The 72,089-nt window shown below is 47.8% G+C and overlaps 1 protein-coding gene across 3 annotated transcripts; it reads left to right on the top strand.

The window, feature by feature from the left end:
- The first annotated feature begins 50,403 nt into the window (after positions 1-50,403).
- Positions 50,404-61,515, top strand: LOC100384176 (homolog of histone chaperone HIRA). 3 transcript variants are annotated; one of them, XM_008653543.4, is made up of 10 exons: positions 50,404-51,030; positions 52,152-52,427; positions 52,593-52,844; positions 52,929-53,326; positions 53,403-54,387; positions 59,855-59,909; positions 60,036-60,270; positions 60,386-60,508; positions 60,602-60,722; positions 60,869-61,511. In XM_008653543.4, the coding sequence occupies exons 1-10, from the start codon at positions 50,923-50,925 to the stop codon at positions 61,067-61,069; spliced, it is 2,754 nt and encodes a 917-aa protein (XP_008651765.1). In that variant the 5' UTR covers positions 50,404-50,922; the 3' UTR covers positions 61,070-61,511. The 3 variants fall into 3 exon arrangements, with proteins under 3 accessions (XP_008651765.1, XP_020396260.1, NP_001349177.1); XM_020540671.3 differs by having other exon boundaries at positions 50,524-51,030; positions 52,590-52,844; positions 59,699-59,909; positions 60,869-61,515; NM_001362248.1 differs by having other exon boundaries at positions 50,621-51,030; positions 59,699-59,909; positions 60,869-61,397.
- The last annotated feature ends 10,574 nt before the right edge of the window (positions 61,516-72,089 follow it).

The following is a 72,089-nucleotide window of genomic DNA, read 5'->3' as shown; positions in this document are numbered from 1 at the left end:
GCCATGCTTGGTGCTGATGCTATGGTGAACCTTCGAAGCATCATGGTGCAACGTGTTCTTAGTTCCCAGCCTGAATCATCAGAGAAGCAGCAACGCCATAATTTGTTCCAGACTTTCTTCTCCATCGAGAATCGGCGTGAACGTGTTATTATTGATGGTGGAAGCTACAATAATTTGGTGAGTTCAGATTTGGTCAAGAAGCTTGGCCTGACCACACGTCCACGGCCACATCCATACCACATTCAGTGGATCAATGATTCAGGCAAGGTTAAGGTAACACACATGGTACGAGTGCATTTCTCCATTGGTATGTATTCTGATTATGCGGATTGCGATGTAGTACCTATGGAAGCTTGTTCTCTTTTGTTGGGTAGACCTTGGGAATATGATACTGATGCACGTCACCATGGTAGGAGTAATACATACACTTTTAGGCATAAAGATAAAAACATTACTTTGCTACCTATGACTCTTGCTGAAATTGTACAAGCTTATAAAGATAGAGCTGCAAGTACCCATAAGGAACTAACTAATGAGACAGAAATTCAGCAACAAATTAAATTGAAAGCTCTTGTCATGCTTGCTACTAAATCTGATCTTCTTGAAACTCATGCTACTAATGCTTGTTGCTATGCCTTGGTTTGCAAAGATGCTTTCTTTTCTATTGATGATATTGCTAGCACTTTGCCTGCATCTGTGACTAACCTTTTGCAGCAGTTCCGAGATGTTTTTCCCTCTTAGTTACCTCTAGGACTTCCTCCCATTCGTGGGATTGAGCACCAGATTGATTTGATTCCTGGAGCGAGCTTGCCCAACCGTGCTGCATATCGAGCAAATCCTGAGGAGACTAAGGAGATTCAGTGCCAAGTCCAAGACCTTTTGGACCCCGGGTATGTACGTGAGAGCCTTAGTCCTTGTTCTGTTCCTATCATTTTGGTTCCAAAGAAAGATGGCAGTTGGCGCATGTGTGTAGTTGTAGAGCCATTAACAACATCATTATCCGGTACCATCATCCTATTCCTCGATTAGATGATATGCTTGATGAGTTAAGTGGTTCTAAAATATTTTCTAAGATTGATTTGCGCAGTGGGTACCACCAAATTAGAATGAAATTAGGCGATGAATGGAAAACTGCTTTTAAAACCATGTTCGGCTTGTATGAGTGGTTAGTGATGCCTTTTGGATTAACTAATGCCCCTAGTACTTTTATGTGTTTGATGAACGAGGTTTTGCACCCATTCATTGGAAAATTTGTGGTGGTTTATTTTGATGATATCTTGATCTACAGCACTTGTTTATCTGAACAACTTGACCATCTACGTGCTTATTTGCTAACCTTGAGAAATGCACCTTTTGCACCGAACGCGTATCGTTTCTTGGCTATGTTGTCACTCCACAGGGTATTGAGGTTGATGAAGCCAAGGTGCATGCTATTCAGAGTTGGCCAACTCCATCGACGGTGACACAAGTGCGGAGTTTTCTTGGACTTGCAGGATTTTATCGTCGTTTCGTGAAGGATTTCAGCACCATCGCTGCCCCATTACATGAGTTGACCAAGAAGGGTGTTTCATTTAATTGGGGGCAGTCACAAGAGGATTCTTTTGCTCTTTTAAAAGAGAAGCTTACTCACGCGCCACTACTCCAACTTCCTGACTTTGGTAAGACTTTTGAACTCGAATGTGATGCAAGTGGAGTTGGCATTGGTGTTGTTTTGTTGCAAGGAGGTAAACCCGTTGCTTACTTTAGTGAGAAACTGCATGGACCTGTTCTTAATTATTCTACATATGACAAAGAATTGTATGCTCTCATTCGTGCTTTACATACATGGAAACATTATTTATGGTCTAAGGAATTTGTTATTCATTCGGATCATGAATCAATTAAGCATCTTCGTAGCCAAACAAATCTGAATCGTAGACATGCTACATGGGTGGAGTTTCTTGAGACATTTCCCTACATCATTAAACACAAAAAGGGGAGTGATAATGTGATTGCTTATGCTTTATCTAGGCGCTATGCCTTGTTGTCTCAACTTGATTATCGTATTTTTGGACTTGAATCGATTAAAGGACAATATGCATTAGATGATGATTTTAAAGATGTGTTATTAAATTGCAAAGAGGGACGTACATGGAATAAATATGTGCTTAATGATGGATACTTATTTAGAGCTAACCGCCTATGCATTCCAGTTGGTTCCATTCGTCTCTTGTTGTTGCAGGAAGCGCATGGTGGTGGTTTGATGGGCCACTTTGATGCTAAGAAGACGGAGGCTGTGCTGTCCACACACTTCTTTTGGCCCCATTTGAGACGTGATGTTGAGCGCTTTGTTGCTAGATGCACAACGTGTCAAAATGCCAAGTCACGGTTGAACCCACATGGTTTGTATATGCCTCTCCCTATTCCTTCGGTTCCATGGGCAGATATTTCGATGGATTTTGTTTTGGGATTGCCTCAAACAAAGAGGGGGAGCGATAGTGTTTTTGTGGTGGTTGATCGTTTTTTCTAAGATGACACATTTTATACCTTGTCATAAAACAGATGATGTCGTTCATATTGCTAACCTCTTTTTCAAAGAGATTGTACGCTTGCATGGTATGCCTTCTACTATTGTTTTAGATCGTGATGTAAAGTTTTTGAGTCACTTTTGGCGTACACTATGGAACAAATTGGGGACAAAGTTGATGTTTTCTACTACTTGCCACCCCCAAACGGATGGACAAACAGAGGTTGTGAATCGCACATTGTCTACAATGTTGTGAGCGATATTGAAGCACAATTTTAAGATGTGGGAAGAGTGTCTGCCACATGTGGAGTTCTCATATAATAGGGCGGAACATTCAACCACCAAGGTAAGTCCTTTTCAGGTAGTGTATGGCTTTAACCCTCGTGCGCCTATTGATCTTTTGCCTCTACCTACTATGGAGCATGTACATAGTGATGCTAAGGAGCGTGCTGATTTTATTTTGAAATTGCATGCTTCAACTAAAGAGAACATAGAAAAGATGACCGAGAAATATAAACTTGCTGGTAGTCAAGGTAGAAAGGCAGTAAAACTTGAACCGGGTGATTTAGTGTGGTTACATTTACGGAAGGATAGATTTCTAGATTTGAGAAAGTCTAAATTAATGCCCCGTGCTGCTGGACCATTTAAAATTTTGGAGAAGATTAATGACAATGCATATAAACTTGAGTTGCCCCTGAGTTTGGGATTAGTCCCACCTTTAATATTTCAGATTTAAAGCCATATTTGGGAGAAGAAGATGAGCTTGAGTCGAGGGCGACTCCACTTCAAGAGGGGGAGGATGATGAGGACATCACTCCCATGGATACAAACAACACTACTCAAGTTGACTACCCAATTACTCACGCACGCGCTCGACAATTGAATTTACAGGTGATCTCGTTCCTAAGTAATTATTCTTGTGCATTTGAGAGTAGTATGCTACCTAATGATTTAATTGTACTTAGGAATGAAGGGGAGGACCAGCTAGTACGTTGGGATCAAGATGGAGGCCCAAGTTGACGTTCAGAATCTGTTCTGGCGCTGTGACGCCGTCTTTTGGGCTTTTGGGCCATGTATCTTAGTTGAGCCCATTAGGGGCGCGTCCAGGGTTTTGCATAACCCTAGAGTCTTTATTAATAGCCGCCACATCCTTGTTAGAGGCGGGTTTTGCTTAAGTTTAGATCTGTCTAGAACAGTCGCCGTAGATCAGTTTGTGAGACCCCAACTTGTTAGCTTAATCATTCATCCGCAATATTCTAGATTGTGTTCTTTCTTGTTCTTGCTTGTGTCTTCGATTCTCAGGCAGGAATTAGCCCTCATGGCGAGGTCAATCGCGCAGTGCACAGTTGATAACCAGAGGAGAAGTGGTGCTGCATTTACGGGGTTCTAGTCGTGTTGATTGGAAGCTGGATCGTCTGTGTGACATCTCCACCAAATCTATAGTTACCTTCACCTGATGGAAGATCGGGCACCCCCGTTCCTATTGTGCACTCTCTAATTTTTTTAGGATTGAATGTGAACTAATGTAGATGTAGTTTTATTTATTTAATAGAATAAATAAAAGGAGAACCTTAGAGATTTAAACTTGTTTAAGCTTGTGAGATTAGTAATATGTATTACATAAGTTCATCTCTGTTCTAAATTGTAGGTCACAATAAAATATGTTGAACTATGTTTTTGTACTGGTCAGTAACACTTAGAGGAATAATAATCAATTTCCAAAATGAAGTTAAGTTATGTTGTAGTTCATGTTATACTTTGAATCCATTATCGCTTATGTAGTATTGTGTCTTTTAAGATGTGTTCCAATGATTGTAAATGTTTGATGTGCTGTTCATTTACACTTTTCCAAATGTATTGAATGTATGCTCGCTTTACTTAGACAACGAGCAGTCCGAAGTTCCTGAGTGTGTTGTTGGAGACCTCCCTGAGCAGCAACCTGGTGAAGGCAAGTGTCCTCAGTCCTACTATGTAATACTATACTTTATAATTCACTGTCCCTAAAAGGGAAATGTGCCCTTGGGCCATTTCTATAATGTTTTGGTGATTAAGTGTCCAACACATAGTGAATGAGATATTGTGTGCCAAACAAGCAAAAAAGTGCAAATCATGTAACGACGTATGTTTCTAGACTTAGTACATTGTTTTGAATACTAACATATTTTGTATAAGTGTTAGAAACAGACAAAAAAAAGAAAAGAAAAGAGATGCAAAAGACTTGGCTTGGTACAGCCAAATTACAGCTCGGCTTGGCACACCGGACTGTCCGGTGGTGCACCGGACAGTGTCTGGTGCCCCAGGCTGGACTCCGGTGAACAGGCCGCTCTCAGGAGAATTTAGCGGCGTACGGCTATAATTCACCGGACTATCCGGTGGTGCACCGGACTATCCAGTGAGCCAACGGCCGCCAGCGCAACGGTTGGCCGCGCAATCCGCGGGCGATGCGTGGCCCGCGCCAACGGTCGGCAGGGGGCACCTTACTGTCCGGTGTGCACCGGATAGTGTTCGGTGCGCCAACTGCCACGGTGCTGCAATGGTCATCTGTGCCAAATTAGGAAGGAGATCCGCACCGGACATGCTATAGTGACTGTCCGGTGGTGCACCGGACTGTCCGGTGCGCCACCCGACAGAAGGAAACTTTGGCCTTCCTTGTTGGCCTCCAACGGCTCCTAGATGCCTTGGGGCTATAAAAGGGACCCCTAGGTGCATGGAGGAGTCACCCAAGCACACTCTAAGCATTCCAAGACTTCTAGTCCTCACTTTCACGCAATCGTTCATCGTTCTTGAGATTGGAGCACTTTTCGAGTTGTAAACTCCCCGCGCGTGTTTTGTGTGCTCATCTTCTCACTTGTGTGTGTGTTTGAAGTGTGGATCTAATTCTAGTGTGCGTTGCTCTTCCCAACCTTACTCCGTGCTTTCTTTGTGATCAATTTTGTAAGGGCGAGAGGCTCCAACTTGTGGAGATTCCTCGCAAACGGGAAGAAAACTATAAGGAAGAATACCGTGGTATTCAAGTTGATCATAGGATCACTTGAAAGGGGTTGAGTGCAACCCTCATCCATTGGGATGCCACAACATGGAGGTAGGCAAGTGTTATACTTGGCCGAACCACGGGATAAACCACTGTGTCTCTTGAGTTGTCTTTTTCTGTGATTATTGTGATTCACAAGAGCTCGCTCTATAGTCACTTGGTTCTATTGCATTAACATCTTTATAACCAAGCTTGTGGCTATTTAGCATTGAATTTTACAGGATCACCTATTCACCCCCCCCCTCTAGGTGCTCTCAATTGGTATCAGAGCCGTTCTCTTCACTTAAGGGACTAATCGCCCGAAGAGATGGATCCTAAGGGAAAGGGGATGGTGGTCAATGATAAGGAGAAGGAGTCCATCTTCAACGAGCCAAGGGACGACAAGCCCACTGACTCTGGCTCAAGTCACAAGAAGAAGGATGGGAAGAAGAAGAGGCACATCAAGAAGATCGTCTACTACGACAGCGACTAATCTTCTTCTTCACCAAGAGACGACGACGAGAAAAAGAAACCGGTTGTCGGGGACCATAATTAGGGGTACCCTCAAGACGCCTAATTCTCAGCTGGTAACCCCCATCAGCATAAAGCTGCAAAGGCCTGATGGGTACGATTAAGTCAGGGATCAGTCCACACGAGTGACTCGATCACGCTTCACCCGAGCCTAGCCTCGGCCAAGGGCAGCCGACCTCGAGAGACTTCCGTCTCGCCCGAGGCCCCCTTTTTATGGCAGACACATCACCGGCTCGCCCGAGGCCTTGGCTTCGCTCAGAAGCAACCTTGACTAAATCGCCGCACCGACTGACCAAATTGCAGGGGCATTTAACGCAAAGGTGGCCTGACAACTTTATCCTGACACGCGCCCCCGGCAGAGCCGAAGTGACCGCCGTCACTCCACCGCTCCACTGGCCAGTCTGACAGAAGGACAGCGCCGCCTGCGCCACTCTGACTGCAGTGCCACTCGACAGAGTGAGTCTGACAGGCAGTCATGCCTTGCCAAAGGCGCCACGGCGAACTCCGCTCCACCCGACCCCAGGGCTCGGACTCGGGCTAAGACCCGGAAGACGGCGAACTCCGCTCCGCCTGACCCCAGGGCTCGGACTCGGGCTAAGACCCGGAAGACGGCGAACTCCGCTCCGCCCGACCCCAGGGCTCGGACTCGGGCTAAGACCCGGAAGACGGCGAACTCCGCTCCGCCCGACCCCAGGGCTCGGACTCGGGCTAAGACCCGGAAGACGGCGAACTCCGCTCCGCCCGACCCCAGGGCTCGGACTCGGGCTAAGACCCGGAAGACGACGAAACTCCGCCTCGCCCGACCCCAGGGCTCGGACTCCGCCCTGGCCTCGGCCGAACGACTTCCGCCTCGCCCGACCCCATGGCTCGGGCTCGGCCACGGCAACGGAAGGCAGACTCAACCTCGGCTTCGGAGGAACCCCCACGTCGCCCTGCCTAGGGCACAGACCGCCACGTCAACAGGAAGCGCCATCATCATCCTACCCCGAATCGACTCGGGTCACGGAGAACAAGACCGGCGTCCCATCCGGCCAGCTCCGCCGGAGGGGCAATGATGGCGCTCCACAAGCTCTATGACGACGTCAGCAGGGACTCGACCGCTCCAACAGCTGTCCCTCCGCCAGGCTCCGCCGCACCTCCGACAGCCACGACATCACGCCAGCAGGGTGCCCAGATCTCTCCGGCTGCCACATTGGCATGTACCTAGGGCGCTAGCTCTCCCTCCGCTAGACACATAGCACTCTGCTACACCCCCCATTGTACACCTGGATCCTCTCCTTACGACTATAAAAGGGAGGACCAGGGCCTTCTTAGAGAAGGTTGGCCGCGCGGGACCGAGGACGGGACAGGCGCTCTCTTGGGGCCGCTCGCTTCCCTCACCCGCGTGGACGCTTGTAACCCCCCTACTGCAAGCGCACCTGACCTGGGCGCGGGACGAACACGAAGGCCGCGGGACTTCCACCTCTCTCACGCTCGACTCCGGCCACCTCGCCTCTCCCCCCTTCGCGCTCGCCCACGCGCTCGACCCATCTGGGCTGGGGCACTCAGCACACTCACTCGTCGGCTTAGGGACCCCCCCTGTCTCGAAACGCCGACAGTTGGCGCGCCAGGTAGGGGCCTGCTGCGTGCTGACGAATAGCTCCCCGTCAAGCTCCAGATGGGCAGTCTCCAGCAACCTCTCCGGCCCGGGACGGTGCTTCGTTTCGGGACTCTTGAGTTCATGTCCTTCGACGGCAGCTACGACATGATACTTCTTCCACCGCCGCGCGACTACGACAATGGCGGCCGACAACCCGCCCGCCGGCGGCGGAATCGACGACGTCTTCCCCGCGTGGTGGAAGGACAACATTCGGGCTCGCTCCGTTCTCTCCCCCGCCAACGGAGGAGGAGGCGGGGCCGTCAAGGCCAGGTGGGAGGCCGCGCTTCGTCGGCCGTCGAGCGAATCGACGCCCCCGACACCCCGACGGAAGGCACGCCGGACGTCGACCTCGCGTTCAAGACGGAGGCAAGCGCCGTCCCCCCGCAGCACGCTGACCCCAAGCAAGAAGACGACGCCGGCTCGCTCGCGGAAAGCCTGCAGGACGTCGCCCTCGAACCAGAGATGACGGTGCAACCAGTCCCCGATGTGGCTACGTCGCTCCTCGTCGACCAAAAGGTACCGACTAACTCCCATCTTGCGTCATTTCGACTCGGCCTCAACCCGCCAAACGACCTCGTTTTGGCGGGCGCTCTCATTGAGGCGAGTGCAACCCCACTGAGGTTCCGTATGCGGTCGCCTTGGGACCGACTGACGGACGTCTCGACCTACGGGCCCTCTGGGTCCGAGGAAGATGACGATCCCAGCATTGCTTGGGATTTCTCCGGACTTGGCAACCCCAGTGCCGTGCGGGACTTCATGACCGCATGTGACTACTGCCTATCCGACTGTTCCGATGGAAGCCACAGCCTTGGCGACGAGAGCTGCGGCCCAAGCCGCGAATGTTTCCACATCGAGCTAGGGGATCCCTCCGAAGGCAACCATCTTGGCATGTCGGAGGACGGTGATCTCCCTAGGTCGGTGCCTCGCGCCGACATCCCACGGGAGCTAGCTGTGGTCCCCGCTCCGGCGGGGGGTTACGACCCACAACTCGAGCAAGTCCGCGAGGCGCAGGCCAGGCTCAACGAGGGAACAGGAGCGCTTGAGCCGATCCGTCGGGACGTCGGACAAGCATGGGTGGGCCAACCCCTGGCCGGAGAAATACGTCACCTGCCCCAAGGTCTCCAGCACCGCGTCGCCAACGATGTCAGGATCAGGCCGCCGCCCGCATCCAGCGGGGTTGGTCAGAACTTGGCAACCGCAGCAATGCTCATCCGCGCGATGCCGGAGCCGTCAACCACCGAGGGTCGGCGAATCCAGGGAGAACTCAAGAATCTCCTGGAAGGCGCTGCGGCCCGGCGGGCCGAGAGCACTGCCTCCCGAAGGCAAGGTTATCCCTCGGAACCTCACGCCGCGACTTCCCGATTCATGCGGGAAGCCTCGGTCTACACCGGGCGCACGCGCAACACCGCGCCTGCGGCCCCGGGCCACCTCGGCAACGAGCACCATCGACGCGACCGTCGGGCTCACCTCGACGAAAGGGTGCGCCGAGGCTACCACCCCAGGCGTGGGGGGCGCTGCGACAGCGGGGAGGATCGGAGTCCCTCGCCCGAACCACCCGGTCCGCAGGCCTTCAGTCGGGCCATCCGACGGGCGCCATTCCCGACCCGGTTCTGACCCCCGACTACTATCACGAAGTACTCGGGGGAAACGAGACCGGAACTGTGGCTCGCGGACTACCGCCTTGCCTGCCAACTGGGTGGAACGGACGACGACAACCTCATCATCCGTAACCTCCCCCTGTTCCTCTCCGACACTGCTCGCGCCTGGTTGGAGCACCTGCCTCCGGGGCAGATCTCCAACTGGGACGACTTGGTCCAAGCCTTCGCTGGCAATTTCCAGGGCACATACGTGCGCCCCGGGAATTCTTGGGACCTTCGAAGCTGCCGGCAACAGCCGGGGGAGTCGCTCCGGGACTACATCCGGCGATTCTCGAAGCAGCGCACCGAGCTGCCCAACATCACCGACTCGGATGTCGTCGGCGCGTTCCTCGCCGGCACCACTTGCCGCGACCTGGTGAGCAAGCTGGGTCGCAAGACCCCCACCAGGGCGAGCGAGCTGATGGACATCGCCACCAAGTTCGCCTCTGGCCAGGAGGCGGTCGAGGCTATCTTCCGAAAGGACAAGCAGCCCTAGGGCCGCCCATCGGAAGAAGCTCCCGAGGCGTCTGCTCCGCGCGGCGCCAAGAAGAAAGGCAAGAAGAAGTCGCAATCGAAACGCGACGCCGCTGACGCGGACCTTGTCGCCGCCGCCGAGTATAAGAACCCTCGGAAGCCCCCCGGAGGTGCAAACCTCTTCGACAAGATGCTCAAGGAGCCGTGCCCCTACCATCAGGGGCCCGTCAAGCACACCCTCGAGGAGTGCGTTATGCTTCGACGTCACTTCCACAGGGCCGGGCCACCCGCCGAGGGTGGCAGGACCCGCGACGACGACAAGAACGAAGATCACCTAGCAGGAGAATTCCCCGAGGTCCGCGACTGCTTCATGATCTATGGAGGGCATGCGGCGAAAACCTCGGCTTGGCACCGCAAGCAAGAACGCCGGGAGGTCTGCTCGGTGAAGGTGGCGGCGCCAGTCTACCTAGACTGGTCCGACAAGCCCATCACTTTCGACCAGGCCGACCACCCCGATCATGTGCCGAGCCCGGGGAAATACCCGCTCGTCGTCGACCCCGTTGTCGGCGATGTCAGGCTCACCAAGGTCCTGATGGATGGGGGCAGCTGCCTCAACATCATCTACGCCGAGACCCTCAAGCTCCTGCGCGTCGATCTGTCCTCCGTCCGAGCAGGCGCTGCGCCCTTCCACGGGATCATCCCTGGGAAGCGCGTCCAGCCCCTCGGGCGACTCGACCTCCCCGTCTGCTTCGGGACACCCTCCAACTTCCGAAGGGAGACCCTGACGTTCGAGGTGGTCGGGTTCCGAGGAACCTACCACGCCGTGCTAGGGAGGCCATGCTACGCGAAGTTCATGGCCGTCCCCAACTACACCTACTTGAAGCTCAAGATGCCGGGCCCCAACGGGGTCATCACCGTCAGCCCCACGTACAAACACGCGTTCGAATGCGACGTGGAGTGCGTGGAGTACGCCGAGGCCCTCGCCGAGTCCGAGGCCCTCATCGCCGACCTGGAGAACCTCTCCAAGGAGGTGCCAGACGTGAAGCGCCACGCCGGCAACTTCGAGCCAGCGGAGACGGTCAAGGCCGTCCCTCTCGACCCCAGTGGCGACACCACCAAGCAGGTCCGGATTGGTTCCGGGCTCGACCCCAAATAGGAAGCAGTGCTCGTCGACTTTCTCCGCGCAAACGCCGACGTCTTTGCGTGGAGTCCCTCGGACATGCCCGGCATACCGAGGGATGTCGCCGAGCACTCGCTGGATATTCGGGCCGGTGCCCGACCCGTCAGGCAGCCTCTGCGCCGATTCGACGAGGAGAAGCGCAGAGTGATTGGCGAAGAGATCCACAAGCTAATGGCAGCAGGGTTCATCAAAGAGGTATTCCATCCCGAATGGCTTGCCAACTCTGTGCTTGTGAGGAAGAAAGGGGGGAAATGGCAGATGTGTGTAGACTACACTGGTCTCAACAAAGCATGTCCGAAGGTTCCCTACCCTCTGCCTCGCATCGACCAAATCGTGGATTCCACCGCTGGGTGCGAAACCCTGTCCTTCCTCGATGCCTACTCAGGGTATCACCAGATCCGGATGAAAGAGTCTGACCAGCTCGCGACTTCTTTCATCACGCCGTTCGGCATGTACTGCTATGTCACCATGCCGTTCGGTTTGAGGAATGCGGGCGCGACGTACCAGCGGTGCATGAACCATGTGTTCGGCGAACACATCGGTCGCACAGTCGAGGCCTACGTCGATGACATCGTAGTCAAGACAAGGAAGGCTTCCGACCTCCTCTCCGACCTTGAAGTGACATTCCGGTGTCTCAAGGCGAAAGGAGTCAAGCTTAATCCTGAGAAGTGTGTCTTCGGGGTGCCCCGAGGCATGCTCCTAGGGTTCATCGTCTCCGAGCGAGGCATCGAAGCCAACCCGGAGAAGATCGCGGCCATCACCAGCATGGGACCCATCAAGGACTTAAAAGGGGTACAGAGGGTCATGGGATGCCTCGCGGCCCTGAGCCGCTTCATCTCACGCCTCGGCGAAAGAGGTCTGCCTCTGTACCGCCTCTTAAGGAAGGCCGAGTGTTTCGCTTGGACCCCCGAGGCCGAGGAAGCCCTCGGCAACCTGAAGGCGCTCCTTACAAAGGCGCCTGTCTTGGTGCCCCCGGCGGACGGAGAAGCCCTCTTGGTCTACGTCACCGCGACCACTCAGGTGGTTAGCGCCGCGATTGTGGTCGAAAGGCAAGAGGAAGGGCATGCATTGCCCGTTCAGAGGCCGGTCTACTTCACCAGCGAAGTGCTGTCCGAGACTAAGATCCGCTACCCGCAAGTTCAAAAGCTGCTGTATGCTGTGATCCTGACAAGGCGGAAGCTGCGACACTACTTCGAGTCTCATCCGGTAACTGTGGTGTCATCCTTCCCCTGGGGGAGATCATCCAGTGCCGAGAGGCCTCGGGCAGGATCGCAAAGTGGGCGGTGGAAATCATGGGTGAAACGATCTCGTTCGCCCCTCGGAAGGCCATCAAGTCCCAGGTATTGGCGGATTTCGTGGCCGAATGGGTCGACACCCAGCTGCCAACGACTCCGATCCAACCGGAGCTCTGGACCATGTTTTTCGACGGGTCGCTGATGAAGACGGGGGCCGGCGCAGGCCTGCTCTTCATCTCGCCCCTCGGAAAGCACTTGTGCTACGTGCTGCGCCTCCATTTCCCGGCGTCCAACAATGTGGCCGAGTACGAAGCTCTGGTCAACGGATTACGGATCGCCATCGAGCTAGGGGTCAGACGCCTCGACGCCCGCGGTGATTCGCAGCTCGTCATCGACCAAGTCATGAAGAACTCCCACTGCCGCGACCCAAAGATGGAGGCCTACTGCGACGAGGTTCGGCGCCTGGAAGACAAGTTCTTCGGGCTCGAGCTCAACCACATCGCTCGGCGCTACAACAAAACCGCAGACGAGCTGGCTAAGATAGCCTCGGGGCGAACGACAGTCCCCCCGGACGTCTTCTCCCGGGATCTGCATCAACCCTCCGTCAAGCTCGACGACGCGCCCGAGCCCGAGGTACCCCCGGCTCAGCCCGAGGTACCCTCGGCACAGCCCGAAGTACCCTCGGCACAGCCCAAGGTACCCTCGGCCTCCGAGGGTGAGGCACTGAACGTCGAGGAAGGGCAGAGCGGGGCCACGCCAGATCAAGATTGGCAGGCCCCGTACCTGCAATATCTTCGTCGAGGAGAGCTACCCCTCGACCAAGTCGAGGCTCGGCGGGTAGCGCGACGCGCCAAGTCATTCGTCTTGCTGGGCGACGAAGAGGAGCTCTACCATCGCAGCCCCTCGGGCATCCTCCAGCGATGCATCTCCATCGCCGAAGGTCGGGAACTGCTGCAAGAAATACACTCGGGGGCTTGCGGCCACCACGCAGCGCCCCGAGCCCTTGTCGGAAATGCTTTCCGGCAAGGCTTCTACTGGCCAACGGCGGTGGCTGACGCCACTAGAATTGTCCGCACCTGCGAAGGGTGCCAATTCTATGCAAAGCGGACGCACCTGCCCGCTCAGGCTCTGCAGACAATACCCGTCACTTGGCCCTTCGCTGTATGGGGTCTGGACCTCGTCGGTCCCTTGCAGAAGGCGCCCGGGGGCTACACGCACCTGCTGGTCGCCGTCGACAAATTCTCCAAGTGGATCGAGGTCCGACCTCTGAACAGCATCAGGTCCGAGCATGCGGTGGCGTTCTTCACCAACATCATCCATCGCTTCGGGGTCCCGAACTCCATCATCACCGACAACGGCACCCAGTTCACCGGCAAAAAATTCTTGGATTTTTGCGAGGATCACCATATCCGGGTGGACTGGGCCGCCGTGGCTCATCCCATGTCGAATGGGCAAGTAGAGCGTGCCAACGGCATGATTCTACAAGGGCTCAAGCCTCGGATCTACAACGACCTCAACAAGTTCGGCAAGCGATGGATGAAGGAACTCCCCTCGGTGGTCTGGAGCCTAAGGACGACGCCGAGTCGTGCCACGGGCTTCACGCCGTTTTTCCTGGTCTACGGGGCTGAAGCTATCTTGCCCACTGACCTGGAATACGGCTCCCCGAGGGCGAGGGCCTACACCGAACAAAGCAACCAAGCTAGCCGAGAGGAATCGCTGGACCAGCTGGAGGAAGCTCGGGACAGGGCCTTACTACACTCGGCGCGGTATCAACAGTCCCTGCGACGCTACCACGCCCGAGGGGTCCGGTCCCGAGAACTCCAGGTGGGCGATCTGGTGCTTCGGCTGCGGCAAGACGCCCGAGGGAGGCACAAGCTCACGCCCCCCTGGGAAGGGCCATTCGTCATCGCCAAAGTTCTGAAGCCCGGAACATACAAGCTGGCCAACCATCAAGGCGAGATCTACGGCAACGCTTGGAACATCAAACAGCTACGTCGCTTCTACCCTTAAGATGTTTTCAAGTTGTTCATATACCTCGCGCCTACGCAAAGTTTAGTCGTCAAGGAAGGGTCGGCCTAGCCTCGGCAAAGCCCGACCCTCCCTCGGGGGCTAAAAGGGGGGAGACCCCCTCTGCGTCGAATTTTTCCTCGAAAAAGGATCTCTTTTTAGCAGGATTTCTTTCGTGCTTCTTGACTACTTCGAAAAGCGGATCCTGGAAACGACGGAGTACACGTAAGCAGCCAAGGCTGACCGAGCCGAGGGACTCCTACGCCTCCGGGATACGGATACCTCACTCATCACCTTCTGCGATAAGTAACTTGCGCTCGGATAAAGCGACTCCGTGGACCGAACAAGTCTTCACGTTCGGAAGCTCTCCTGCCGAAGCAGTCCTTCAAGCTTTCTCGACTAAGTCGGGGACAGGGCCTCATGGACGGGTGAAAGTACGCGTAAGCGGCAAGGCCGACCGAGCCGAGGGATTCCCACGCCTCTGGGATACGGATACCTCACTCGTCCCTTCCGCGAAAAGCAACTCTCGCTCACACAAACATCCCTGTTACCGACAGAGTCCAGATGCTCGAAACAAGAGGAAAAAAGGCGCAGCTTCGCAAGCGTGGCGAGGGTGTGTGTTTTCTGGCCTCGGCGGCCGCAGAAAGCACACGCTACAAGATGATCTGATCCTGCAGGCTCGGGTCTTCACGCTGAATGGAGCCGTAGCACCCTCGGCATCGACGACGTCTCCAGCAAAGCCCGACCCAGCCTCGGGCGGCGACGCGGCCCAGGGACTCCTCCGGGAATCCGGCCCGAGCAGGCGGCTCGACCGGTTACCCCTGGGGCCTCGGTCAACCGGCTTCCAAGGGCGCCAGCCCGACCCGAGGCCTCGACTGATCGACTTTGGCGTCGGCTCCGCTGACGGACAACACGACTAGGCTCCGGCCAACCAGGTTCCCATTCTCGAGCCAACTCCGCCTCTGTTCATACTGATATCGCTACCCCTGGCCTCGGTCCACCGAAGGGCGGCCGAGGGGTCTCTTTAACTAAGCTAGAGGAACCCCACACAACAAGGCCGAACGGGCCGAGGGATTCCTACGCCTCCGGGATACGGATACCTCACCCGTCACCTTGACACGGGGCGACTCATGCTTGGTAAAGCGGTTCAGATAATCAACAGGCGAGACTTAGTGCTCGAAAATGAGGAAAAAACACGGCTCCGTGCCGAAATTACATACATGTTCAGGCCCCGATAGCCGCAATTAACAAAAAACACTGGCATTCGAAGTGCCATTACGAACGGAACTCCGGTTCCCCCTCCGCAGGCACGAACGACCCCACTCCGAGGGGGAAGGCCTGCGGAGCAACTGAAGGCCGACGAATGGTGCGCCGTCACCTGCTCCAGCAGCGGCGACGACGACGCCTTCTGCTCCGAGGGACCAAGCAGCGGCAACGCCGACCTCAGGCTAGATGCCGCTGCCAGGAGGCCCCCGCCCATGCCAAAACTCGTAAGGCAAGGGCGGGCAGAAGGCCGTAGAGTCGGAGGTCAGCCCGTGGCCGGCCCCGGCTATCTCGCCGGCAGCAGAACCTCTTCAAGCTGCCGTGGCGGATGCCGGCACCGCGAGCGGCTCCGAAGCCACCCACGCCTGAAAGCCAGGCACGCTGCAGCTGCCAGCGCCACGGACGACGGCCGCCTTTCCCTCCGATCACTGAGTGAAGGAGCGGGCCGCCGCCCACGCGGGGGCCGACCTCAACTCGGCGCACTCCCCTCCCCAGCCCTGGTGATGAAAATCCTTGAGGCTGAGGGAGGGGAAGAGGCCGCAGCCCGGCTCGCTTTCCCCCACCATCAAACCGGAGGTCGCCATCTCAGGTGACCGCCGGCGGAGGGGAGCAGCCGGGCAGCATGATGAAAATCCTTGAAGCCGAACGATGGCTGAGAGGTACCAACTCCCATGGAGTTGCGTTCCTCCAACGAGGAGGCGGAGAGGCGGCGGATACCCCCCATCCGGGGGCTTGGAAGGTGGGAAGACACGACGCTTAAGGGAGGAAGAAGATATGGTTGCCTTCCGAAAGGAGTCTCCCTCCTTTTAAAGGCAACTCTCCCTACGTGCGCCCCCAGGCGCCGCAAGCCGAGTCTTCTACGACACGCTCCAAGGCCCTCCCCTGCGACTTGGGGGCTGGGTCCCGCATGTCATGCAAGCCGGCTCAGGGCAGAAGAAGCCAAACCGCCGCGCGTGGTGCGCACGACCGTCCAGCGGTTACAAGCGACCCCCCATTTTCGCCCAGACCAACGGGCAGAAGGGGCGGACAGCCATGCAGGCGGCATGCAACCGCGCCAGATGGGCGCGCTTCTCCGACTTCTGACACGCCAGCTTGGGAACCCAGGCCCACGCGTCGAGCAACCGGCGCGCCAGTTGCTGCATGCAAGCAACCGCACCGCCACTTGTGCCACCATCGCGCCTCTTCGGTTGCGGAGCCAATGCCGCGACTCGAGGCGACCCAACAGCGCCAGCCTGGCGCGTCGGTCAAAGCGACCGAAAGTGGGCCGGCAGTAATAGCGGTGGCAGGCGGGCGGGCGCAGCGGTCACGTCGTCAGCCAGGCTCACGTCCCATCCTGGGACAGCAAGAGAGCCTCCTCTCACGGCGTGGAGACGGTGCACCCGTGACCCGTTCCTCGAACGGATCGCACGCGCGCAACGGCCGCCCCGCCAACCACTCGCCCCGTCGCATTTACTCCGCGACGGGACAGGCGGCGTCTCTGACGGGAGGAGCGCGCGACGCTTCACCTTCACCATAATAACCGCGTCAGAAAAGGTACGCCACGTCGTCCGATTTCGTATCCTTTTCCGTTTTCCTCTTTCTCTATCTCTTGCAACAGGGACCGGGAAAGGGGGATACCCCGAAAGGGATCCTTCTCCGCGAAGGAACCGGGCTCCGAGCCCCCCACTACTGATCAGGGGTTCGAAGGCTGGCCCTCCGAAGGGTTCAACAGCCGCCTCAGATCGCGTGGGCCCGACACCCACTACTGGTCAGGGGTTCGAAGGCCAGCCCCCCGAAGGGTTCCATGGCCGCCTCAGGCTACTCGGGCTCCGCGCCCATTACTGATCAGGGGTTCGAAGGCTGGCCCCCGAAGGGTTCACAGTCGCCTCAGACACCGAGCGAGGGATGACCAGGGGTACGTTCGATACATAACCAAGGCTTGGGCTGCGCTCCCGAGGTACCCTAGGACATTTCCGAGACCAGCGGGAACGATCTTGTAACGGAATCCCATCGGAGGGAGGCATCGAGCCCTCGGACCCCGTCGCCAGGGGACCGGGTCCGGCAAATCACCCGCAGGTACTTTTGGGCGTGCCTCTGGGCCCCTAGCCGACCCCCAACGAACGGGGCACGGACGTCCACTCGGATTACCCGCTTGCAGCTCACCGGAGACACCATGTTCGGTGCCCATCGAGGGTAACATGGCGCACTCCCCCCCCTCCTCCTTGCGGAAAGGCGACGTAGGGGCGTATGTAAAAAGTCGAGTCTGTCCCTGATCGCCCTCTCGCCCTGTGCAGAGGCTCGAGGGCTGCTCTCGCAAAAACCGGCTCCGGCCAAATCGTTGACAGCGTCAACATACCAGCCCGAGAGCTTGGACCCCGACCGTGCACCCGGGCTACGGCCAGTTCGCATGAGGGAACGACCAGACCAGCCGAAGCATTGCGCGAGGTATTAAGACCTCGAAGGAGTGTAACCACTCCTCCGAGGCCTCGGGGCTACACCCGGCGGGTGCGCTCGCGCGCACCCACCGGAACGAAATGCAACCGAGAAAGGCTGGTCCCCTTGCAAAAAAGTGCGACGAAAGCCTCCAAGCGAGTGCTAACACTCCCTTCGAGGCTCGGGGGCTACTGTCGGGGACCATAATTAGGGGTACCCTCAAGACGCCTAATTCTCAGCTGGTAACCCCCATCAGCATAAAGCTGCAAAGGCCTGATGGGTACGATTAAGTCAGGGATCAGTCCACACGAGTGACTCGATCACGCTTCACCCAAGCCTAGCCTCGGCCAAGGGCAGCCGACCTCGAGAGACTTCTGTCTCGCCCGAGGCCCCCTTTTTATGGCGGACACATCACCGGCTCGCCCGAGGCCTTGGCTTCGCTCAGAAGCAACCTTGACTAAATCGCCGCACCGACTGACCAAATCGCAGGGGCATTTAACGCAAAGGTGGCCTGACACCTTTATCCTGACACGTGCCCCCGGTAGAGCCGAAGTGACCGCCGTCACTCCACCGCTCCACTGGCCAGTCTGACAGAAGGACAGCGCCGCCTGCGCCACTCCGACTGCAGTGCCACTCGACAGAGTGAGTCTGACAGGCAGTCAGGCCTTGCCAAAGGCGCCACGGCGAACTCCGCTCCGCCCGACCCCAGGGCTCGGACTCGGGCTAAGACCCGGAAGTCGGCGAACTCCGCTCCGCCCGACCCTAGGGCTCGGACTCGGGCTAAGACCCGGAAGACGGCGAACTCCGCTCCGCCCGACCCCAGGGCTCGGACTCGGGCTAAGACCCGGAAGACGGCGAACTCCGCTCCGCCCGACCCCAGGGCTCGGACTCGGGCTAAGACCCGGAAGACGGCGAACTCCGCTCCGCCCGACCCCAGGGCTCGGACTCGGGCTAAGACCCGGAAGACGACGAAACTCCGCCTCGCCCGACCCCAGGGCTCGGACTCCGCCCTGGCCTCGGTCGAACGACTTCTGCCTCGCCCGACCCCATGGCTCGGGCTCGGCCACGGCAACGGAAGGCAGACTCAACCTCGGTGTTGGGTCTATGCTTCGTCGCCGAAGGTCTTCAAGGGAGAAGCGGCTTAAAATGTGTGAGCAGGTATCTTCGGACTCGTATCAGAAAGGGAAAAGCTACAAAGGTTGACACAGCGCCGAAGCTATGAAGCAGGAAAGCTTCGGCATGTTCGCAGAAAAGGGAACCGACTTAAAGATGAAAAGGCCATTTAGACCTCGATAGAGTGCTATAGAATTATCACCAAATGTAAAGGGCATGTATGTAATTTTGTATGGGTTGTACCCCGTGCCTATAAATAGGTGAACAGTACCCCCGTATTGTTCACGTTGACTTGGCATTTGCTTTTGCGTCACACTTGTATTTTCATCTCCTTCCAAGCCGAAGGTACATTTATAATTCGATATTGTCTCTATTTCTCTATGATGATATAATAAAGTTAAATGAATGATGTTATATGATTATTCGTGCTATCTTTTATGTTTCATATGCTTTGTCTTTCATTAATGTATACTGTGATGATGAAGGTTCGTCCTTCATGACCTTCGTCCGGAGATCGTTATATCCTAAGGGAAATAATGCCTCAAAGGACGAAGGACTTTATCGTTTAACATTCTCTGTGTTGCCTTGTTCTTAACTCATAGCATTTGAGAACAAGTCCCCAACATTGGCGCCCACCTCCGGTGAACTCACTTCCACTTTTTGAGCTGATGGCTTCGTTCAACGACCAAGCTGGAGCTGCTTCGGACCCGAAGCTGGTGCTCCCAATCACAGGTGGCTCGTCCTCAGAGCCAGCTAACAAGAAACAGAAGAAGGAAGCACAGAGAAGGGTACAGCATGCTGGGGTGCAAGGACCCTTCATCAAGTCAAGATGGTCTCACATTCCTATTACCTTCTCCCAAGAGGACCTTCAGCTCAAAGATTACCCACACAACGATGCCATGGTTATCTCTTGTGTTATCAAAGGATTTCTGGTCCACAATGTCTTGGTTGACACAGGCAGTGCAGCTGACATCATATTTGCTAAGGCCTTCAGACAAATGCAAGAGCCAGAAGATAAGATTCATGATGCTACACATCCTCTCTGTGGCTTCGGAGGAAGACAGATTGTAGCATTGGGCAAGATCACCATGTCAGTGACCTTCGGGTTCATCAACAACACTAGAACTGAGCAAGTTGTGTTTGACATTGTCGACATGGAATACCCTTACAATGCAATTATTGGTCGTGGTACTCTCAATGCCTTCGAAGCAATCCTTCATCCTGCCTATCTTTGCATGAAGATACCTTCGGATCAGGGACCCATCGCTATCCATGGAAGTCAGGAAGCTGCAAGAAGGGCCGAAGGTAATTGGACTGACTCAAAAGCAATCCATAACATCGATGGAGCTGAAGCTTGTGAACAGTACAAATTCAGAAGGGAGAAAGCAGCTTCAGCAGACCAGCCGAAGCCTATGCTCTTATGTGAGGACATAGCAGAGCAGAAGGTGCTGTTAGGCTCTCAGTTATCCGAAGAGCAGGAGAAAACCTTGATAAGGTTTTTGTTCAATAACAAGGATGTTTTTGCATGGTCAGCCAATGATCTCTGCGGAGTTAATAGAGATGTTATCGAGCACTCACTCAATGTCGATCCATCCTTCAGACCCAGAAAGCAAAGGCTTCGGAAAATGTCAGATGATAAGGCCGAAGGTGCTCGCAACGAAGTCAAAAGACTCCTCAGTGCAGGAGTTATCAGAGAAGTGAAGTACCCAGAATGGCTGGCTAACACTGTTATGGTAAAAAAGGCCAATGGCAAGTGGCGAATGTGCATCGATTTTATAGATCTTAACAAAGCTTGCCCGAAGGATGAATTCCCACTACCAAGGATAGATTCTTTAGTTGATGCAGCAGCTTCTTCAGAGCTCATGAGTCTGTTAGACTGTTATTCAGGCTATCACCAAATTTGGATGAAGCAGGAAGATGAGCCGAAGACTAACTTCATAACTCCAAGTGGCACATATTGCTATCTTCGGATGCCTGAGGGGCTCAAAAACGCTGGAGGAAGTTTCAGCCGAATGACTGCGAAGGTTCTCCAATCTCAAATAGGCAGAAACGTGCTAACTTATGTTGATGACATCATTGTCAAAAGCACGAAGCAGGAGAATCATATTGCTGATCTGCAGGAGACCTTCGCCAGTTTCAGGCAAGCTGGCTTAAAGTTAAATCCAGAAAAATGCGTCTTCGGAGTGAAGAAGGGGAAATTTCTTGGATGCTTGGTTTCAACAAAGGGGATTGAAGCTAATCCAAGTAAAATTGAAGCTATACTTCGGATGGAGCCACCAACTACAAAGAAGGGGGCTCAAAGATTGACAGGAAGATTGGCATCTCTCAATAGATTCATATCCAGATCAGCAGAGAGAAACTTACCATTCTTCGAAGTACTGAAGTCAGCCGAAGTCTTTCAATGGGGACCAATCCAACAGAAGGCCTTTGAAGAGCTAAAACAGTATTTAATAGATCTAACAACATTGACTCCACCAATGCCAGGGGCTCCTTTGTTATTATATGTGGCAGCTTCGCACTAAGCGGTAAGTGCAGCGCTTGTCCAGGAGAAGCTTGATGGTCAAGTCAAGAGGCAGGCCCCAATATATTTTGTATCCGAGGTTCTTAGTTTGTCAAAGAAAAATTATACAGAGCTGGAGAAGGTATTGTATGCTGTCTTGATGGCCTCCAGGAAGCTTCGGCACTATTTCCAAGCTTACAACATAATTGTTCCTTCATCACAACCTCTGAAGGATATTATGAGGAATCGAGAAGCTACTGGAAGGATTGGAAAATGGGCTGCAGAGCTCAATGAATTTTGTATTGAATATGTTCATAGATCTTCGATTCAGTCACTGGCGCTGGCAGACTTTATTGCTGATTGGACGCCAGGGACTCAGGAGGAGGAAACGAATAAAGACAACGAAGCCTGGACAGTGTTTTGTGATGGATCTTGGGGAACCTTCGGAGCAGGAGCGGCTGCTGTGTTGGTTTCACCTTCCAAAGTCAAAATTTGTTATGCGGCAAAGCTTGATTTTAATTGCACAAATAACATTGCTGAGTACGAAGCATTGGTTCTAGGTCTTCGGAAGTTAAAAGCAATGGGAATCAGAAGGGCCATACTTAAAACTGATTCCCAGGTTGTTTCGGGTCATATTGACAAAAGTTGTAAGGCTAAGGATCCGAAGCTTGAAAAATATTTGGATATGGTTCGAAGAGTCGAAGCTTCCTTCGAAGGGTTTTCTGTCAAGAATATCCCTCGAGGACAAAATGAGCATGCTGATCTGCTAGCTAAGTCAGCAGCACAGGGGCTGCCTTTACCTTCGGATGTGTTCTTCGAAACAATAAAAGCACCTTCGGTGGAACTTCTTGAAAGAGCAGTTCTTAATATATCTCCTGTTTTTAGCGAAGATTGGAGAACCGAGATCATCTCTTACCTTCAGGGTAAATTTCTTTCAGATGACGAAGCTTATAACAAGAGGATAGAGGCAAGAGCTCGTCCATATGTCATGATAGAAGGGGAGTTGTACAAACATGGAGTTTGTGCTCCGCTGCTCAAATGTTTATCCAGAACCGAAGGTATAGAGTTAATGAAAGAAATACATGCAGGCCTGTGTGGATCTCACATCGGATCTAGGCCGTTACTTGGAAAAGTTTTCCGTCAAGGGTTTTACTGGCCGAAGGCAGCTTCGGATGCAGCAGAATTGGTTCAAAAGTGCGAAGGTTGTCAGAAATGTGCAAGAGATCAAAAACAACCTTCGTCCTTAACACAGCTCATACAACCCACTTGGCCATTGCAAAGGTGGGGCCTTGACTTGTTAGGTCCGTTACCACCGGCCCAAGGGAACCTGAGGTATGTTGTAGTAGCTGTGGAATATTTTTCTAAATGGATTGAGGCGAAGCCTTTAGCCACAATAACTTCGGCTACCGTCCAAAAGTTTTTCTGGCAAAATATTGTTTGTCGTTTCGGGGTGCCAAAGGCTATCACTGTGGACAATGGAACACAGTTTGACTCCGAAGCTTTCAGGGATTTCTGTGACCAAATTGGTACGAAGATCCATTTTGCATCAGTTAGGCACCCGGAGTCAAATGGACTCGTTGAAAGAGCCAACGGCATTATAATGACAGGAATAATGAAGTTAATCTTCAATCAACCCAGAGGAAAATGGCCAGATCAGTTAATCAAAGTGGTGTGGAGCCACAACACGACAACATCAAGGTCTACAGGCTTCACTCCATTCAAGTTGTTATTCGGTGACGAAGCAATAACTCCAGAAGAAGCTAAAACCGGATCAATAAGGATAGTAGCTTCGGCAGAATCAGATTCCGAAGCTGCTTATTCTATAGAAAAAGATGCTTTAGAAGGGATCAGACTGCAAGCCGTGGAGAATATCAATAAATATCAAGCTGAAACAGTTAAATGGCGGGATAGAAAGGTTCGGCTAAAAAATATTGGGCCAGGGCACTTGGTGCTTCGGAGGGTGGCCAACTCGGAAACAGTGGGCAAATTGCAGTTGAAATGGGACGGGCCTTTCTTAGTAGCATCTTCGTCAAGACCCGGTTCATACAGATTGAAAGATATGGACGGCAATGACATTCCTAGATCTTGGAATGCGGATGAGCTTCGGCGATATTATGTATAATTCGATGTAATTTTTCATATTTTTTATTTTTTAGTTCTTCTTTCATGGCACCCTTTTCCTTTCCGAAGGGGGAGAAAGGTTTTTAATGGGGCCATCACGTGTAATTTTCTTTTTTAGTTCTATAAGAGCAAAATCCCCCAAAGAATGTAAATGTAAAAGCTGAGAATGCACCATCGAGTGCCAAAAAGAAAAAAAGAAGCTCCAAAGACGTTCCTAAGGGAATGCAGAGCTTACAGCGAAAAGTCAACGCTGATTCCGCCAAAAGTAAAGGCGAAGAAGCTCCAAAGACGTTCCTAAGGGAATGCAGAGCTTACAGCGAAAAGTCAACGCTGATTCCGCCAGAAGTAAAGGCGAAGAAGCTCCAAAGTCGTTCCTAAGGGAATGCAGAGCTGAGGTGTGATTGTTTTTAAGAAAATAATGGCTATGAATATGGCTTCGGATACGTGTTTGGCCATTCATTTGCACATCACATTACATCATAGCATTTGCATTCATAAACATTCATCTAGGCATATGTAGGATAATCATCTTCATCGCATAAAATGGTTGCTTCGGCAAGAAGAGAAAAAAGAAAGGGAAAAAATTTCTATGAAGGAGAGCTTCGGAGAAAAGGAAAATGGTGTTTTCTATGAAGGAGAGCTTCGGAGAAAAGGAAAATGTTGTTTTCTATGAAGGAGAGCTTCGGAAAAAAGGAAAATGTTGTTTTCTATGCTTCGTTGCGTACGAAAAGAAGGGAAGGTGTTTTTTCGCCTTCGGCTCAAAAAAGGAAATTTCGTCCACATCAAAGCATTTCTCATACATCAGTGAAAGGTTAAGGATATATTACAAGGTATGAACAACATACATTAAAAACAAGTTTTTGTTTACATTTACAAAAGTTATCTCAAAAGTTTTTTCAAGTACTGTCTGCAGTCTACTATCTAAATCTCCAAGGAGCTTCGGCTTCGGCGTTATTTTTGATCATCAGCTTCGGCTTCGTCATCCTACATGAATAAGGTCGTTGGAAGTCAGAATTAAGTTTACAGGAAAAGGTAAGCACAAGGTATGATTTCTTACTGGATCAAGGTGGCTACGAGCTTCGTCTCCAGCTTTCTCTCGACCACCTTTTGTCCATATCATTTTTACAAATCGATTCGAGATGCTTCGGGCAAGATCAGGGATGTCATCCAGGATTGATGGTGACAAAGTAAAATTTGGCCTATTGACAATTTTCCCATGATCACAGCCAGCCTTCATGAAGGCTGCAGCAGTCCCTCGAGAAGCCACCCAGGCACAGAAGTCACCATGCCCAGCTATGACTTCGTCGAGCTCGTCAATCTCCCCCTCAATGTGTTCGAAGGTTTTTGGTAGATCTTCAGCTGAGGGGGTAAATTTTTCGCTGCTAGCTCCAACCGAGTAAAAAATCTTTCTTAGTCGTTGAATGCACTTGTTGCTAAATTCCAGGCATTTTTCTTGAAGATTTGTCAGTAGTTTTCTCAAATCCGAATTTTGCTGAGCTTCGGCTTCAAGTTTTGCATTAAGATCTTGTTTTTCTCGTTCGAACTGCTCAGACTGGCGGAGAAGCTTCGAGTTCAGTTCTGATATTTTTGCTTCAGCTTCCGCCAGTAAGCCTTCGGCTGCCTGGAGCTCAAAGTTCTTTTTCTCAAAAGCATCTGATTGCTCCTTTATTTTGTTTTCCAAATTTCCGATTATAATTTCATGCTTTTTATCTTCAAGATCTTGCTGCATTTGCAAGGCTTTGCTCAATAACATACTCTACACAAACACAACCTTCGTCAGACATGTTTTTATTAGAAGCAATAAAGGTTAAGGGACAAGTCATTCACCTTGAAGTTGGAGTAAAATAAACTACCAACGACATGTTGTCGTCGGTAGCGGCTGATGTCTGTTTCTAGCTTCGGGAATCCAATACTCTTGGATAGAGTACTGATAACTTTGGCCCCTGTTTGGTCCCGAATACACTCTAATTTCTTGTCATCAACGCCTCCGAAGAGGAGTGCCCCAGGTTTGTATCCACAGGATTGGGCATACTCTTTAAGCTCTTCTATTTCAGCTTTTGTTAGATGTTCTCCAACTAAGTTTTGGAACGTGAAGGCTTCGTTTTCTGAAGCTTCATCAGCAATTTCTTTTCCTTTCTTTGACGCTGCGGTCACAGTCTCTTCGGCAGCAGTGGCAGCTTCTTCTGCAGCCATGTGTAGCAGCATTTGGTCAATATGTTCAATTGTGCTCTCTAAATTCAAATCTTCAGTTGAGGTAACTTCGGCGGCTGCGGCCTCCGAAGGTGCAATTTCAATATCTGCCCCCTCTAAAGCTGCTCGTGTTTTTTGGGCCGAAGCTCTTGGCGGCGTTTTATCAATTACCTCTGTCACGGTAATGATTCTTTGTTTCCTTGCCTTGATTGTTTTCTTCGATTTCTCGGGCTCCTTGTCCTTCTGAAAAAACTTTGTCAGTTGAGGACCCAGTGGACTTAGCTTCGCAGGTAAGGATTCAGTCATTACCTTCAGAATTTCCTCAACAACAGCAGCAGAAGGTGATGCGGGAGTTTCTTCTGCTTCGGATATTTGTTGCTTCGGAGAAGAAGCTTTCCTTTTCTTCGGAATTTTCTTAGTTACTGGCTCTTTTTCACCTTCATCTAAGGCTTCAGTTACCCTTTTCCTTTTTTGGCCTCCAGCACCTTTGTTCAGATTTTCGTAGTCTGGGTATTCGAAACCCAAGGCGTCCAACACTCGATTTAGCCTTCGTTTCGGACGAGTGCCGAAGGCTGCGGTCATCAATTGATCTTCTTTTTTGGAATAATTGCCAAGTATTTCATTACACATTGCTTCAATCGTATCTAGCCACTCTTGGCAAGGTGCTTTAAAGTACTTTTTAAACTTGAAATAGTAAGGTAAACGTACGAGTTCACCTTCTTTCTTTTCCCCCTGTAGCTTCGGCATTTCCCATTCTCTCAAACTGGGAAAAACTTTGAATGCTAAAAACTCTTGAACCAGGTCCCTTGTGCTGATATGCTCTGCAATAATTCTGAATTCACTCATTGCTTGTTGTGTTGGACCTTCGGGTGTCATATTGCAGCGAGGTCGGGTTTCTCCGAAGATTAATTCCAGCGGGCTTTGTACAAGCTTTTCCTTGTCGTCATCAACCTTGACATAGAACCACTCTGATTTCCAGCCTGCTGCCCACTTGCTTCGGTAGCTAATTACAGGGAACTTTGTAGTTTTCCGATAGGCAAAGTTATAGCAACCAAAATTATCGTGTAATCCATCTTTTCTAGCCTTTGTTTGATAATGTAGCTCGTGAACCCGGCAGAAGCTGTCTGCAAATGGTTCCACTGCTTGGCTTCGGAGTGCCCAGATATAAACAATAAGCCTAACGATAGCGTTAGGGGTCAGCTGATGAAAATAGATACCGAACCTCTTCAGTACCTCTCCAATAATCCCATGTAGGGGGAACCTTAATCCAGCCTTTAGAAAACTTTTAAAAATAACAATCTCATCCTTCTCTGGCTTCGGGGTAGTCTCTTCTCCACCGAAGCGCAACAACTTCTTCTGATTTTCAGTAAAAAAGCCCGCTTTTACCATCTTGGACAAATCAGCCTTCGAAACAGTAGATTTCCCGAAGTCCAAGTGGCTCGGCTTGCTTGGCATGGCAATGCGGTAATCATCTTCGGAATCAGTTTCCTCAATATCTTCTTCCTCTGCTTCAGCGATTGCTTGTTCTGCTTGTTTTGCATCATCATGAGGGATCTTTTCTGAAGTCACTAGACCCGATCGTTGCATGGCTTCGGAGATGGGAAGAGTCTCCGAAGCTTCAGTTTCCTCCCCCTCGCGCTCAACCCTAGCGGTAGAGCGGACTCTGGCCATTCAATTATGAACTTGTGAAACTTTAAAATTTTCTTCCTCCGAAGCAGGTTTCAAACTGGAGCTTCGTTCGTTTCTAACAGACAAGCTTCGGCGATGGTTAAAAATTTTGGCAGGAAAACAGTGCAAATAGCAATGAATGCTGTGGTAACTTCACACCTACTCGTCTGTTTATATAGTGCTGCAGGTAAGAAGGCGAAGTGCCAGAGTTTTTACACCAGGCGCACACCCGCTTGCGCTCGCTGCGCGGTGGACCGCAGGGACAAACAGTAAACTCTGCAAGGTGGGACCGCTGCGTGCTGGGAAATTAAATCGTTTCTCGGCAACGAGCTCAGGGAAGGTGTTTTTTGGACCTTCGGCTCCCCGAAGCTTAAGAGACTTTTTTCACGGATCAAGCTCGTTACGAAAAACGATCTAGCACCGCGAAAGGGGCTACTGTTGGGTCTATGCTTCGTCGCCGAAGGTCTTCAAGGGAGAAGCGGCTTAAAATGTGTGAGCAGGTATCTTCGGACTCGTATCAGAAAGGGAAAAGCTACAAAGGTTGACACAGCGCCGAAGCTGTGAAGCAGGAAAGCTTCGGCATGTTCGCAGAAAAGGGAACCGACTTAAAGATGAAAAGGCCATTTAGACCTCGATAGAGTGCTATAGAATTATCACCAAATGTAAAGGGCATGTATGTAATTTTGTATGGGTTGTACCCCGTGCCTATAAATAGGTGAACAGTACCCCCGTATTGTTCACGTTGACTTGGCATTTGCTTTTGCGTCACACTTGTATTTTCATCTCCTTCCAAGCCGAAGGTACATTTATAATTCGATATTGTCTCTATTTCTCTATGATGATATAATAAAGTTAAATGAATGATGTTATATGATTATTCGTGCTATCTTTTATGTTTCATATGCTTTGTCTTTCATTAATGTATACTGTGATGATGAAGGTTCGTCCTTCATGACCTTCGTCCGGAGATCGTTATATCCTAAGGGAAATAATGCCTCAAAGGACGAAGGACTTTATCGTTTAACATTCTCTGTGTTGCCTTGTTCTTAACTCATAGCATTTGAGAACAAGTCCCCAACACTCGGCTTCGGAGGAACCCCCACGTCGCCCTGCCTAGGGCACAGACCGCCACGTCAACAGGAAGCGCCATCATCATCCTACCCCGAATCGACTCGGGTCACGGAGAACAAGACCGGCGTCCCATCCGGCCAGCTCCGCCGGAGGGGCAATGATGGCGCTCCACAAGCTCTATGACGACGGCGGCCCCCAGCTCTCTTACGGAAGCAGGACGACGTCAGCAGGGACTCGACCGCTCCAACAGCTGTCCCTCCGCCAGGCTCCGCCGCACCTCCGACAGCCACGACATCACGCCAGCAGGGTGCCCAGATCTCTCCGGCTGCCACATTGGCATGTACCTAGGGCGCTAGCTCTCCCTCCGCTAGACACGTAGCACTCTGCTACACCCCCCATTGTACACCTGGATCCTCTCCTTACGACTATAAAAGGGAGGACCAGGGCCTTCTTAGAGAAGGTTGGCCGCGCGGGACCGAGGACGGGACAGGCGCTCTCTTGGGGCCGCTCGCTTCCCTCACCCGCGTGGACGCTTGTAACCCCCCTACTGCAAGCGCACCTGACCTGGGCGCGGGACGAACACGAAGGCCGCGGGACTTCCACCTCTCTCACGCTCGACTCCGGCCACCTCGCCTCTCCCCCCTTCGCGCTCGCCCACGCGCTCGACCCATCTGGGCTGGGGCACGCAGCACACTCACTCGTCGGCTTAGAGACCCCCCTGTCTCGAAACGCCGACACTGGTTAATTCAAATTTTTCATTTGATTATTCTCGTATTCCTTTCAATTCCAATGATCATTTGCTTTCAATTCCTCTTGGTAAACCTCCACACTTTGATGGAGAGGACTACTCTTTTTGGAGTCACAAAATGCGTAGTCACTTATTTTCTCTCCATCCTAGTATTTGGGAGATAGTTGAAAATGGAATGCAATTTGATAGTACGGATAACCCTGTATTTATTAACGAGCAAATTCATAAAAATGTACAAGCTACCACTATTTTGCTAGCATCTTTGTGCAGGGATGAGTACAACAAGGTGAGCGGCTTGGACAACGCCAAGCAAATCTAGGACACCCTCAAAATATCACATGAGGGAAACGACGCCACCATGATCACCAAAATGGAGTTGGTGGAGGGCGAGCTGGGAAGATTCGCGATGATCAGGGGAGAGAAGCCAACACAAACGTACAACAGGCTCAAGACCCTGGTCAACAAGATTAGGAGCTATGGTAGCACAAGATGGACGGACCACGACGTCGTCCAACTTATGCGCAGGTCTTTTACTGTTATTGACACTCATCTTGTGAACCTCATCCGTGAAAATCCCAGGTACACAAAGATGACACACGAGGAGATACTCGGAAAGTTTGTGAGCGGGCGCATGATGGTGAAAGAAGCCCGATATGTAGACGACGCGGTTAATGGTCCATTACCCGTCTACGAGCCTCAACCCGTTGCTCTCAAAGCAACAAGCAGCATGGAGGCGCTACCAAGCAAGGTGGCACAAGTTGAGGCGACCGGGCTAAACGAAGATGAGATGGCTCTAATCATCAAGCGTTTCAAGACCACGCTAAAAGGACGCAAGGAGTATCCCAACAAGAGCAAAGCAAAGGGAAAGTGCTCCTGTTTTAAATGCGGTAAGACTGGTCATTTTATAGCACAATGCCCCGATAATAACAATGACCAAGAACAAGAAAAGCATGGGAAGAGGGAAAAGAAGGCCTACAAGAAGGCAAAGGGCGAGGCACACCTTGGCAAAGAATGGGATTCAGACTGCTCTTCTTCCGACTCTGACGACGAAGGACTTGCTGCCTCAGCCTTCAACAAGTCCTCTCTCTTCCCCAACAAACGCCACACTTGCCTCATGGCAAAGGAGAAAAAGGCAAGCGTTCGAGAAACCCCTAAGTATACTACTTCAAGCGATGATGATTCTAGTGATGATGAAGTAGATTATACCGATTTATTTAAGGGTTTAGATAGAGCAAAAGTAGATAAAATTAATGAGTTAATTGATGCTTTAAATGAAAAGGATAGACTTTTAGAAAAGCAAGAGGATATTTTGTATGAAGAGCATTATATGTTTCTTAGTGTGCAAAAATCTCTTGCTTTAGAGGTTAAAAGGAATGAAATGCTATCTTCTGAGTTATCTGCTTGTTATGAAACTGTGTCTAACTTAAAGAGTGTTAATGATGATTTAAATGCTAAGCTAGAAGTAGCTAATAAATCTAGTTCATGTGTGGAACATGTTGTAATTTGCAATAGATGCAAAGATTTTAATATTAATGCTTGTAATGAACATCTTGCATCCATTACTAAATTAAATGATGAAGTGGCAAGTCTTAATGCTCAACTTAAGACTTGCAAGATAGATTTTGATAAATTAAAGTTTGCTAGGGATGCCTACACAATTGGTAGACACCCCTAAATTAAGGATGGACATGGCTTTCGAAAGGAAGCCAAGAACTTAACAAGCCAAAGGGCTCCCATTCCCAACAAGGAGAAAGGGAAGGCCCCTATGGCTAGTTGTAATCAAAAGAATCATACTTTTATGTGTAATAGGAAAATTGCTAGTCATAATAGGAGATATGATCATGATGCTTGTGATTCACATGCTATGTTTGCTTCAAGCTCTAATTTTAATGGTAGGCCTAGGAGAAATTTTGTGTCTCATGCTCCTAAGAAAATGTGTAATAGACCTACCACTGCCTTTCATGCTTGCAACACTACATTTGTACTTTCATGTAAAAATGAAAAAGTGGTTGCTAGAAAATTGGGATCCAAATGCAAAGGAGACAAGGCTTGTATTTGGGTACCAAAAGCTATTGTGACTAACCTTGTAGGACCCAACAAGATTTGGGTACCTAAAACCCAAGCCTAATTTGCCTTGCAGGTTTATGCATCCGGGGGCTCAAGCTGGATTATCGACAGCGGATGCACAAACCACATGACGGGGGAGAAGAAGATGTTCACCTCCTACGTCAAGAACAAGGATTCCTAGGATACGATTATTTTTGGAGATGGGAACCAAGGCAAGGTTAAAGGTTTGGGAAAGATAGCCATCACAAGCGAACACTCCATTTCAAATGTATTCTTAGTAGAGTCATTAGGGTATAATCTCCTGTCTGTAAGTCAATTGTGCCACATGGGCTACAATTGTTTGTTTACAAATGTTGATGTTTCTGTCTTTAGAAGGAGTGATGGTTCATTAGCGTTTAAGGGTGTATTAGATGGCAAACTCTACTTAGTTGATTTTTCGAAAGAGGAGGCCGATCTAGATGCATGCTTAATAGCTAAGACTAGCATGGGTTGGCTGTGGCATTGCCGTCTAGCACATGTTGGGATGAAGAACCTTCATAAACTTCTAAAGGGAGAACATGTGTTAGGACTAACCAATGTCTGCATCGAAAAAGATAGACCTTGTGTAGCTTGTCAAACAGGGAAACAGGTGGGAAGCACTCATCACAGCAAGAATGTGATGACAACGTCAAGACCACTGGAGCTTCTTCAAATGGACCTCTTTGGACCCGTCACCTACCTTAGCATCGGGGGAAGTAAGTATGGTCTTGTAATTGTAGATGACTTTTCCCGCTTCACTTGGGTGTTCTTTTTGCAAGATAAATCAGAAACCCAAGGGACCCTCAAGCGCTTTCTAAGGAGGGCTCAAAATGAATTTGAGCTCAAGGTAAAAAGATAAGAAGTGACAACGGGTCTGAGTTCAAGAATCTTCAAGTGGAGGAGCATCTTGAGGAAGAAGGCATCAAGCACAAGTTCTCCGCTCCCTACACACCACAGCAAAATGGTGTGGTAGAGAGGAAGAACAGGACGCTTATCGACATGGCAAGGACGATGCTTGGAAAGTTCAAGACGCCTGAGTGGTTTTGGTCGGAAGCTGTGAACACAGCCTGCCATGCCATAAACCGGCTCTACCTTCATCGCCTCCTCAAGAATACCTCGTATGAACTTCTTATCGGTAACAAACCCAATGTATCTTACTTTCGTGTATTTGGGAGCAAATGCTACATTCTGGTGAAGAAAGGTAGACATTCCAAATTTGCTCCCAAAGCTATAGAAGGGTTTTTACTACGGTATGACTCAAATACAAAGGCATATAGAGTCTTCAACAAATCATCGGGTTTGGTTGAAGTCTCTAGCGACGTTGTATTTGATGAGTCTAATGGCTCTCCAAGAGAGCATGTTGATCTTGATGATATAGATGAAGATGATGTTCCGACGGCCGCAATACGCACCATGGCGATTGGAGATGTGCGACCACAGGAACAACAAGAACAAGATCAAACTTCTTCCTCAATGATGGTGCACCACCCAACTCAATATGATGAACAGGTTCCTCAAGAAGAGGCATGTGATCAAGGGGGAGCGCAAGAAGAACAAGTTTTGGAGGAAGAAGCACCACAGGCCCCTCCAACTCAAGTCAGAGCGACGATTCAAAGAAATCACCCCGTCGATCAGATTCTAGGTGACATAAGCAAGGGAGTAACTACTCGCTCAAGATTAGCTAATTTTTGTGAGCATTACTCGTTTGTCTCTTCTATTGAGCCTTTCAGGGTAGAAGAAGCCTTGCAAGATCCAGACTAGGTGTTGGCCATGCAGGAAGAGCTCAACAACTTCAAGAGGAATGAAGTTTGGAGCCTGGTGCCACGTCCAAAGCAAAACATTGTGGGAACCAAGTGGGTGTTCCGCAACAAGCAAGATGAGCACGGGGTGGTGACAAGAAACAAGGCTCAACTTGTGGCAAAAGGTTATGCCCAAGTTGCAGGTTTGGATTTCGAGGAGACTTTGCTCCTGTGGCTAGGCTAGAGTCTATTAGAATATTATTAGCCTATGCCGCTCATCACTCTTTCAGGTTATTTCAAATGGATGTGAAGAGCGCTTTCCTCAACGGGCCAATCAAGGAGGAGGTGTATGTGGAACAACCCCCTGGCTTTGAAGATAACAGGTACCCCGACTATGTATGTAAGCTCTCTAAGGCGCTCTATGGACTTAAGCAAGTCCCAAGAGCATGGTATGAATGCCTTAGAGATTTCTTAATTGCTAATTCTTTCAAGGTTGGGAAAGCCGATCCCAGTCTTTTCACTAAGACTTGTGACGGTGACCTTTTTGTGTGCCAAATTTATGTCGATGACATAATATTTGGTTCTACTAACCAAAAGTCTTGTGAGGAGTTTAGCAGGGTGATGACTCAAAAGTTTGAGATGTCAATGATGGGCGAGTTGAACTACTTCCTTGGGTTCCAAGTGAATCAACTCAAGGACGGCACCTTCATCTCCCAAACGAAGTACACTCAAGATCTTCTCAAGAGGTTTGGGATGAAGGACACCAAGCCCACGAAGACACCTATGGGAACCGACGGACATGTCGACCTCAACAAAGGAGGTAAGTCCGTTGATCAAAAGACATACCGGTCTATGATAGGGTCATTGCTTTATTTATGTGCTAGTAGAACGGATATTATGCTTAGCGTATGCATGTGTGCTAGATTTCAATCCGACCCAAGGGAGTGTCACCTTGTGGCCGTTAAGTGGATTCTTAGATATTTAGTTGCTATGCCTTGCTTCAGGATCTGGTATCCAAAGGGGTCTACCTTTGACTTGATTGGATATTCAGACTCTGATTATGCTAGGTGCAAGGTTGATAGGAAGAGTACATCAGGGACGTGCCAATTCCTAGGAAGGTCCCTGGTGTCTTGGAGTTCTAAGAAACAAACCTCTGTTGCCCTATCCACCGCTGAGGCCGAGTATGTTGCTGCAGGACAGTGTTGCGCGCAACTACTTTGGATGAGGCAAACCCTCCGGGACTTTGGCTACAATCTAAGCAAAGTCCCATTCCTATGTGACAATGAGAGTGCAATCCGCATGGCGGATAATCCTGTTGAACACAGCCGCACTAAGCACATAGACATCCGGCATCACTTTCTGAGAGACCACCAGTAAAAGGGAGATATCGAGGTGTTCCATATTAGCACCGAGAACCAGCTAGTCGATATCTTTACCAAGCCTTTAGATGAGAAAACCTTTTGTAGGCTGCGTAGTGAGCTAAATGTCTTAGATTCACGTAACATGGATTGATCTGTAGCATACATGTGTTTTACGCTTTTGATCATGTTATTTTTACATTTATGAGATTTGTTGTTTATTTATGGTGCTCAAGTTGTGCAAGGAATCCCCGGACCTCACAAGTCCATGTGTGAGTGATGCACATATTTAGGGGGAGAAGTGCTACAACTTGACCCTTTGAGACTAACATTTGTGTTTGAGTTTACTTAATGTAGTCTCAAAGGTGAATTGAAAGGGAAAGGTGAACTTGGACCATGCAAAGACTTCCACTGCACTCCGGTATTAGTGTACTCACCTCCAAGTTCATTCTTATGATCTTATTGCCTTTTTGCTCTTAACTGACGATTTTGGTGAGGCAATGGGGTTAAAGGGCCAATAATGATCCCGTTTTGGTTCTTGATGCCAAAGGGGGAGAAATTAAGGCCAAAGCAAATGGATCAGCTACCACTTGAGAATTTTGAAAATAGTAAAGTTAGAATTTTTTTTGATTTGTCAAAATACTCTTATTGTCAAAATTCGGTCTCGTGTGGGGAGAATTTATGATTATGGGAAAAGGGGGAGTTTTTGGATCTTGATCATTTTCACTCTTGGATTATCTCTCTCAATGCCCAAACAAGTGAGTTTGACTTAGAGATAGGAAAATGAATTTGATTTGCAAAAACAAACCAAGTGGTGGCGAAGAATGATCCAAATATGCCAAATTAGAGTCAAAAACAATTTGGTCTTCAATTTAAATCAATGTTGCATGTTTTGCATTGCTTTTTGATGTGTTGGCATAAATCACCAAAAAGGGGGAGATTGAAAGGGAAATGTGCCCTTGGGCCATTTCTATAATGTTTTGATGATTAAGTGTCCAACACATAGTGAATGAGATATTGTGTGCCAAACGAGCAAAAAGGTGCAAATCATGTAACGAGGTACGTTTCTAGACTTAGTACATTGTTTTGAGTACTAACATATTTTGTCTAAGTGTTAGAAACAAACAAAAGAAGAAAAGAAAAGAGATGCAAAAGACTTGGCTTGGTACAGCCAAATTACAGCTCAGCTTGGCACACCAGACAGTGTCCGGTGCGCCAGGCTGGACTCTGGTGAACAGGCCGCTCTCGGGAGAATTTGCGGGAGACGCGTGGCCCGCGCCAACAGTCGGCAGGGGGCACCGGACAGTGTCCGGTGCGCCAACTGCCACGGCGCTGCAACGGTCATTTGCGCTAAATTAGGAAGGAGATCCGCACAAGGACTGTCCGGTGCGCCACCCGACAGAAGGAAACTTTGGCCTTCCTTGTTGGCCTCCAACGGTTCCTAGCTGCCTTGGGGCTATAAAAGGGACCCTTAGACGCATGGAGGAGTCACCCAAGCACACTCTAAGCATTCCAAGACTTCTAGTCCTCACTTTCATGCAATCGTTCATCGTTCTTGAGATTGGAGCACTTTTCGAGTTGTAAACTCCCCGCCGTGTTTTGTGTGCTCATCTTCTCACTTGTGTGCGTGTTTGAAGTGTGGATTTAATTCTAGTGTGCGTTGCTCTTCCCAACCTTACTCCGTGCTTTCTTTGTGATCAATTTTGTAAGGGCGAGAGGCTCCAACTTGTGGAGATTCCTCGCAAACGGGAAGAAAACTATAAGGAAGAATACCGTGGTATTCAAGTTGATCATAGGATCACTTGAAAGGGGTTGAGTGCAACCCTCGTCCATTGGGACGCCACAACGTAGAGGTAGGCAAGTGTTATACTTGGCCGAACCACGGGATAAACCATTGTGTCCCTTGTGTTGTCTTTTTCTGTTATTATTGTGATTCACAAGAGCTCGCTCTATAGTCACTTGGTTCTATTGCATTAACATCTTTATAACCAAGCTTGTGGCTATTTAGCATTGAATTTTACAGGATCACCTATTCACCCCCCCCCCTCTAGGTGCTCTCAGTCCCGCATTACATTACTAAAACTTAAGGATTGACTAGTTTGTATTTCCCTTACCCTTGTTTACCAAAACGCTGTGTACATGAGTTCTGATCCTGGCATGTACATGGTTCACATTCGGTTTACCTTTCAAAACCAGGTGTGACAAAGCCCATGACTCCACCTATTTTATTCATCCTAGTAGTACCAAGATGTATCAGGATCTGAAACAGAAGTACCGGTGGTATGGTCTGAAAAGGGATGTCGCTGCACATGTGGTTGTATGTGATGTTTGTCAAAGGGTAAAAGGTTGAACATCAGAGACCAGCTGGATTACTCCATCCGTTACAAGTACCTGAATGGAAGTGGGAAGAAATTGGTATGGATTTCATAGTCGGGTTGCCTCGCACCCCGAAGGGTTATGACTCCATATGGGTGATTGTGGTCAGATTAACCAAGGTAGCTCACTTCATTCCGGTCAAGACCACCTATAAGGGCACTCTACTGGCAGAGTTATATATGTCTTGGATTGTGTGCCTACATGGGGTACCTAAGAAGATAGTTTCTGAATAGGGATCTCAGTTTACTTCCCGATTTTGGAAGAGTTTGCATGAGAGTATGGATACAAAATTGAACTTTAGTTCAGTCTATCATCCTCAAACAGATAGTCAAACTGAAAGAACAAATCATGTGCTAGAGGATATGTTGAGAGCTTGTGCTCTTAAGCATGGTGGCAGTTGGGACAAGAGCTTACCCTACGTGGAGTTCCCCTATAATAACAGTTACCAATCCAGCTTGAAGATGTCCCCGTTTGAGGCATTATATGGGAGGAAGTGTAGAACCTCGCTGTATTGAGATCAGACTGGTGAAAGGTAGTTCTTTGGACAAGAAATTATACAAGAGGCAGAAGAACAAGTTCGGATAATAAGGGAGAACCTGAGAACAGCACAGTCAAGGCAGAAAAGCTATGCAGATACCCGAAGAAGACAGTTAGAGTTTTAGGAAGGTGATCACGTGTACCTGAAGGTGTCACCAATTCAGGGTATGAGGAAGTTATCAAGTGGAGTCACCCAACCATCTGACTGATGTACATGTATTCCATGTATCCCAGTTGAAGAAGTGCCTCAGGGTGCTAGAAGAGCAACTACCTATGGAGGAACTCAGTGTGCAGGGTGAACTAACCTACACGGAATATCCCTTAAGATCATTGATACCCAGACCCGAGTTACCAGAAACAAAGTGATTAAAATGTGTAAGGTACAATGGAGTCATCATGCAGAAGATGAAGCTACCTGGGAACAGGAAGATGAGTTATGAGTAGAATTTTCCCACCTTTTTTTAGCCTGTCGTTATCTTGAGGTCAAGATTATTTTTAATGGGGGTAGGATTTGTAAACCCTAAATATGGCATCAAGGAAGTTAGTTAGCCCTTATCACTTGGAAAGTATATTAAAATTTATTTGGAGTTGTGTTTTGTTGTTTATACATGCTACTTCAAACAAATGGTAAGTAAATATATATATAATGATAATAATTATTATTATTATAACAAAATGATGAATGCATCCATGCTAAGAGACTTTTTATTTGTGCATTTGAATTATGGTCAAAATTCATAATCAAATCTGAATTTCAAATTTGAAGTTGGATTGGGAAAGGAAAAATTAAAAAGAAAAAAAAAATAAAACAAACCTCACTAGGCCAAATGCCACTCACCTTGGCCTAGTTTCCACTCCGCACGCGGCGGCCCAGCTCGGCAAGGCGGGGGCCTCCTGTCAGCCCCTTGTGCTTTGGCCCTCTCGCGCACACGGTTCGCAGCTGGCCCCAAAAACCCGACACCGACACTGCTACGTGGGCCCGTCCACTGTGCATCTTCCCTGCGTGGCGCGATCCCAACAGAACCCCCTCCCCCCCCCCCGTGAATCACGAGCGTGTAACCAACCCCCACCGAACCAGCTAGCCGATCCCATCGCCTTACCTCAGCCTATATGTGGGACCGAGTGCCGTCAACCCCCCTTGAGTTCTTAGTGGCCAGGCACCCTAACTACCAGGAGTTAGCACAAGCGGATCGTGAGAATTGCCACCTGTTTGGCACCAAATTGAGCGTGCGGACGGTCCGGCCCTGAGGTCGGACAGTCCACGGTCCGGACAGTCCGCGCCCGTGGGCCGGACGGTCCGCGCGTGCGCAGAGTAGATTAGGGTTCCGAGTTTTGTGCTACGGTTGTTAGCTAGATTCGCGGAATTAGCTCGGAATTCAGTTGTGTAAAGGGTCCAGCCCCCTCCTCTATAAATAGAGAGGTATACAGCCGATTTGAGATCATCAATCGAATCAATACAACTTCTATTTCGCATGTATTTCCAGTACAATTAGGAGTAGTTCTAGTCTAGTTCTAGTTTAGCCTCTCGATCCCCAAATTCTCCGCTTCTCTTCGACTCTACGTCGATTAGAGGAGTCTAGGTCGGCCGGCCCGAGCCTAGACAACTCCTAGGATCTCTCCTCCCCGACGGGGTCCCTCCCGGGAGCGAGATCCAGGCGCCGCCGGCGATCTTCCACCGCCCCTGCGTACGCGCGGACCGTCCGGCCACAGGGCGCGGACCGTCCGACCGTTAGGCAGGAGCCCTAGCCTTGCACCAGGCTGCGGACTGTCCGGCCCCTACGCACGGACCGTCCGCCCCTGGGTAGAGAGCACCACCGCGCCTCGCACCAGGCCGCGGACTGTCCGGCCCCTGTGCGCGGACCATCCGCCCCTGTGCAGAGGGCACCGCCACGGTTATTGTTGAGTGTTTGGCGCTCCAAAAAGTCGTCAACATACTTTTTGGCGACTCCGCTGGGGACAACAAATATAGACTCATCAAATCGGCCCTCAATGGTCGGTTCAAGGGATAGCTCTGATATTTCCCCAAGCAACATCGTAGAGCCGACTTGGGAGACCTTGCCGGCTGACGAACAGCTCCAGTTCGAGGAGCACAAGGAGCAGATGATCCAGGAGGCAAAAGCAAAGTTCTTGGCCAACTTCAAAGTGGATAGGAACAACAAGGTCGTCCGACATCGAGCGACGGATCCGGCTTCGCTTCGACCCACACCAGATATCCCCAATGTAAGTAACACAAACGAGCTGCAATCTCTTAAGAATTATGTAGATGAACAGCGAGAACAAATGCAAAGTATCATAGGGGGTATGCAAAACGACTATAGGAGACTAGCACGTGCATTTGATAAATCTAGCATTGCAAATTTTCCTTCGCACGAGGTTGAGTTAGGGGGTAACACACGTAATACATCGGATATAGGTTGTCACGACCAACCCCTTTATGGGATGCTGATGGACACATACCCTGAGCAACAGCAAATCGGCAGTAAATCAGCCGATCTGCACATGTCCGGACCGTCCGCCCGTGATCGCGGACCGTCCGGGCCAGCCACAGCCGGGCCCAATTTTAATGAGTTACCCAAACATGCACCCGAGCCACCACATATGGCAAGAATCTGAGCTACCCAATCGGACGGTCTGCGTACAACGACGGACGGTCCGCATATAATCATGGACGGTCCGGACCAATGTCCGGACAATCCACACATGACCTTTTTGAGGATGATTGTTACCTGAATCCTCACCCGTCCTAGCAACACTTCCCATCACACTATGCAATGCATCAACCCATTAATTCAAGATCCCGAGCCCAGGGAAGCTTTCCGGCCCCACCTAGAAGGTCGGAAAGGAACGATAAAACCTATGAACCATATAGGGCAAGTGGCAATGCACCACATAACCAGTGGGAGGGAAGACAACACGCTAATTTTCAGCCAACCCCACCTATGTTTGATCAGAGAGCCGGTGGTCTTGCACCGGCTGCCATTGATATAGTAAGGGAGGAAATAGCCAGGGCGTTCCGAGATAAGCTCGGAATAAGCATGGTCCCTGGGGGGCAATCATATTGGAAACCTTATGACAGCCGATTTGATCACCACCCATACCCACAGGGAACTAGGATACCCGAATTCGCAAAATTTTCGGGTGACCAAGGAAAAAACACGCGCGAACACATAGGCCAGTTTTCAGCACAATTAGGAGAATTGGCCGACACGGAAGCATTTCGTGTACGTTTATTTTCATTATCTTTAACAGGAACCACGTTCGCGTGGTACGCCACTTTACTTCCTAATTCTATTTCATCATGGGGGGGGGTTTAGAACAAAAATTTCATGACCACTTTTTCTCCGGTGACTCTGAGTTAGATTTGGTAGACTTAGCGGCCCTGCGGCAGGGGAAGGATGAATCGGTTAATGAATATATCCGGAGGTTCCAAGATACAAGAAACCGATGCTTCCAAATACACTTAGCAGAAAAACAGCTAGCAGGATTAGCCTTTAATGGACTATGATATTATTTAAAAGAAAGATTAGAAGGCATCCAATTTTTCACGTTAGCACAATTACACCAGAGAGCTTTGGCCTGTGAAAGCCGAAGCAAAGAGATTGCCAAAACCGTTCATCACAATGTCCACATAGTAGAGTGTGATCAAAGTAGCTCGGATGACGAGTCAACAGAAATATATGCTTCTAAAATGGTTTGGCCAAAGCAGGCTAAATCTTCGGCTTGTTCTTCCTTACAGCCGGTTCAAAAGAAATGCCAAGAGGAGGTCAAGTTTACATTTAATGTTGGTAAATGTGATGAAATATTTGATGAGTTACTCAAAAATGGCAACATCAAAATAAATCACATTGTTCCATCCCCCGACGAGCTAAAACGTCGTGCATACTGCAAGTGGCATAACTCATTTTCTCATGCCACTAATGATTGTAATGTATTCCGTCGACAGATTCAATCGGCCATTAACGAAGGACGATTGAAATTTCAAGAAATGCAAGTGGACACGGAGCCCTTTCCGATGAACATGATCGACTTTGAGGGCAAGAAAGTCCTGACTCGGCCAAACACAGCCGATGAAGGCAAAGGCAAAGAGATAGTCATCGGCAATGCAAGAGAGGCCGGTGGGAATCATAAAATTTCTTGCAGGAAAGTGGTGGCCGAGAAGACTCCTGATGGAGGGGAGACCCTGAAGGTGACCATCACAGCCTCTGGCACTGGGGGGCAAACACAGACAGGGAGACAGACGCAAGAACCCATTCTGCGCATCGCGGACGGTCCGCCATCTAGACGCGGACGGTCTGAAGCTTCTCCGGACGGTCCGAAGACCTCTGGCGGACGGTCCGGCGACACTCAAGACCCACAACGACCACGTACATTCAAACCACGACGACCAGAGATAGGTACGTGGAAAACAAATACATTTAAAGCAGCTGGTCGGCTGGTCAGATCCGGCCCAACTTTCGATCAATTGTTGTCCAAATATGTGAAAAAGAAGGCCGGCCCCAATGACCGGCCAGCAAAGCGATCCCGCTCACCTGTTCATGAGCAACGTCAGGTAAAGCCGATTGGACTACCTCACCAATCGGAAGAAATGAAAGGTCACACTGTGCAATTGAGACCTAACATACCTGCATGGACACCTCCATCTCCATATCCACCTATGCCATATCCATACACATACATGCCTCCACCATATGTTCCAAATCAAATGTGGGGCATGCCACCATATTCATTTGGGATGCCACAGTACCCTGCTTCAAGGGCACCACAAACATCTGTATTCGACAGGTTGGCACCGCCAGTACAAGACCGATTGAGCGCTGCTGAAACCGGTCACCAGGCACAGGCCCAACAAGATTGTCGGAGTACTCGGCCTCCAAGGCCGACCAATCCGGTAGGGGGGCATATGCCTGCAGCAACTCAAAGAACAACAAAAAAGGAAATCATCAAAATAGGCACTGCAGATGTTGTCATACAGGAAGATAATAAAGGGCCGATGATTTTTGGTGAGTCGGCCAACACAACCAAAAAAGAAGATACGGCTACCATCAAAACAGCCGATCCGAAATACTCCATGCCTCGATGGTGCCCAGCGGGATTGAGACGGTCCCAAAAGCGGAAGTTACAACGCCTAAGAGCAAAGGAGAGCCAAGAGACGGAGGCGGAAAAGATATTCAATGACACACATCCACAGTACCCGCCACCGCAAAAGAAATGGAGACCAAAGGCCGTTGAAGAAAAACAAACGGCCACAAAAATAGAAAATCAAACAACATTTGTGCAGCACCCTGCAGGTATGGCAGATTGCTCGGCCAACAAGGCTGGACAATCTGCACCAGGCACGGACCGTCCGGTCCCTGCGCGCGGACCGTCCGTCCTTCACCAGGAAGCCTCTGGACAACCTGCATCAGGCGCGGACCGTCCGACCCTTGTGCGCGGACCATCCGCCGTTCACCAGGAAGTCTCTGACGACACGCCGACGTCAATGGAAGAAGACGACCTACTTGAAGAAGACCTGGTCGACTACGAGGCTTCTCCAGAGCGCCCAGGTATGGACGTGAATATTATTACATTTTCCACCGATTGTACTATTGTCGGCGACGATGAACCTGTTGTCGCCCAGTTTAATTTTGGTCCTAAAGAAGTCGCCTTTACTAAACCAAAGGAATCGGTAAATCATTTAAAGCCGCTCTTCGTGCACGGTCATATTGATGGGATACCGATTGCTAAGATGTTGGTAGATGGAGGGGCGGCTGTAAATCTAATGCCTTATTCATTATACAGAAAATTAGGTAAACAAGATGACGAACTTGTCAAGACCAACATGACCCTCAGCGGTGTTGGAACTGATAGTTCGATCAAAGCCAGGGGAGTCACGTCCGTTGAATTAACCATCGGGACTAAGACCCTTGCTGCTGCATTCTTCGTCGCTGATGTAGAAGGAAATTACAATTTAATCCTAGGCAGAGATTGGATTCATGCCAATCAATGTATACCGTCTGCATTACATCAAATGTTGATACAATGGGTAGGCGATGATGTAGAACAAGTACATGCTGATGTATCGGCCTGTATCGCTGTGGCTGATGCCCCTGTACTCTGGACTTATGAGACTGCTACATGTCTCACAGGAGTAGATTTTTCTGATTATCAGTTCATAAGTATAGATAAGAAGGGTTTCATTCCTGTAATGCTAGAGCCGATGAAGAATCGGCTAAATCCTAAATAAAGTTTAAATGGTGAGTACACATAAAGTTCATGAGTCTTTGGTCACAGATAGTTTGGCTTCTAAGGCCGGATGGTCTGGTCTTTCACAAAACAGTTCGGACCTTAAGACCAAACATCTACCGCAACGTAAAGACAGTGTCACGGATGATCCGGTCCCTGAGACCGAAAAGCCCGCCATCACACAAAGATCATCTGATTCCTCTGTGGGGGACATGATAGAGGAATTTAGAGATCTTGATAAACTAGGACAGGGGTTTACATCGGCCGATCCTTTGGAGGCGATTGACATAGGAGATAGTAAAACTCCAAGGCCGACTTTTGTAAACAAGACCTTGGAGACCGATCCTAGAAATGAGATGATCGGTCTATTGAAGGAATATTCAGATTGCTTTGCTTAGAATTATACTGAGATGCCTGGATTAAGCCGAGAGATCGTAGAGCATCAACTGCCTATTAAGTCTGGTTTCAGACCTTTCAAGCAGAAAGCTAGAACATTTCGTCCAGACCTTCTCCCACGGATCAAGGACGAAATCCACCGGCTGCTAGAAGTTGATTTTATTAGACCTTGTAGATACGCAAAATGGGTCTCTAATATTGTGCCGGTGGAGAAGAAGGAGTCAGGTAAGCTTAGAGTATGCATTGATTTTTGCAATTTAAATAGAGCAACTCCTAAAGATGAGTATCTCATGCCCATAGCCGACACATTAATCAACAATGCATCAAGAAATAGAATTATTAGCTTTCTTGATGGCAATGCCGGATATAATTAGATTTATATGGCCGAAGAGGATGCGTCTAAAACGACCTTCATATGTCCAGGCTTCATTGGTTTATTTGAATGGGTTGTCATGACATTTGGTCTTAAAAATGCTGGTGCTACTTATCAGAGGGCTATGAATTTGATTTTCCATGAGTTGTTAGGAAATACTGTGGAAGTCTACATTGATGATATCGTAGTCAAATCGGCTGAGTTTAGTTCTCATATAGCTGATTTACGCAAAGCCTTTGATAAAATGCGTCGGTATGGTTTGAAAATGAACCCACGTAAATGTGCTTTTGGGGTGTTAGCTGGTAAGTTTTAGGATTTATCATCCATGAACATGGCATAGAGATAGACCCTGACCGAATTAAGTCTATTCGGGATGTGGGGCCTCCGACCTGTAAAGTCGAAGTGCAGAGGTTTCTCGGCAAGGTGAATTATTTACGAAGGTTTATTTCTAACCTAGCCGGGAAGATTGATGCCTTCACCCCTATCCTTCGGCTTAAGAATGAGGCCGAATTCGCTTGGGGGGCAGAGCGGCAGGAAGCATTTGATCTAATTAAAAAATACTTGTCTTCGGCTCCCGTATTAAAAGCACCACGAGCAGGAGTACCATTCCGATTATACATTGCCGCTGAAGATAAGGTCATTGGAGCTGTTCTGACACAAGAAACTGAAGGAAAGGAGCATGTGGTGACTTATCTAAGTCGGAGGTTGGTGGATGTTGAAACAAGGTAGACTCTTATTGAGAAGTTATGATTATTCTTTTTTTATGCGTGCACCAAGTGTAGGTGTTATTTACTGTCTAGTCATTGCACTGTTTCTGGTCAAGCCGATGTAATTAAATACATGTTGCATAACCCAATTATGAGTGGTAGAATTGGTAAGTGGGCTTATGCACTTATAGAATATGACTTGGCCTATGAACCACTGAAATCTATGAGAGGCCAGGTTGTAGCAGATTTTATTGTAGAACATCGGATTAATGATACTCATGAACTAGACATGTCATACCTCACTATTACTCCTTGGACTTTATATTTTGATGGATTGGTTTGCAATGAAGGGCAATGGATTGGCATTGTGCTTGTTTCACCAAGTAATGTCTCCTTTGACTTCTCTAGCCGATTGAAAACTTATTGCACTAGCAATCAAGCCGAATATGAAGCCCTTTTGTTCGGTTTAGAGCTTTTAAATTGTATGGGAGTAAAACATGTAAAGGCATTTGGTGATTCTCAGCTAGTCGTCCAACAGGTGTTAGAAGAATGTCAATGTTTTGATGGTACTCTAAATAGTTACCTTGAAAAATGTTGGAGCATAATCCATTCTTTTGACGAATTCAGTATTCGGCATATCTCTAGAGTTGAGAAACATAGAGCTAACAATTTGGCACAAGATGCATCAGGTTATCGGATAAAGAGAGGAAAATTTCACAATACTGAAAATCTGATAACTAGTGCAGGCCAAATCCCCAGGTCGCGGACCGTCCACGTGATGACGTCGGACCGTCCGGGGTTACCAGGAAAGTTTTCCTAATCAATTCGGCTGATAATGAAGCCGATGCAGGAGATTGGAGGACGCTCATAACTAATTATTTACGAAATCCTAATGTTAGGACAGATAAGAACATTCGGCGTACAACTTTCAAGTATGTTTTGATGAGTGATGAACTCTACCGCCGAACAGTCAACGACGTCCTGCTTAAGTGCTTGGGCCCAGATGATGCTATATTAGCCATGGCTGAAGTACATGAAGGAATTTGTGGTACCCATCAATCGGCTCCAAAGATGAAGTGGCTGTTGCGAAGGTCTGGTTTTTATTGGCCTAATATGATAGCTGATTGTTTCAAGTACTACAAGGGTTGCCAAGTGTGTCAAAAATTCGGCGACCTACAGTTGGTCCCTGCAGCCAAAATCCTATCATCAAGCCTTGGCCTTTCAGAGGATAGGGATTAGACTTTATTGGGGAAATTCATCCTTCATCATCAAAGGGGCATCGGTTCGTGTTAGTTGCCACTGACTACTTTACCAAATGGACTGAAGCCGTTGCTCTAAAGAACATGACACACAAGGAGGTAATTGAGTTTGTAACTGAGCATATTATTCATAGATTCGGCATTCCCCAGACCTTGACTACAGATCAAGGGACTTCTTTTATGTCAAAGGAGGTACGTGAGTTTGCTGAATTATATAGAATTAAGTTGCTTAATTCATCTCCATATTATGCTCATGCCAATGGACAGGCTGAGTCTAGTAATAGGACATTGATTAACTTGATAAAAAAGAAGATATCGGATAATCCTAAGCATTGGCATAAGATTTTGTCCGAAACTTTATGGGCTCACAGAATATCTAAACATAGTGCTACTAAAGTGTCTCCTTTTGAGCTTGTCTATGGGCAGGAGGCAGTGTTGCCTGTGGAAATAAGTTTGAATGCTGTCATGTTCACTAGACAAAATGATCTAACCACCACTGATTATTACAATTCAATGATGGATAATATTGATGAGGTGACCGACAAGAGGATGATAGCTTTGGGAGCAATAGAAAAGGACAAGATCATGGTAGCCAGGGCCTACAACAAGAAGGTCAAAGCAAAGTCATTTCAAGTAGGGGACCTGGTGTGGAAGACCATCCTGCCTCTAAGGAATAAAGACCGGAAGTTTGGGAAATGGTCGCCAAGCTGGGAAGGTCCTTATAAAGTAAAACAGGTAATATATGGTAACGCCTATTTACTACAGACATTACAAGGCAAGGATTTATCCAAAGCTTTGAATGGGCGTTTCCTCAAGCAGTACCATCCTAGTATGTGGCAAGATGCTTAAGAAAACGATGTGATCACATCGAGTTACGATGCTTTTGGTTTGCCGAGCTCCACCAAAAGGCAGGGGGGCATATGTTTGGCACCAAATTGAGCGTGCGGACGGTCCGGCCCTGAGGCCGGACAATCCGCGGTCCGGACAGTCCGCGCCCGTGGGCCGGACGGTCCGCGCATGCGGAGAGTAGATTAGGGTTCCGAGTTTTGTGCTACGGTTGTTAGCTAGATTCGCGGAATTAGCTCGGAATTCAGTTGTGTAAAGGGTCTAGCCCCTCTCCTCTATAAATAGAGAGGTATACGGCCGATTTGAGATCATCAATCGAATCAATACAACTTCTATTTCACATGTATTTCTAGTACAATTAGGAGTAGTTCTAGTCTAGTCCTAGTTTAGCCTCTCGATCCCCCAAATTCTCCGCTTCTCTTCGACTCTACGTCGATTAGAGGAGTCTAGGTCGGCCGGCCCGAGCCTAGACAACTCCTAGGATCTCTCCTCCCCGACGGGGTCCCTCCCGGGAGCGAGATCCAGGCACCGCCGGCGATCTTCCGCCGCCCCTGCGTACGCGCGGACCGTCCGGCCCTAGGGCACGGACCGTCCGGCCGTCAGGCAGGAGCCCTAGCCTTGCACCAGGCCGCGGACCATCCGGCCCCTACGCGCGCACCGTCCGCCCCTAGGCAGAGAGCACCGCCGCGCCTTGCACCAGGCCGCGGACCGTCCGTCCCCTGTGCGCGGACCGTCCGCCCCTGTGCGCGGACCGTCCGCCCCTGTGCAGAGGGCACCGCCACGGTTCTTGTTGAGTGTTTGGCGCTCCAAAAAGGCGTCAACACCACCATAATCGACTCGGGTGTTTGTCGTCGCCGCGCCCTCGGTGTCGTGCCGTGAACCTCCACCAAACCACGAGGAAGGTATCTATAGCCTCGCCGCGTGGGATTAGCGACTGAAGGCCATAGGATTTCTCACCAGATTAGATATCCACCGCGGCCTCGCCTTCGTCGTGGGCTGCCATTCCCGTCGCACTAAACTTTGGTTCGGTGAAAAAGAAAAAAAGTATGTGTCTGCGAACACTATGAGAGGCTTCTTACCAATTGTGAGGTTGCGGTGAGGCTGGTCCGCGGTGGAGAGCGGGTGCACAACGGAGGAAGAACTCCGACCAGAAATTCCCAGCGCTTGGATCATCCCCTCGAGCCCGATACTTCGTGTACACGATCCAAACATCTTGATGAACGCCCACAACCCTTCCCCTGCCACCAATCGCCGCCGCATGCTCGGAACAACGTCGACGTTAGTTTGCCTCTCCTTCCTCTGTTCCGCTCGGCGACCACCGGTAGCGCGAGGTTCCCTGCTGGTAGTGCCAATGGATGAGGATACAGGGAGGGGGGGGTAGAAATCGGTTTATATGGCCCACGGAAGAGGGAATCTCGGCCAGGTAATTCACAGCTGGCCGCAACAACCTCGCGGTGGGTACGACTGCGAGTTTGTTTCGATCCGAAGGGAGGAGAAGCTCCTGTTCTGAGGGGTCCACTTGTCTGCGGTCGTAGGAACCTGAGCGTGGCACATTGATCACTGACCCGAGCGGCCGACGTGTCAGCGACTTGTAGTTAGGGATGTGTACCCGGTGAAGAAAAGAAAAGGAGAGCGGGAGAGCGGACCGACTCGTGGAAATTGGCTCAGGTAGCAGGTTACCCTTTTCCCTTTTTATTTTCTATTTTCTATTTCTTATTTCTATTTCAAGATTTTCAGGTTTTCACTTCAAATCTAAATCTCGGTTTGAAGTCCAAAGTTCATATTAAATGCAAAAGCATAAATCCAGCATGATGCAAAGTATATTTTTGTTATCATTATTATGTTATTATTATTAAAAAATTATTCATAATCACTACTCTTCTTAAACAAATAATATGCATAAATAGGGAATTAAATGATCAGGAATTCCACCATATATATTATTTAAGAAAATAGTTTAAGTGCATATTCAAAACTGAATATTTACTATTTATTTAACTTTAGTAAACAAGTTTCATTTCATAATTTTATTAAAAGACACTTTAAAGTATAAATTTCTAAAGAATTTTACTAGGTCCCAAAATTAGGATTTTTAGGGTGTTACACGGTCGTTCACATGCTCTCATTGACTTTGGAGCGCTTAGCTTTTGAAGCTTCGTGTGTATCGAATCATTTCTCTTTAACTTTGAAGCGTTTATGGTCTGTTTGATTCGCGGCTAATTGTAACATACTTTGTCTAAAGTTAGTCGTCCGAATTTAAAAACTAACCTTAGACAAAAAGTTAGGTAAAATATGTTAAGTTAGGCAACGAACCAAATATAATATTATGACTTAGCCTTTGAAGCTTCCTATGTATCGAATCATTATTGGGTTGGACTGCGTGCTTGGACCGCTCCAGCATAGCATCACGATCAGATGTTGAAATTGAAAGAGGCCCAACATGGAACAAGGTCCAGTACAACCTTCTCCGCTTTCAGATTGCATTTCTGTTTTGGCTGCCACCATCAATGAAGAAATTAGCTGCAGTTGCTAGCTGCCTAATTCAATCTAACGGTGCGTTTGGATACCTTCATTTTAGAGGAATTGGAATTCACTCAATAAAATAACTTATTTAGTTTGAATTTTGACATTCCACCACTTTCCAAAGTTCAGATATAAGCCTATCTCAAATTCATGTGGTGGAGGGTTAGAAATGATTTTATGCATTAGTAGAATTTGTTTCTACCCTGTAACTTACATGACACTCTTCGTCTCACTCCTCTATAGTAAAAATGTAGCACATAAATATCTCCGACATCTTGTTAATAATAGTATACAAATATATTTTACATAAAATCGAATGAGCTTAATTGATATATGCCTAAATTACTATTATTTGAATGAAATTCAATTCCAATGATTCAAACGGGGCGTAAGAGATTTTATTTTGTCTTATCGTTTGTTTTCCTTTCCGTATCCATGCATTGCGCCGTATTTATTTTTAACACGTATATACAGTATATGCCTGATAATCTTTTGATATTGCTTTTGCTAGCACCGAATTTCTGTGTCAGCTACCTTTCAATTTCTTTCGTGTGAACAATCTATCTGACGGTGCCAGTTGCTGTGGTATGGGTATAAAAAAATACAGAAACCAACAAACAGTACACGTGCTCTGTTACAATGTATACATGTATTGTTGTTTGTTACTGCCATCCAATGTTCCTTCTCAAAAGTACTAATCGTAAAGCATGCAGCTTCATTGTAAAGGTATACGATTTATAAGAGAGAAAAAAGGACAAAAAAGTAAATTAAATTGTCGACACATCTCTGCCTTTCCTTCACAAGTGCACACTTTCCAATTCAGTTCAATTTTCATTCGAATTCGTTTTCGTTTTTCGTTCTTTTTTGTTTTTCCCCATTCTCACACGAACAAGACGAACACGTTCGTCCCCATCGCCGTGTTCTTCGCGCCGCCGCTGCCCACCGATCGAATCCGCCCGCCGCCTCCCAGTAACCTCCGGATCCCTACTCCTCCAAGCTTCTGTACATCTCATCCTATTCGATTTGTCTCTCGATTGCCATCATCAGTCGCAACCCAGATATGAGTTTCACTACCAAATTCTAGGGTTTGGGGCATATGGCCTCGTGGGTTTGGGAGTGTGATCGACGGGCAGTGTAATTTAATAATTAGCTAGGATGTCAAGAGATGATCACGTTGAAATCTAAGTCTTGAAGAGATGATTGCGGAGAAGCCAAACTGGATTCGTCACGAGGGCCTACAGATCTTCTCCATCGACATCCAGCCCGGCGGCCTCCGCTTCGCCACTGGCGGCGGCGACCAGAAGGTATTATGTGTTGTTTGTTTTTCCTTTACTTGCTTCTAGTTTAGTCCGAGGCTCCGAGCTCAGCGCTGTATTTTTCCCTTTCTCTTTTATCTTCTCCATTGATATTTTTTCCTGCTGGCTTGCCTTGTCCTCTTTCTCAGTACTATAATAGGTTAATATTTGCGTGCTAATTGTGCTTCAGTGATATCCCGAGTTGAAAGTATTTGGAGGTTAAGGATTGCAAGTAGGCAGGGGTGGACTTGGTGCCAGGTGACCCCAGCTGGCTGGGCTCCTCAGCAAACACGCAATATTGAAACAGATTTTTTTATAGCAAACATTCATCATAGTAGATTTGCCTAAGCTCTAGAACTCTCTTGAGTTCACCACTGCTAGTAGTTTATGAGCATTTGTTTGCATTCTTGGGTCCAGCTTGTTCGGTTAAGGTATTATTTTGGGTGTACTGGCTACCTATTGGGTGTGTGTGTGGGAGGGGGGGGGGGGGGGGGGTACTCCATCCAGGCATATTTTGTTTAGTTCTAACAATTCTCTGCTCGTACATAACCTTGTAATTAGTGAGTATATCCGATGCAATTAGTGACTAGATTTTCAACCGGGAAATATTGTGCGGTCACTACTCATCCTCCCAAATTTTAATCTCATAGGTTTCACTTTGTTGTTTTTAGTCCATATTAGCTAGCATGTTGCATTATAATTAAATAGCTTATTGAGTGTTCGTCAAACATAAGGTTTTGCATTGATATGATTCTTAATCAGAATATTGGTAATTTCATTGTTGGGTTATAATAAAAAATTTAAAGATTTAGTTGGTTGTGATTTCTTGTCATGTTAACGCATATTTGTTTGTAACTCGTTATGTTACACTGAGGTGTGACCAGTGTTTCATATTTTCCTTTCATCATTCATATGTGATCTAAAGGGTAGGCCTAGTGCAGTGGTGAGAGCCGTCTCACTAAGTCAGGCCGTGGCTTCGAAGCAGCTTCTCCGCATGTGTGGGGGAGACTTGCCTCGGGTTATTCCTTCCCAAACCCCACTCATGTGGGAGCCTCGACACTGGTTTACCCTTTTTTCATTCATAATTGATCTCCTTTAAGGCCCTTTTATTTTCTGCGGTGTTGCAATAGGTTCGAATATGGAGCATGAAATCTGTGGACAAGAATAATAATCACAATGATTCCAGCCAAGGGTTGCTAGCTACAATGCGTGACCATTTTGGATCGGTAAACTGTGTGAGATGGGCAAGGCATGGCCGCTATCTGGCTTCTGGATCAGATGATCAGGTTATCCTAATTCATGAGAGAAAAGCTGGTTCTGGAACATCTGAGTTTGGTAGTGGGGAACCTCCAGATGTGGAAAATTGGAAGGTTATTATGACCTTAAGAGGGCATACTGCGGACGTGGTAATTATCTTCCAAAATTGCATCCATGCTATAAATCTGCCCTAATTTTTCTTAAACAAGCATGTGGAGAATTCTGTTACTCTTTCTTTACCTCTTATTATTATCTTTTGTTATTGTTACTGTCTAACTATTGAGCACCCTTTCCTTTTCCTATGCCTGAAGTAGGTAGATCTTAACTGGTCCCCTGATGATTCAACATTGGCTAGTGGTAGCTTGGATAATACTGTTCACATATGGAACATAACCAATGGTATGTGCACTGCCGTCTTGAGAGGGCATTCCAGCTTGGTCAAGGGTGTTACCTGGGATCCTATTGGCTCTTTCATCGCAAGCCAATCAGATGATAAGACCGTTATAATATGGCGTACAAGTGACTGGAGTCTTGCTCACAAGACAGAAGGCCATTGGGAAAAATCTGTATGTTATGTCTCCTGAATTTTATAATTTACTGTGTCAACATGCCCTCAATGCAATGCTTTCTTACTTTCCTTCTTCCTGCAGCTTGGTTCAACATTTTTTAGGCGACTTGCGTGGTCACCTTGTGGCCACTTCATTACTACGACTCATGGCTTCCAGAAACCTAGGCATTCAGCCCCTGTGCTTGAAAGAGGCGAGTGGTCTGCTACATTTGACTTTCTAGGACATAACGCACCTATCGTGGTGGTTAAGTTTAATAACTCAATGTTCCGTAAGAGTTTCTCCAATGGTCAAGACACAAAAGCTGCACCAGCTGGATGGGCCAATGGGACATCAAAGATATCATCAAAAGAACAGCAACCATATAATGTTATTGCTATTGGAAGTCAGGACAGAACAATTACTGTTTGGACAACAGCGAGTGCACGGCCATTGTTCGTTGCTAAGCATTTTTTCTCTCAAAGCGTGGTTGATTTATCTTGGTAAGGCATCTCGATTACTCCTCTATAGTTAATAATTACCCTAGCTCATGGTGATAATGTGCTTTTCACCTGACAGGAGCCCTGATGGTTATTCACTTTTTGCATGCTCCTTGGATGGATCTGTTGCCAACTTCCACTTTGAAGCAAAGGAGCTTGGATACAAGTTAAGTGATTCTGATCTGGATGAATTGAAGAGGAGCAGATATGGTGATGTTAGAGGACGGCAATCAAATCTGGCTGAAAGCCCTGCACAGTTACTGCTAGAAGAAGCATCAGCAAAGCAATCGGCTAGCAAAAAAGGGACTCCGATTGTCCAGCAATTTCAAGCACCCCAAAAACTTTCTGCAGATGTGCTTAACCCAGCTCCTGTTGTGCAAAATCAGAAAGCTCCTGAAGCTTTACCTGAAGATGAGAAGAAATCATCAGATCCTGCTGCTGATGGTATGAATAAAGTTACTCGGTTATCTAGTCCAGTGAAGCAGAGAGAATACCGGCGTCCTGATGGCAGGAAAAGAATAATCCCAGAGGCTGTTGGATTTCCATCCAACCAGGATAACATACCCAGCCGTTCTCAGAACCACGTTATAGATTTTTCATCCTTAGATCAGCGAATGAATGGGATAAGACCATCTTATTGTAGTAGCAGTAACTGTAACAACTCTGGAGTTAAGGACTGCTCTGGTGTCACAGCAAGGGCTAACATTACAGAAAGTCTTGTTATTCAAAAAGCTTCAACCAATGCTAGCAGTGATGGAAGGCTGACTGTAGAACGCACTGGATCTGTTGTTCCAGGCTCTTTGAACTGCCCTGCACTTTCTATACATGTATTAGATAAGAAAGACAATGAGGATTCCTTGCCAGTCTGCCTTGAGGCAAATCCTGTAGAACACGCTGCAGGTGATATGAATGGTGTCGGTGGTGCCTTTTCAACAAAAGGAACAGAAATAAGGTGTACAAGAGGAACAGAAACTCTTTGGTTGGATCGTATATCTGCAAAGGTTACTGCCTTGGCAGGCAATACAAATTTCTGGGCTGTTGGCTGTGAAGATGGTTACCTGCAGGCAAGTAATATTTTCCTATCTGAATTTCTTATAGATTGATTCTGTTTTTCTTTTATAAAAAAACTAGGTGAGTGCCCGTGCGTTACAACGGGAACATATAATACCACAATAACTTATATATAAAATGTGTGTTATACTGTTATTAGAAAAGATTTCATAATTCATTTGTGATCCTAACCATACATAAATTTTGTTATTTTAATCTAGTTGTTTCACCACTACATTGTGACTATCAGTGCCATGTAGATTTCTATATATGCCATGATCTACATGGCCTTGTCGTTGGAGAGCACGTCCCACACCTGACGGAAGAAGTTTTCTCATACATCGTCAGTCATCAGGCACGCACCACCGTACGTGCTTGCTTAAACAAAAAGACAAGTGTGTGTTTACGAAGAGAATTCAAGACAGACAGGCACAAAAGCTACCCTTGACGGTGGCGTGGATGACGAACTGGTCATTGCTGTCGATCCTCATCTGCGTCACCTCCGGCACCGAGATGACGCCACTATCCTTGATACAGTAGTCGTCGAATGCGCGCGACATGGAGAGCCTCGACGACTCTTGGCTAGGCTGCTAGACGAACTGCACCTCAGGTTCATCAGCGAGGTAGTACACCTGGCTGTTGCACCGTCGGATGCACTCCTCCCGTACATACATAATGTTTTAGGACACTCTGTCATGGGCATAATAGGGAGCGAGAGGCAACAGCCAGGCTGGGATAAGGCTAGAGAATAAGATTGAGATGAGCTGGGATAAGGTTAGAGAATAAGATTGAAATGAGAGAATTGTGGAGAGTTGGTTAGCATCAGATAAGTCCAAGAAAGTAGGAGTTAGTTGAGAGTTTGTAGGAGAAGTTGGTTAGCCATAGAGCTATTTATAAGCCGCATGGCAGCAGGGAATAAATCAAGCAATATCATTATCAAACCAATCTCTCTCCCTTGCAATGACCCTCTCAAGCGTCTAGGGCTGCTACCCTAGAACCAAGCATGCGGCAGAGGGGTATAACCTCGCCGGAGAAGACAGCTATCCCATGGACCGAAGGTCCATGACACCTGGTATCAGCTCCAGGTTATCCTCACCACCACCAGCCGCCCATCCCTCACCACCACCAGCCGCCGCACCATCTGCTGCCGCAACGCCCTCCCACCCGCCCTCTCCAACTCTAGATGCATTCACTCGGCTCGAAGAGAAGTGGGACCAATTCGTTGTGATGTTCCACCGCTACAAGGAGAAGACAGAGAAGGAACTCCAAGCAGCGGTGCGCAGCTCCAGGTTATCCTCACCACCACCAGCCGCCCATCCCTCACCACCACCAGCCGCCGCGCCATCTACCGCCGCAACGCCCTCCCACCCGCCCTCTCCAACTCCAGATGCATTCACTCGGCTCGAAGAGAAGTGGGATCAATTCGTTGTGATGTTCCATCGCTACAAGGAGAAGACAGAGAAGGAACTCCAAGCAGCGGTGCGGCTTCAGGCGGCAGCGCGAGGGTTCCTGGCACGCCGCCAGGTACAGTCCCTTCGTGGGGAGAAGCACCTTGCTGTGGCCTCCAGGGCCACCCCATGGCCGTCATCACATGAGCAGGCCGTGGTGCGCTTGCAAGCCGCAGTGCGCGGCTTCCTTGTTAGGCGGGCGGTGCAGAAGCTGCACTTGCTGATCAGCTCATCGCTGCACCAACTCGCAGCCTGCGCGTCCAACCACCAGGTCTCGTCTATACTTTTTGAACCCCCTACAGAAGTCGAGATCTGGGTATGCAGCCCCCCTGCACGGCCAAAGAGGGCCGTCTCCCTCATTCGAGCAACTGCCTTGGTGCTGGACAGACCCAAGGGCTGGTTCCTCCTTCACCTTTCATCCAGCGTAAAGTCTACAGTTCAGCTCTTTCATTGGGATCCAGGAGGACATAGCTACAGTTCAAATTTATATTTTAGTTCCACAATTATTTTGTATTTTCGTCTTAAATAATAAAGGTAAGCCGAGATGTAAAAGGCTTAACCTTAAGTCGTGTCAGGTAAGTCTATGGCAGCTCGAGGACGAGCTGGTCCTCAAGGGAGGGGGAGATGTCATGGGCATATTAGGGAGCGAGAGGCAACAGCCAGGCTGGGATAAGGCTAGAGAATAAGATTGAGATGAGCTGGGATAAGGTTAGAGAATAAGATTGAAATGAGAGAATTGTGGAGAGTTGGTTAGCATCAGATAAGTCCAAGAAAGTAGGAGTTAGTTGAGAGTTTGTAGAAGAAGTTGGTTAGCCATAGGGCTATTTATAAGCCGCATGGCAGCAGGGAATAAATGAAGCAATATCATTATCAAACCAATCTCTCTCCCTTGCAATGACCCTCTCAAGCGTCTAGGGCTGCTACCCTAGAACCAAGCCTGCGGCAGAGGGGTATAACCTCGTCGGAGAAGACAGCTATCCCATGGACCGAAGGTCCATGACACACTCACACAACGTCAGCAACGGCTGCCGTCGCAGCGCACAAGAATTCATGGCCGGTCAGTAGTGACTTACGTGGCAGGTCGGGCTTCAGGTCGACGATGAGTTGGACGACAATGATGACATCGTCGTCGGATGCGATGCCTAGAACAACCTAGGAGTCACCGACGTTGGCGACCATGAGACCCCCTGCTTGATGATGGATGGCGCGGTGCAGCCGCTCTGGACCGCGTCCTAGCGACGGCTGCACCGGAGCTTGTCATCCACAACGACGCATGCGGCCACGTAGGACTGCTTCTAGAGGTCGGACTAGTAGTCACCAAACTTCTTCTTGTCGTCGATAAGCGACGCCAACGCGCGCGCCTCCTGCTAGTGGTCTTTATTCGGGGTTTCTGAGTAAGAAACATGGATTCATCCTTAGCGCTGGTTTATGAAAATGACTCACAAGTTCCTTGAAAAAATATTACGGAGAATAAATATCACGCGTGCAAAAAAGGAATTTAAGTTGAAAACATTATTCAAACAAAAGAAATTGCATGCAAGGCTCTTCTTTAAATACTACTCCCTCCATCCAAAAATATTCAAGAATCTAAGTGATACTTATCTACTACTATTTCAAGTATTGGAAATATAATATCACATATGGAGAATCGAAAGCTATTTACCAAATGGACTGAATCAAGTGCTGAAACAGAAGAACTATGTAATTTCTATGTATCTTTATAGATAATAGGTATTTGCCCGTGGCAAAAGTTAAAATTTAGTATAAAACATTGCGGGTTAAATAAGAAAGAAAATACAAGATTTTTTTTGCAAAATTATGACGTGGAAAAGCTTTATAGGAGTAAAGAAAAGCAAAGAAATGACTTCTATGTCTAGTAGAGAAGGAATCTTTGTAATTGGTTGATTTCGGGTGGATAATCTCTGCTGCCTTCACATGTTAAATTTTGTGGGTAATGCATACTCTTTATTATCGAAGAGCTACTACCAGTGTAAAATTTCGTCGACTTTATCTTAAGACCACCTTTCCAGATAGACAACTACGCCACGATTGAAAACGACACGTGTTTGTAGGCCCGCGAGTTCGCGAAATTATTAACGGAATGGACCTGATTACCAAAAACAGGTTTCCTTATGTACGATCAGGAAAAATACGCACACATATTCCAACATAACGGCTTCGTTTCATTATTTATGATCACCAGAGACCAAGATACAACATAGGATAACAAAATGCATTAATCCCAAGAATCGTAAGCTGTGGACATAGTCGTTCAAAGTTTCACCGTGTCTTATTATGACTAATCAAATACCATCAATGGAATAAAACCCATGAATAATCCCAATAGAGGCAGCTTAGGCAGACACACCACCACGACGACACTCGTTCAACATATTAAGGTTAAACTGCATCAACCGAAAAAGGCAGTGACGACATCATCAAATCAGTATACGGAGGGAGAGGGAGGATCGCGGCCATCGCGGCGGCTCGTGGGGGAGGATCGCGGCCATCGTGTGAAACAGTAAGACGCACGACGATCGCGGCCACTATCTTTTGCTTCGAGGGTGAGGATTGAGCAGGGACAGATCGACGATGCAGATTGACTGAAGGCAGAATCAGGTGGAGGCAGGCTACCCCCTTACAACCTTAATATAGTAGTATAGATTACTGTACATCGGACGGGACGACGTATATACTTGTATCAACACGTTAAAAGTTCATCGCATTCGAACGACTTTTTGCATGTGAAATTGGAAATCCGTTGGGGATTTTGCGTCGTGTCACCGTCCAGACGTGGAATTCGTGTTTTTATTCCGGAACCCCTCTGATTTGATTGGTCAAAAAAGGAGGAGAAAAAACGATCTTTTGCTTTGAGGGTGAGGAATGAGCAAGGACAGATCGACGGTGCAGATTGGCTGAAGGCAGAACCAGGTGGAGGCAGGCTACCCCCTTACAGTCTTAATATAGTAGTATAGATGAATTGAAGCGAAGATTTGAACTTTATGTTGAGTAACAATTTAAGAACTTTATTATACCATGTAACTTAAGTATGATTTCATATTTCATGGTCACAAAAATTTTACTAGTATTTGAGATATTGACGGTCAAATTGATGCCTTGTAGACCACACTGGGTCAAACTGTTCCTTACATTTTGAAAACTAGCCAGTTGCCCGTGCTTTAGTACTATTTTTATATATCAAATAAATAGGTATTAAGATATTTATTCAAATATAATTATTGTTTATTTAGAAGGGAGGGCCTGGTGCAGCGGTAGAGCCTACCGTTTGTAACCAGAAGGTTCCGGGTTCGAGCCCTAGCCTCTGCATATTATGCGAGTAAGGCTTGACGCTTAAAGCTACCCTTCACCTGACCCTCCACAGTGCGGGAAGCCTACGACACTGGGTATGCCCTTTTTTATAATTATTGTTTATTTCTAAACACTAAAGTATGTGTGGTTTGGTGGTTAGCCCTAAACTTCTAGAGCAGGGGGGTTTGGGTTCAAGTGCTCGCTCTGCACTATTTTTTGCGCGGTGTGGTGGGTGGACCCAGAGTGTCAGAGTGGAGGGTGAAGCCATGGTAGTTAGGTTTTTAAGAGAGTAGTATAGGTATATAATTTCTCTCTGGCATCCTTCGCGTGCATAAATACCGCATGATTTGACCGATGATTTCCATGTATACATGAGACTATTTTTTGCGCGGTGTGGTGGGCGGACCTAGAGTGTCAGCGCGGAGGGTTTGACCCTGGTAGCACCAGGTGGCCACATTAGATTCTTAATAGAGTAGTATAGATGAGGGAGAAGTACTATGTAACCCCAATCAATTATTGTTGGAATAGGATTTTATGTTCTCACATTTGACTGCTCTTAATTAACTAGGTTTACACAAAATGTGGAAGACGAGCCATGCCGGCAATGATGATGGGATCTGCAGCTGTTTTTATAGACTGTGATGACTGCTGGAAATTGCTTCTTGTCACAAGAAGAGGTTTAATGTATATATGGGACCTCCATAACAGGACCTGCATTTTGCAGGACTCATTGGCTGCTTTGGTTGCATCTCCAGATGAGTCATCAGCAAATCATGCAGGTAACTATTTGTACATCCAGTCTTTAGTTCTCGCGTACAGACTGAGATGGTGATTCTGAACTTTGCTGCATCTTAGTGTTTGCTGAAATAGTTGGTGCTTAGTAGTTATCTTTGCCATGTTTACAGGTGCAGTAAAGGTTATATCTGCTAAATTCTCAAGATGTGGTTTTCCCTTAGTTGTCCTTGCCAGCCGTCATGCTTTTCTTTTTGACATGAGCATGAAGTGCTGGTTAAGGATTGCTGATGATTGTTTTCCGGCATCAAATTTTGCCAGCTCATTTATTTTTCCCCAAGCTGGAGAGCTAGGCAAGTTGCAGATTGATGTAGGCAAGTTTATGGCTAGAAAGCCTATATGGAGCAGGTCTGCATGCACCTCTGATTGCTGTAGTATTATTGAACACTATGCCTGTGGCAAGCTAATGCACTGCATATCAGAGCTAGCTCAAAACATACTGATGTGGGAGTTTCTGTTTCAGGGTTACAGATGATGGTTTGCAGACACGTGCCCATTTAGAGACCCAGTTGGCAGCTTCTTTGGCTTTGAAGTCACCACAGGAGTACCGCCAATGCCTCCTATCCTACATACGGTTTCTGGCAAGGTTAGTTATGTGGGCTCAGGCGCTCAGCTGTCTGTTAAACTGTCAGTGACAGTTTACTGACACGTTTATTTTATTTTTCTTCTTTACATGCAGAGAAGCAGATGAATCCCGTCTACGTGAGGTTTGTGAGAGCTTCCTAGGTCCTCCCATGGGCATGCTTGGATCTGAGTCATCTACGGATCCCAAAAGTCCAGCGTGGGATTCTGATGTTCTCGTAAGTCTATCTTTCTCCCGACATGTTAGTGTTACACAATAATAACCATAGTTCATGAACTGTAAATAGATGATGCTCCAGTTCTCATATTCTTAGCGTACATGATCTCCAATTTCGACAAGTAACTGATGGCAATTGATGTACAGGGGATGAAGAAGCACCAACTCCTCAGGGAAGACATACTTCCATCGATGGCATCTAACCGGAAAGTCCAGCGTCTGCTCAACGAGTTTATGGATCTCCTATCAGAGTATGAAGCTGCTAAGAGCAAAGTTGACCCAATGGATATCACACCGGCGCTACCACAACAAGCACCAGAAGCCAATGCCAACGTGGTCACCTCGTAGCTGCACCAGTTCCGTTGATAGTTCCGTTGCTGGCGACTTACTGACCTCTCGGTAAGTATGATAGGATAGCAATCTTGGTAAGTCCTTATATGAATCAATCAATTAGTTGTGCTTGTAACTGGTAGATTGTTTAGCGAGGGAGGCGACCTCAGGCAAACATTGATATTGAACCCGTTAGCTGTAACGCTGTGTAACAGTAGAAGAAAGAAGCTGAGGTCGCCAGGTAATTTATTGTTAAACTGTAGGAGGCCGGGTAAACTCATGCCCTTCTTGTTCCAAGCTACCGTATGCAGTGGTGGCCCACTGGCCGTGTGTATTTTGGCGAAAACCTGCGTCGTCAAAAACTGGCATTGACATCTTTTAGAGGAACAGGAACAATGAGCATTTCGGCGGTGATGATTGAGCGGGCACGCCATAAACATGTGATTTGGATAATTCTTTATGTAGAGCGGCTTTTATATGTGTAAACAGAAACAGAAAATGGTGGCTTAATCCAATCGTCAGTTGGAGAGGAACCGGTGGATCTTGGGCCTGAAAGTCTCGGCCTGTGTGCCATTGCAAGTTGTGTCGTTGTCCTTGTCGGCGGCAGCGTAGTAGTAGTCGTTGTCCTTCCTCCGGACCACATACACACTGTACGGCTGCAATAGTGTCTCTGATATACCACAAAAAAAGAAATAGTTGATCGATCATTCACCACAAAAAAAGGGTCCACATGCCAGCCTAGTGCACATGTGAGCCCATCATCTTTGATCTAACCGTCAACTGACAATTTTGCAAAGAGACCTTTCCGTCCGCTCAGCCGTACCCGTAGCGCAGCACCCGGCCACTCCTCCAGTCTGTCAGACCTGGCGGAGGCTGATGGCCCTATTGACTGCAATGACACACACTGCAGAGGCCGCCCCATCCTGTGCAACACGATGGAGCAGCAAAGCAGGCTGTACTGGTCCTGTTTTCAGCCATGTAGATGACGTCCATATCACTGCACCTTCTCAATTGAACTAAAGAATATGCAGCTACTTGGTCATGTCCCCTTGCTGCATTCAGCCTAAGCTACTCGTGCAAAATTTCTGTATGAATACCAATCATAATTCAGAAGAAAAGAATACTAATAAGAAGAAACATCAGATAATGGAACAAAATAAGTTGATGTCAGAAAAAGTGCTGGTAGTTATTGTTCTGCATAACTTAGAGAAGATGAGCAAAATTGTAAAACAAAACAACAGGAAATTCATATTTTGAGGTGGCTAATTCATCCCATTCTTTCCCTTGTGTGGCTTAGGTATTTCTTTTGCTCTCTTGATTCTTTTACTCCTTCCCTTTGAATCAACATCAGTTGGTGGATGAACCACAACTGTTTTTGGAATGTCAGACCGTATCTAGCAGTTCACCTATATGGTCAGCTAAAACACTGTTTTGCATGGTAGACTGCATTGTTCACATAGTAGAGTTGGAATATCAGTATGAGGATATGTAAGCTGTTGAAAATAGCCTCACAACAAATGAAACTCTAATATTCTTCTTGAGGAGCTTGCACTGTGGTAGGCACACTTCCACCAAAACAAGCCTCTATATTCATCATGCTTGAAACCATGAAATCCATTCCTTCATCAGAACCCTTTTCATCTTTGAATCTGTTGAGCACCATATGTGCCACCTAGAGAGGCCGGACGGTCCGGGCCGAGGACAGGACCGCCCTAGGCGCGCACGGTCCGCGTGAAGATTAGATCAGGCGGTTTAGCCACTTTTTTCGTGCATGTTTATCCATCTAAATCCGCTGATTCTATTGGGGAACGCCTAGGATGAGTCCAGACCTCTTCTTATATATATGAAGGGGTACTATTGGGGGCCTGCTTCTTCGTCGAAGGTCCTCTAAGCAGAAACACCTTCGAAAGATCGGTATATAAGCAAACACAGCGCGAAGGTACACGCCGAAGCTACGATCCAGGGAGCTTCGGCATAGTGACATGCCTCGAGAGGAAGGGTTGCACCGACTTAAAGAGGAAAAGACCGATTAGTCCATGATAATTTGTGTCATGATTATAACTAGTCATCAAGGACATAAATGTAATTTTGACCGGGCTGCGTCCCGTGCCTATAAATAGGTGAACAGTACCCCCGTACTGTTCACGCTGACTTGTATTCACTTGCACGTCACACTTGGATCTATGCCTTCTGTCAAGCCGAAGGTATAAATATAATTCAACATTGTTTATATTCATTCATGATGATATATTAATGATGTCATATAATTATTCATGATGCTTCTCATGTTTCATACGCTCCTACTTTCATTATTATATACTGAGATGATGAAGGTATGTCCTTCATAATCTTCGTATGAAGATCATTATATCCTAAGGGAGATAATGCTTCGAAGGACGAAGGTCTTTAACCATTAATATTTTGTGTTGTCTTGTTCTTAATTCATAGCATTTGAGAACAAGTCCCTAACAGATACGATCGATAGCTTGAACCAATAATCGAACCAAAACAATCTATCTTTTATTCCTTTACTTTCGTTCCCTAGGAGTAGTAGTAATGTAGTCTTCTTCATCCTCATGTTCACCTCTCTTTAACTATATGCCGTCTAGAGGCGTCTTGGGTGGCCTGCCGACCACCTAGGATCTCTCCTCCTTGCTGGGGTCCCACCCGAGAGGGGGGATCCAGGTGTTGTTGGCAATCGCCGCTGCCCCTGTACACGAACCGTTCTGGCTCAACGCACGGACCGTCCGGCACAACGCAGTGAAGAAGGGCAAGTTCCTTATCTGTTTGGTATCAACGAAGGGAATTGAAGCCAACCCGAGCAAGATTGAAGCTATACTTCGGATGGAGCCACCAAATTCAAAAAAGGGGGCTCAACGATTGGCAGGAAGGCTTGCGTCATTGAATAGGTTCATATCAAGATCAACAGAGAGGAATCTACCATTCTTTAAAATTCTAAAGTCAACCGAAGTTTTTCAGTGGAGTCCGGCTCAGCAAAAAGCTTTTGAAGAATTAAAGCAATACTTGATAGATCTGACAACTCTAACTCCACCTTCGCCAGGGGCTCCATTACTCCTGTACGTAGCAGCTTCTCACTCTGCAGTTAGTGTGGCACTTGTACAGGAGAAGCTAGATGGCCAAATCAAAAAGCAGGCCCCAGTATACTTCATCTCCGAAGTTCTAAGTTTATCAAAGAAAAACTATACAGAATTGGAGAAGGTGTTGTATGCTGTGTTAATGGCCTCCAGGAAGCTTCGTCATTATTTTCAAGCATATCACATAATCGTTCCTTCATCACAGCCTCTGAAGGACATAATGAGGAACAGAGAAGCTACTGGAAGGATTGGAAAATGGGCTGCGGAACTTAATGAATTCAGTATTGACTATGTACATAGATCCTCAAGTCAGTCCCAGGCGTTAGCAGACTTCATTGCTGATTAGACACCAGGGGCTTAGGAAGAAGAAACAAATAAAGACGCCGAAGCTTGGACAGTGTTTTGCGATGGTTCCTAGGGAACCTTCGGTGCAGGAGCGGCTGCTGTCCTAGTTGCGCCTTCTAAAGTCAGAACATGTTATACAACAAGGCTTGACTTCAGTTGTACAAATAACATTGCTGAATACGAAGCTCTTCTTTTAGGGCTTCGGAAGTTAAAGGCAATGGGAATAAGAAGGGCAATCCTTAAAACTGACTCTCAAGTCATTTCTGGTCATGTCGACAAAAGTAGCAAGACAAGAGATCCGAAACTTGAAAAATATTTGGACACAGTTCGAAGGCTCGAAGCTTCTTTCGATGGATTTTCTGTTAAGAATATTCCAAGAGGGGAAAATGAGCATGCTGATATGTTAGCCAAGTCAGCGGCACAGGGGCTTCCTTTACCTTCGGAAGTATTTTTTGAGACAATAAAAGCACCTTCGATTGAACTTATGGAGAGAGCAGTGCTTACAATATCTCCTGTACACAGTGAAGATTGGAGGACTGAAATTATGTCTTTCCTCCAAGGAAATTGTCTTTCGGATGACGAAGTTTATAATAAGAGAATGGAAGCAAGGATTGTACAAACATGGGGTCTGTTCTCCGCTCAAATGTTTATCCAGAACCGAAGGTATAGAGTTAATGAAGGAGATACATGCAGGCCTGTGCGGATCTCATATTGGATCTAGGCCTCTACTGGGTAAAGTTTTTAGACAAGGATTTTATTGGCCGAAGGCAGCTTCGGATGCAGCAGAGCTAGTTCAAAAATATGAAAATTGTCAAAATGTGCAAGAGACTAGAAGCAACCTTCATCTCTCACCCAGCTAATACAGCCTACTTGGCCATTGCAAAGATGGGGCCTGGATTTGTTAGGCCCACTTCCACTAGCGCAAGGTAATTTGAAATATGTTGTGGTGGCTGTAGAATATTTTTCTAAGTGGATTGAAGCAAAGCCTTTGGCTACAATAACTTCAATTACAGTCCAAAAATTCTTCTTGCAAAATATTGTTTGTCGCTTCGGCGTGCCAAAGGCTATAACTGTGGACAATGGAACACAGTTTGATGCTGAAACGTTCAAAGATTTTTGTGACCAAATTGACACGAAGATTCATTTTGTATCAGTAAGGCACCCAGAATCAAACAGACTAGTAGAAAGAGCAAATGGCATTATAATGACAGGAATAATGAAGCTAATCTTCAATCATCTAGAGGAAAATGGCCAGATGAGTTGATCAAAGTTGTATGGAGTCATAACACAACTATGTCAAGATCAACAAGATTTACACCCTTCAAACTCTTATTTGGTGACGAAGCAATAACTCCAGAAGAAGCAAATACAGGGTCAATAAGAACAATAGCTTCGACAGAAGACGAAGCTGATTGTCAAATAACAAAAGAGACTATAGAAGGGACCAGACTTCAGGCTATAGAGCACATCAATAAATATTAGGCCGAAACAATAAAATAGCGTGACAGAAAAGTTTGATTGAAAAATATCAAGCCAGGACATTTGGTACTTCGGAGAGTGGCCAATCCTGACATAGTGGGAAAATTACAACTGAAGTGGGAAGGTCCTTTTCTGGTTGTATTTTCGTCAAGATCCGGTTCTTACAGGTTGAAGGATATCGACGGCAACGAAATACCTAGATCTTGGAATGCGAATGAGCTTCAGCGATATTATGTGTAATTTGATGTAATCTTTTTTCATTTTTTCTATGGCACCCTTTTCCTTTCAAAAGGGGGAGAAATGTTTTTAATGGGGCCATAGCTTGTAATTTTTCATTCTTATTTAGCCCCATGAGGGCCAAATCCCCCAAAGATGTAACATGTAAAATCTAAGCCTGCACCATCGAGTGCAAAAAGAGAAACAGGGAGAAGCTCAAAAGTCGTCCCCAAGAGGATGCAGAGCATGACGAAGCTACAAAAGTTGTTTCTAAGGGAGCGCAGCATAAGTTTTCTGCTCAAAAGTCGTTCCAAAGGGTATGCAGAGCCAAATACCGTCGAAATATAAGGCGAAGAAGTTCAAAAGTCATTCCTAAGGGGATGCAGAACTTATACCGCCGAAATATAAGGCGAAGAAGTTCAAAAGTCGTTCCTAAGGGGATGCAGAACTTATACCACCGAAATAGAAGGTGAAGAAGCTCAAAAGTCGTTCCTAAGGAGATGCAGGGCTTGAGACTCAAAAGACGTTCCTAAGGGTATGCAGAGTCTGGGTGTGGCTTCGTGTGTGTGTTTGGACATTCATTTGCACGTTACATTACATCATTCATTGCATTCATACACATTCATGTAGACATCCGTAGGATCATCATCATCATCATAACATAAAACACAGACAGCTACTTCAGCTTTGAGACAATGCTTCGATGAGCATAAAGAAGCAAAGATACGCTTCGTTGTGTACGAAAAGAAGGGAAGGTATTTTTCGCCTTCGGCTCAAAAGATACAAGTTTCGTCGACATCAAAGCAATTCACACACGGATGGAAAGGTAAAAATATATTACAAGGTATGGACAAATTTACAGAGTAATGTTTGATTCCTAAATTACAATATCTTTTACAAAGATACTTCAAATATTTCTAAGCCTTGTTCAGCAGCTTCAGTAATCTCTCAGAAGAGCTTCGGACTATTGACCTTCGGCATCATCATCCTGTACACGACAACATAATATAAGGTAAAAAGTAATTATAAGAGAGCAAGCAACAGGTATTAGTATCATACCGGCTTAAGATGACTTCGTGCCTCGTCACCAGCTAAGTTTCGCCCACCCTTCGTCCAAATTTGTGTTATAAATTTATTCCCAACACTTTGGGCTAGGCTGGGGATATCAACTAGGTCCGCTAGAGATAGACTATAGTTCGGTCTATTTACTATCTTTCCGTGCGTGCAACCAGCCTTCATAAAAGCTACAGCTGTGCCGCGGGAAGCCAGCAGGGCACAGAAGTCGCCATGCCCAGCTATTACTTCGTCAAGCACCTCAACTTCGCTTTCAATATGCTTGAAGGTGCTTGGCAAGTCTTCAATCGAAGGTTCAAATTTTTCAGAGCTGGCTCCCACTGAGTTGAAGACCTGTCTTAGCCGTTGCACGCAGCGGTTGCCGAAGTTCAAGCAAATATTCTGAAGTTCTTTTAAGGATTTTTGTCGATTTGAGCTTTTCTCGACTTCGGCTTCAAGCCTCGCATCAAAATTCTTCCTTTCTTGTTCGAAGCTTTCTGATTTACGGAGGATTTCATCATTTAATCTAGCAACTTCGGTTTGGGCTTCTGCCAATGAACCCTCCATTGTCTGAAGAAGGAAGTCCTTTTTCTCCAGAGAAGCTTCATGATCTTTGATTTTCTTTTCTAGGCCCTCATTCTTTTTATCCTCAAGATCTTGTTGCATCCTCAGTGCTTTGCTTAGTAGCATACTATGTACAAAATAGTCTTCATCAGAATTTTTTTGCTTCCACACAAAAGACTAAAAAGCTGAGGACAAAGCTTTACCTTAAAATTGGAATAGAATAACTACCAATGATATGCTATCGCCGGTAGCTGCTAATGTCAGCTTCAAGCTTCGGAAAACCAACACTCTTAGACAGAGTGCTGATAATCTTCGCCCCGGTGCGGTCTCGAATACATCCTAAGGCTTATTCATGAATTCCACCAAGGAGCACGGCTCCTGGCTGGTAGCCACAGGATGCAGCATACTCCTGCAGCTCCTCCTTCTCGGCCTTGGATAATTCTTGACCAACTAGATTCTAAAAGATGAAGCCTTTTTCTTCCGAAGTGTCTTCAGCAATTTCTTTCCCTTTCTCAGGCACTGCTGCCATGACTTCTTCTGTAGCCGCAGTAGTCTCCTCTGTGGCCATATCCAAGAGCACTTTATCAATAGGAGATAACGTACTCTCCAGATTGGTAGCTTCGGCGGCCGCAGCTTCGACAGAAGTATCTGCTTCGATAGCTGGTGTCATCTTTGATGTTGAGGTCGGCGGTGGCGTTTCCTCAATGGCTTGCATAACAGTAATAATTCTTCGCTTTTTAGGCCCAACCGCCTTTTTCGTTGCCGAAGGCTCGTCATTCTTCTGTAAAAGCTTCGTCAGATGCGGTCCCAGAGGACTTAGCACCTTGATAGGTAAGGATTCAGTCATTACCTTTAAAATTTCTTCTACTTCGGCAGCAGAAGGAGTTGAAGGAGTTTCCTCTTCCACCTCAGTCACCTTCGGCTCTGGAGTTGAAGCTTTTCTCTTTTTCGACGTTGTCGCTTTCGGCTTAGGACTGGATTTTAATTTCTTCAAAGATTTCTCGTCCTCTTTCAACATCCTAGCAGCTTGTCTGCCCAAAATGCTGACAACCCTCTTTCTTTTTGTCCCTTCGGCACCCTTGCTGAGTCGCTCATAATCAGGGTATTCAAAATTTAAAGCGTCCATTACTCGGTTCAATCTTCGTTTTGGTCGGGTGCCGAAGGCTGCAGTCTTTAATAGATCTTCTTTTTTGGTGTAGTTTCCCAAAATTTCATTGCACATTGTCTCAATCATTTCTAGCCACTCTTGGCAAGGCTCCTTGAACAGTTTTTCAAACTTAAAGCGGTAAGGCAATCACACAAGCTCAAGTGTCTTCTTCGTTCCCTTTAGCTTCGGCGTGCTAAATTCACTTAACGTCGGAGACGTCATGTTAGCCAAGTATTCTTGAACTTGATCTCTAGTGCTGATCTATTCAGCCACCACCCTGAATTCTGATACGGACAGTTGGCATGCTGACCCTGGCTTCATGTTGCACAAAGGTCTGGTCATTCCGAAGCTCAAAGCCAGCGGTCACATGACCATCGTCATCAGTTTCCCCCTTTTCTTGTCATCGGCCTTGATATAAAACCATTCACTCTTACAGCCGGTTGGCCACTTGGTACGATAGCTGAGGACCGGAGCCTTCGTATCTTTGTGATACACGAAGTTATAGCACCCAAAATTTTCATGGAACCCATCTGCTCTGCCCTTCGTTTGATAGTGCAACTCATGCACTCGGCAGAATGCTTCGGCATTTGGATCCATCCCTTGGCTTCAAAGGGCCCAGATGAAGATGCTGAGCCTAACGATAGCGTTAGGGGTCAGCTGATGAAGATAAATTTCAAAATTCTTCAACACTTCTCCTATCATCTTGTTAAGAGAGAACCACAGTCCGGCTCTGAATAAACTCTTGAAAACAATTACTTCATCATCTTTCGGCGTTGGGGAGGTCTCTTCTCCAGCAAATCAGATCAGTTTTTGTTCAGCTTCCCCGAAGTAACCCCGTTTCATCATCATGGGCACGTCGGCTTCAGACACAGTAGATTTCTCAAAATCCAAGCGGCTGGGTTTTGATGAGATCAGAATGCTATAATCTTCCTCTTCTTCATCAGCGTTTTCTTCTTCAATATCAGCCTGCTCAGCTTCGGCACCAGAAGTACCTTCGTCAACGGTTCCCTCTGTCACAACTAAGCCCGATTGTCTCATGACTTCGGAAATCGGAGCCGTCTCGGTGGCCTCAGTCTCCTCTCCTTCACGAGTCACCCTCGCAGTCGAGCGTACTATGGCCATCTGATGGATCTTTTGCGGTTTTTACGAAGCTGATGTTTTTCACAGTTCTTAACGAAGCTCTCTCTTTTGCCGAAGCTAATTCAAAATGATGGTTCGCTCGAGAATGCAGTGAAAAAGCTTCGGCTATGGTTAAATTTTTCAACAGCACAACAGTGCAATGGCAATGAATGTTGTGGTAACTTCACACCTACCCGTCTGTTTATATAGTGCTGCAGGTGGGAAGGTGAATCGCCAAGTCGCCCGCACCCGCTGAACAGTCACCCGCACCCGCTGCGTGGTTGGCCACCTCGCGCTCGAAATATTTTAATCGTTTCTCAGCAACGAGCTCAGGGAAGGTGTTTTTCGGACCTTCGGCATTCCGAAGCCTTGGAGATTTTTCATGGATCAAGCTCGTTACAAAAAACGATCTAGCACCGCGAAGGGGCTACTGTTGGGGCCTGCTTTTTCGCCAAAGGTCCTCTAAGCAGAAACACCTTCGAAAGATAGGCATATAAGCAAACTCAGCGCGAAGGTACACGCCGAAGCTACGATCCAGGGAGCTTTGGCATAGTGACATGCCTCGAGACGAAGCGCTGCATCGACTTAAAGAGGAAAAGACCGATCAGTCCATGATAATTTGTGTCATGATTATAACTAGTCATCAAGGACAAATGTAATTTTGACCGGGCTGCGTCCCGTGCCTATAAATAGGTGAACAGTACCCCCGTACTGTTCACGCTGACTTGTATTCAATTGCACATCACACTTGGATCTTTGCCTTCTGTCAAGCCGAAGGTATAAATGTAATTCAACATTGTTTATATTCATTTATGATGATATATTAATGATGTCATATAATTATTCATGATGCTTCTCATGTTTCATACGCTCCTACTTTCATTAATATATACTGAGATGATGTAGGTATGTCCTTCATAACCTTCGTCTGAAGATCATTATATCCTAAGGGAGATAATGCTTCGAAGGACGAAGGTCTTTAACCATTAATATTTTGTGTTGTTCTTAATTTATAACATTTGAGAACAAGTCCCCAACAGGTACGATCGATAGCTTGAACCAATAATCGAACGAAATCAATCTATCTTTTATTTCTTTACTTTCGTTCCCTAGGAGTAGTAGTAACGTAGTCTTCTTCATCCTCATGTTCACCTCTCTTTAACTCTACGCCATCTAGAGGCGTCTTGGGTGGCCTGCCGACCACCTAGGATCTCTCCTCCTTGTTGGGGTCCCACCCGGGAGGCGGGATCCAGGTGCTGTTGGCAATCGCCGCTGCCCCTGTACACGCACGAACCGTTCTGGCTCAACGCGTGGACCGTCCGGTTCAACGCAGGGAAGATCCGCACATGCTGCAGGGCTGTGGACCATCCGACTCTAGGCCTCGGACCGTCTGCACCGCTGTAGAGAGCACCGCCGCCGGTACACCTTGTTAGTGACCGACGCCAGATCAGTGCCAACACAATTTTTGGCGACTCCGCTGGGGAACACATAATTGGGTGTGAGTTGGCATAGATCGACCCCATATGGTCGGTTCAAAGGATAACTCTGATATCTCCCCTAGCAACATTATTGAGCTGATAATAGAGGACCTGTCGACTGAGGAATTTCAGAAGGTGGAGGATGTTAGGAAAAAGATGCTGGCGGAAATCAACGCAAAGTTCTTGGCTAATTTCTAGGTCGACTGACACCAGAAGCTCGTCCGGTAGAGGGAATGTGACCTGGCAACTGTTTGACCCGCTGCACTCGTGCCCATAGTAAGTAAATCCGACGGTATTCACGCTCTTAGTGTTTACATAGATGAATAGCAGGAGCAATTTCAACAATTAGTTGGGGGTATGCTAGATGATTTTAAAAGAATGACACACATATTTGAGAAATCTGTTGCTCCCAACTTTCTATCACGCGACATTGATGCCACACAAGATTCATCGGCCGCAAATGACGCTCATAGTCCCAACCAATTTATGGAATGCCGATGAATTCTAAGAGGGGAAAACCCACGCCCCTGCGCACGGCCGGA

This window comes from Zea mays, chromosome 7 (assembly GCF_902167145.1).
Source record: "Zea mays cultivar B73 chromosome 7, Zm-B73-REFERENCE-NAM-5.0, whole genome shotgun sequence".
Lineage (NCBI taxonomy): Eukaryota > Viridiplantae > Streptophyta > Magnoliopsida > Poales > Poaceae > Zea > Zea mays.
This window is presented reverse-complemented; position numbering and strand designations above follow the sequence as displayed.

Bases quoted from the DNA above. Each gene is read 5' to 3' on its own strand.
- LOC100384176 (NM_001362248.1), top strand. From the start codon at position 50,923: ATGATTGCGGAGAAGCCAAACTGGATTCGTCACGAGGGCCTACAGATC. The intron at 53,327-53,402 runs GTAAGGCATCTC...TTCACCTGACAG, and splicing joins AGCGTGGTTGATTTATCTTG to GAGCCCTGATGGTTATTCAC. The intron at 60,271-60,385 runs GTCTGCATGCAC...TTTCTGTTTCAG, and splicing joins AGAAAGCCTATATGGAGCAG to GGTTACAGATGATGGTTTGC.